Source organism: Protopterus annectens, chromosome 4.part0, assembly GCF_019279795.1.
Source record: "Protopterus annectens isolate FY-2018-M chromosome 4.part0, PAN1.0, whole genome shotgun sequence".
NCBI lineage: Eukaryota > Metazoa > Chordata > Ceratodontiformes > Protopteridae > Protopterus > Protopterus annectens.
In genome coordinates, this window is record NC_056733.1 from 1,784,923,175 (window position 1) to 1,784,995,263 (window position 72,089).

Sequence of the window (72,089 nt, forward strand, 5' to 3'; positions counted from 1 at the left end):
GTATGAAAATGAGGGGGGTAAACACCTTGGATGGGGAGGGTGGTTGGGAATCGAAGGACCAAGTGTCCTCAGATTGTCACAGTGGGACTGAGATCCCCACCCATGGGAAGTCACCACTGCCACTTCATGATCCTGAAGGTGGCTGTGGTGGGGGCTGGGTGCAAGGGCCATACTGCCCCTCAAGGTGCACCAGTCTGCCCTCGATCTGGAACAGTCTATTATCAAATTCACATTGGATGACCCTCCACACCATACCTGAAACCTGAGTCCGGGTGACAACCTCCTCTCTGTGCCCGTGCCTGGTGGAGGGCATGCCCCATCCCCTGAGGCAGTTCCACCCATGGGTGGAGCAGGATCAACAGAAGGAGCAGCTCCAGGTTGGGTCCCAGAGGTGCTGAGACCCAGTGCTGTAGCCAGATGAGGTGGGATAGGCGGATCCGCCAGAACCTGCCTACCTAACATACCTCTCAGCTGTACAGATTTTTGTAGAATATCCATATATTTGACTCACATTTTTGTATTTCCCTCATAAAAGTTGTGGTTTTCTGGCAAATCATCAAGGACTGAATTCACTAAATAATGACACACCTTTGAGATTCAGACTTCACATCCATTAGGAAATGCATTTTAACGCAAAACCTATTATTCTAGCCACTTTCTAAGTTTATAAGAGCAATATCTAAAATTCATCCCTATTTTGGGGCCTTTGTCCCCACATTATGTTTGGCTTTGTCCAGATTTTTTTGTGCTAAGAAGTGGAAAGGTGTGCTACCCAATCATGTTATGGTATTGAGATTTGTCAAGCTGTATAGGTTAGTCATGAACAGAACATTTAAACATTAGTTGTAACAGCATGCATGGATTTTGCAATTAACCATGAACAATAAAATTGCATAGCATACAGCACACAGGCAAAACTGGAATAATAGTTAGTATTGTAAAAGCATGCAAGTAACAGTTACAACAAAAGGCCAACAACAGTGGAATTTCAGCAAGGTATGTTAGTATGCAACCATTGTAATGTATAACCAGTGAGGCAACACAAGGCCCAACATAAGTTTTTGAGAGCAACATATGTGGAAATGAAACCATTCCTATAGTATAAGAATAAATATTTGTGATGCAGATAAGGGTGGGGGGAGAGAAAGACATTCCATTATCAACTGTATAGGCTATATTTTTCACAGGAGAACTGCCCAATACTCTACATGTTTGCCCTTACTTTACTTCTACATGTGCCCTATATCTTCTGTTATATATACATACCTCTCAAGCTGCCCACAAGGGATGGTATGGGCCAAGGTGTAAGAACTATAGGTACATAACTACAGGGGACTATTACATGTCAGGGGAACATATATGACTAACAAGGTGTACCCTGCACTGATGTGTGAATGTGCTACTGCCATACTTCAACTGGATTTATATCTGTGTCCCAAATTATTGGCAACAGTGATCACTAGCCGTGACAGAGTGGCACTTGAGAGATATGTATCGGGAAGAGTGCATGGTGTATATATCTATCCTGCTGTCATTTGTAGGCATGGGGTTGGACTATCAACACACATTCACAGATGAACCAGACATATAGCCGTACCAGCAGTAGAACATTTTAGTTGTCTTATTCAGTTGGAATAGTGCTGTACTTCATGACATTTTGTTTAATGGAGCCTTTATGAGCAATGCTGTTTACACACTGGTACATCTGGACACAGACATTAGTATACCCTTCATACAGCTACTACAGACATTTCTTTACCTGTAAGTCCTGTGTGGATAATATCTGTTAACAATATGTGACTGTTTCTACAAATAGTCAGTATTACTTGTCTATTGCTATAAATAAATCTTACTATTGGTCCCTGGATTCAAACCATGGTCTGTGTGTGGAAAAAATAACATATGTATTGCTTATTACACTGAGCTACTGGGCCACTGCTGTGTGTTGGTTGACTGATATATGCCTACAGCTCACATGCTGATAAAGTCTGACCTGGTAATATCAGTAGAGTGTCACAGAAGACTGCAGTGATAGTTGAACATACATGCATGAGATTCAGGCATGACAGAGATAGTCAGTAAAGTGTGTATTAATACTTGGAATGCAGGTGTACACAACCCATACTGGATGGGAATATGTGTGATCTGTACAGACCATCTCAGGGTGCTGGGATGCCTACCTGACCCATATACATATGCAGATGGTATATTTTCAGTCTACAGCTACTACTGTCTCATACTTGCCTGCATCAACGTACTTACATTCAGGAATGCATAGAGCTGAAATGCAAAGCTTAACACAAGACAATCCTGAAGGAAACACACTCTAATACCTTACACATTACTATTCAAGGTTCACATGTTAGTGCAGAAAATATATCAAATTGCATTCTATCTTGTAGTACAACTCCACAACTACACTTTAGCATAACAGTTCTTTAGCAGCCAAATTTCAGTCACTTCACGGTGTTATGCCCATATTTGATTTTTAGCACCTGTAAAATTGGATTTCTTCAACAACAGACCAGAATGCACACAACTGGCAGAACAAAGCTTTATTGAGAGTGACATGACACAATCATTAGTACACATTTGACAAACTTTATTGTTCTCCAGTTTAAATAATACATTTATTGAAGGTGTGCTGTTATTACAGAACCTATGCAATACTAACTTTATTTCCTTCACAGTTTTTACTGCAGTTGTACTGTATTTCCTTGTAGATCATGAATACATGTCATTTATTCCCTTCACATTTAGAAAGCCAGTGTACTTTATTACCATATCATTAGTATTAATACCATATACACATGTCATTCCTACACATTAATAATGTTATTGCAGTACACTCAGAACAGAATACACCTACTGGCAGTTACTATTGTACTCTTTCTTTTTTGTATGACTATATAATGCAAGATATATCTGTACTCACCACACTCTCGGCATATCCTCGCTAGGCGCCCTTCATGGGCATCCAAGTTGTGAGCCATCTCCTCTGCTGCTGTGGGAAGGGAAACACACCATTATGCATACCTGTCTATCAGATATTCATGCTAGCATTTGGCAAAGCAATGGTTCCTATACTTACAAACTTCTGGGACATTGCAGTCCAGAGTGTCTTTGGATCCATTGGACTAATAGCTCCTCCTTCCTCCACTTCAGGTCATCATAATGATGATGCACCTGCTCACCAGTGCGGGGGATTTCAGTAGTATTGGTTAGGTCACATGCCAGATAGTCCAAGGCCACGGAGTTGTATTCAGAGCCCTGGTACTGGCCCTGCAGCAGTCTGTCACCATGGTCTTGCCCAAACATGAACCTGAACTCCAACATTCCCCAGTGCTGCACCCGAAAGCATGCTCCCTCTCCAACTCCACCCATAGCTCCTGCAGTGATTAAACTCCAACAGGTTCTGGCTGTATTCCCACATATGCAGCTTCAATAAGGCTGTTTTCCTGCCCTTTGCTACCATTGGATAATTTTTAAAAATGCTAAGTGAAGCTTAGCACTGCACAAACCCACTAAGCTTAGTTGAGCAGTGCTTAAACTGGCAATGCTTAGCGGTGTGCAAACTTGCTTAGCTGAGCTGAGGACTGCTTCCACTGGGATTGCTTAGCTAAGTGGAGCTGCACGTTGCTAAGTACTGCTAAAACAGGTCCTGTTTAAGCATTGCTTGGCTTTGCTTAGCTGTGCTTAGCTATGGGCAAACCAGTTTAAAAAAAATAAAACAATTATTGAAAGTATTTGTTCATTAATGTTAATTTATTATTATGTGTACCTATTTTACTTTATATCCCCTAAACATATGCATTTCACTACATTATCTGGTAGTGTAACTTTAATGTATTAGACACTTGTGTGTAACTGGGGCTTTTATACTCAGGGCTGGAGTAACCTGGTTAACAAATCTCAATATATACATAAAAACATTTACAACATTTCCCTATCACATATAAAAAGCTGAATGGCCAGTATTTGAACTGTGCACCTACTGAACTGTGATTCTAATCATTCAGCTACCCAGGACATGGTGATTACAGCTATAGTGTTCTATACAGCTCTCAGTTATGTTTAAGTGCTGCTAAGTACCTCACCACTTAGATATGATTAAACTTGACCTTTTCTATTAAAACTAAAAGTCTCTGGTTTCTATTTTTTTATGTCTGGCACATGTTTCTTGGTAAGTGCCACACCATGCAAACATTAAAATAATTAAAAATAAATACATAAATAATAGGGACACTACTTTTTAACATTTAATTTCACTGCCATATGGCACTCTGACAGTACAGGGTGTGTGTGTTATAGACACTGTAACACACTCCCTACAAATATAATTTTTACAACTGGCTGAGGAGATATTTATTTTAGTATTCTTGTGCTGTACGGCACTTTGACAGTGCAGAGGGTGTGTTATGGACAGCGTAACACACCCCCTACATGTAAGTTTTACAACTGGCCAGGAAACAGTTTTCTTTTTAATATTTTAGTGCCATACGACACTTTGACAGTGCAGTGGGTGTGTTACAGACACTGTAACACATCCCTGCGTATAACTTTTACAACTATCTGGGAAAACATCCGTTTAACATTGTAGTGCCGTACGGCACTTTGACAGTGCAGGGAATGTATTACACATCTTTGAGCACTGTAACATACCCCCTACACTGATTCAGTAACTGTGTACACAGCTTCATTACTATGCAAGGCATGCTGCCGAGGGGGAGCTGCAGAAACAGCCACTGTACACTCTGTGTATGACTTGCACATTTCCTACATGGAATTTATTAAATCTGGGGAAGAGAGTGCAAAAATTCTGCAAGTCACAGGGGTAGAACTGAACGTATATAACACATAATTAATTTTAATATTGAGCAATGAGAGAGTTAGAAAGAGTGGGACACAGCGAGAGAGAGATCATAGCAGTGATGAGGCAAACATTTCTAAGTTAATTAAAGGAGGGAAAAATTGACCATTTATTTACTGCAAGTTCTTCATGAGATCACAAACTATCATAGAAAATTTGTAGTGATACATATGTAGTGAGTTCAAGAAATGAGACTGAGAGACAGAGACTAGGTTTGGTTAATTACACAATTTATTTGTATGAGATAGAGCCTTCACTGGGATTCAGAAACATTTCTGCAATAAACTCAGCAATTATCCTCAACAAGAGGCCACATGCAGGGTATCTGTGACTCATAGACTCACTGAGAGTGAGCAGGGGAGTTTCCACTAACTAGCTGTATGCTTTATATACTAATGATGGTGTACTTACATGGTAATGAACACCAGTTTCAAAATGAGGGGCTCAGTGGATGCAAATGAGGTTCATCAATGTTATGGAGGGATTCAGAAAGGTGTTTATACCATGACTGTGGGTAGTAGAATAAGTGGAATTGATCACGTAAAATACTAGAGTTACAGGAGGAGAATATCAAAATGAAGTTAGGGATGATGGCAGCATTGACAAATCTGCCTTTGCAACTGGTTCTACTCACAGCTAGCAACTACAGTGTTGCACATTACCCACTGGTATAAGAACTCAATGAATTCCATAGGCCTTCAGATGAGGGTGAATTATCTCAATCAACTCCTGCATGGTGACTCTATCTAAAGGGTAGAATTCTATAATTTTAGTGCAAAGAAGGTCATGAAATATTAAGTGTGGTCAGATAACAGTGTTGCCAAGGGTGGCATGCACAATCTTGGTGAATACTGTCTGCAGGGACCTAACAGTGACCACAGGGGACATGAAAAGGGTATGCCAGGCTTCTGTCTCAAGAATACTCCATCAGTCCCTCGATAGCATGTTATATCATTGGGTAGAACATATGCGGTTTTGTCATACCATGGAAGAAAGCCAATACCATGTTAGACTTTTATGACACAGACAATTTTCCTAGGGGCTTGGGTCATAGACTACACCTTCATTGAATAAACGCCCCACTTGGAGAGCTTGGAGGAAGGTACATTACCTTGAAATTTTATCACTCCATCAGTTGTCAAGTGTTTTTTAATACACAGTCATATCTCTCAACCATTGAGATTTTCATAGTAAGTCCAAATTATTGCCTTCTCTTTTTGTTCTGTTCCCCATACACATTGTGGTTTTCTTGGAAATTATTGAGGATTAAAGTTCCTAAATAATGGCAAACAATTCCATTTCAGACATATGTATAGAAAATGTATCATTTATCATGTATCATAGAAAATGCATGATAATATAAAATGTTATTCCAGCAAGATTTTAAGTTTATAAGAGAAATATTTAAGAACTGTCCATATTTTTGGGTATTTACCCCCCCCCATTTCGGCTTTGTCAAGATTTCTTGTGTTTAGAGGGTAAGAGGTATGCACCAGGTATATTCTACAATGTGTCTGCAGGCCACTCAGACAGTACACATAATTCCCATACTGGTTTGTAAGGGACAGTGTGAGAGAAAGGAACAGGTTGAAATGAATTTCTGTATACTTTTTCTTTAGATGTGAAATAATGTTCTGCATTTTAGCTAATTGTAGAGTGCACTCAGTTTGAACTCAGTTATTGACTTGAAAAATATATAGCTTGGCATTCATTGTTAAATGGAAGCAGAAGCAAAATATGTTAACTATGCAGCTTTGTGACATTTATTATCCACCAGCAGGTCATGATGAACTCTTGTATTCAGCTGTGTCTTGTCAAATAGGAAGTGAGAGATAAACCAAGGCCGAAGGAGTTGTTCTTCAGAAAGGAACATTTGATATATGGGACAAGGACTGACAACAAACCAGCTCCAAAGAAAAGACATGTTATCCTGACAATTCACTAAACTGCTGATGCAGGCAGAAAAGACACTATAAAGATTGGGACTTCTTATTTGTATCAGGTCTTTTGATTCTTCTATGATGTAGCTGAAGTTACATTTGGTGTGTAAAACTTTCATTGTTATGCTAGGTGTAAACCTCGTGTGCAGTAAACGAATGTAACAGCAAAACTGTCTCAGGGTTTTCATTGAGTAAAGGTACAGACTACCAAAAAAGTGTAGTTTAACAGTGTTTAACAGACAGTTTTCCCCACAAACATATTTGCAATTTCTGATATGCCCTGGAGGATAACTATATGAAATGTCAGGACCTGCTAGAGCGAGTCCTGAAACACAGACACTGAATGGCCAAAAAACAAACTTACAAAAAATAAGTCTGAGATGGCTATTTCTTGTAATATTCCCTTTTCTCAGAGTTATGGTGATCTCAGAGTTGCTATATATAAGTTCAGGGAGTACAGGGGGGCTTGCCCCCTAACAAAAAAGAAGTTTAAATGAGAAGAGCTATGTTTAAGATTTGATGTTTTCCTGGGTTTCTGGTCTTTTTTTTTCATCTTGTTGGCACTCAGCATTTACAATGGTGACATTTCACTAGAGAGCCCTCTGTAATCATGTTTGATGACACCAAACATCACAGACCATAACAGACAATGCCTGCAGATATGCACTGGCACAACCTGGGTTATCATCGAACATGTGCTTGGCTGTCTGGATGTATCTAGTGCTACCCTGCAGTATCCCTCTGGCATATGTACACAAATATTCTCAGTATTTGCAATATTTCACAACATTATATGGTGGACACAGTTACAGCATGGAGTATGCATGCAAGATGAACATGTCCACAGCAGCTAGTGGAGACAGACTAAGATGAGGAGATGTTGAAGGAGTTAGTAGCAAAGGAGGATCATGCCAGATGAATGTAGGTAAAGTGCCCTATGACTCTGGCTAAGAGACAAAGCTTGGCCCATAGCTGTGGGCAGATTAAAACATTTACATAAAAGTAAAAGTGAGGCATACAAAGGCATACAAACCTATAACCGGCTGTGCATAAGCATAGACTGGACACCCTGTGTAGCAAACAATGTGCTACCTAATACAGAGGGCTGGGAAGAGTTATAATCATTTGCACAGATGACAGGGACACAGTGCCCTATTTCTTCAATGGAAAAATGCATGAGTGCTGTTGTAACTGAAATAAACTTTGCATTGTGCATAATATGTGTATTTTGGTATCAGTGGCGGCTGGTGACTTCAAATCAAAGGGGGGCTGCAGGAGCATAAAACTAACTTTAATTATGCTGCTGCCCCTGGGGGGAAATCATTATGAGAGTCCAATCAAGACAAACCAGAAGCACTCAACTCAAACACACCAAGTAACATGCTGAAAGTAGAAATCAAAATGAAAAGAAAACAAGAAACAACCTCAAGATACATTTAGATGACTGGAAGTTTTTAAATATTGCTCTAATAAACTTAGAAAGATAATAGAATAGGTTTTTGTTCTTGTGACTTTTTTCTGAAGGTATAAAAAATCTTTACCAAAAAAGAAGAAAATACTGCAATCTGTAATAAATAAGAAGAACACACACACAACAAAAAAAAAAAGATTATGCCTTGTAAAAAAAAAAACTGCACACACAATATACCAATAAATAACAATGAAAAAAAAAAAACTGCTGATCAATTCTCATTATATAATAAATCCTTTGTGAGACCTAACAACAACAGTATATACCTTACCACTCAAAACAACATGAACAATACAAATAAAAAAAAAAAAAGGGACAAACAAACACAAACACAAAATTAAAACACACACACACCACATATGTGCTAACAATCAATCAGGTAATGGGTAATGTGGACAACTACCTTATACACACATCTCAAACCTGCTATCAAGAAAAGACAAAAAAAAAGACAGAAACAGCATATAGACAGTAATGCTTCTGTACAACATCCAGGCAAACTGTCTGAGAATATTAAGCTAATAAAGTACATGTAAAAAAAAAAATATATTAAACAACATCACAACTCATGAAGACAACTACCCATACCCGACATCTATCAGCAGATATATGCAATATAGAGCTAATATTACAGCACCAGTGGGGTTAGTATTTACTATTTTTTTTTAGTACTTGTGTACTTACTACTTTATTCTGCACGCTCACTCTCTTTTCTTCTTCTTCTTTCTTCTCTTCTCTTTCTTCTTTCTGCCAGGCTGCACATGAAAAAAAAAAAATCCCAAAAAAAAAAACAAATCAGAAAAAAAAAAAGAAAAAAAAAAAAAAAAAAAAAAAAAAAAAAAAAAAAAAAAAAAAAAAAAAAAATGATCCAGAACATAAAGCCCGAAAAAGCGCGAACCAATCACAGCAGAAGTTTGTTCATTAAAAAAAAAGTTAGGTTTTTTTTTTTTTTTTTTCTGGACATTAGTTGAGGGGCTTGAGGCTGGCAGTCTCATGCCAAGAGTTAAATTTAAAAAAAAAAATTAGGGTTTTTTTTTTTTTTTACACTTCTCACTCATTAGTTGAGGGGGCTGCAGTCTGGCAGTCCGATGCCACGAGCCGCCCGTTTGGTATGAGGATTAAGCTAAAGGGGACATTGGCACTGTGTGTATACAGGTGCTTGGAAGCAAAAAGACTAGTGACAGTGGATAACCTACCAAAACTTAATCAAACAATAGAATTGATCATTGCCTTGTTAATTAGAGCAGTATAAGGAGCCTAGTAGACATGAACTGCACACATGCAGAATCTACAGAAATCTACCCCTATATAAACAAATATACATGTAGCACACTCATTGCCTTAGGTGCTGGGACCTTTCACATACCATTGGGGACACATTAGACATATCTGGGCATCAGCCTCAAAATACTTAAGAAGTTCCTCTATGTTATGGTTAACCAGGTAGATGAGTATATCTGATTTCACAGTTTATCAGGGCAGCAGAAAAAAAAACTATTACTATGCATAGCTTCTATGACACTGCATACCTCCCTGAGGTGATATTTATTTATTTATTATTGTTAACTGGGAAAGTCTGTTTGGGAATGATTCCTTTACATCGGTGGCCCAGGGAGAATATCTCCATATAAATTTACAAGAAAATAGGTCATCGTTTTATACAAAAAATTAAAAAACTCATATAAGTTAAAAAAACAAAATGTACATTACAATAGGTTCGTAGGTACAGTAAGTACTAGGCTAGCTGCCCTTGTGGGGAATTTTAAGCCTAGCCAGTTTCCCTTTTTGTGCTTAAGTTAGCGTATTCCATTTGGATAGAGATGGGCATTACCCATCCCATGGTCAGTAATTATATATTGCCCTTAATGAGAATAACTGTGATTATACCACAGATAATTTCAGGGAACCCATGTGTGGGATTAAGAATTTAGGAGCTCCCTCTATCTATTAGTAGTACAGGGGGCAATGCTGCATTAAAGTTTTTGTTTCCCATCCCTATATCTAAGTTTTGCTCAGATATGGACAAGGATGAGCTTTGATTTATATGGATGTGGAGTCTGTTCCACAGCAGTGGTATCCTTTCCAAGATGTACTTGTCCCTCCAAACCATTCTGTTGATGTTGCAGAAGAGGTTTATAACCCCAGACTGAATATTTCTGATGCAATTTGACTGCTGATGTGCTGTAAATCTATCAGTACTGTGTCAGAGAATGCCTTGTATGTCAAACACAGGTCAACTCTTGGTAGTCTACAGGATACCAAATATAATGACAGAGCTTTGTGTTGGTCCATGTAGGACATTTTGTTTAAGCCTTGTATTCTTCTTGTAAGGTGTCTCTGTGGGAATTCCAGTTGATGCACGAGTCTGGATAGACACATCCCAGAGGGAGCATTATATTCAATGACTGGACTAATAAGGGCTGAGTAAAGGGGAACAATGACATCCCTAGATCTTGACACAATGCCTTTGTTTATAAGCTGTGCAATATAGAAGGATTTTCTGATAACACATGTTGATCAAAAGGTATGTCACTGTTCCCATAAATTCCCAAATACAAAATAACCGATTCAGATCTTATGGGCTTATTGTTAACATGACTTCCCAAAGAATACAGTAATACCATCTTTTGGCATTTAGTTTCAGTCCATGATTTTGGCACAAGTTATTTATTTGGGACAAACTTTCCTGCAGAATGGTTAAGTCATTTGGGTATTCAATGACTACTCCTAACTTGCAGTTATCTGCAGATGTAGTCAGGCATAGCCCTTTAGTACTGGCTTTTATTTTAGAAAAGTAGATGCCAAAGAGGACAGGTCCCAGCACAGCACAGCACCCTGGAGGACATCAGTGGTGACTGGTCTCTTTGTAGAGGTACATTGCCCTGTTTTTTTATTCTACATCCTAAATGTGATCCATTTGGGAATTCAGCAGGTGATGTATGGGTTTATTCCATCTTATTTAGCTTTTCTACTATGCTGAGTGAGGAATTGTGTTAAAAGTTTTGGTCAGGTTGAGGTATGCATTGTGCTCTAGTGACTTTTGCAAAAAAAGCCACCAGGTTGAGTAAGCATGACCTGCCCTTGATGAATTCAAACTGTGATGGGCCCAGTGTTCAGAGGTTCCTTATGTTCCAATTGATTAGTTCCATGATAAATGTTTACATGGCTTTGCATGAGGCTGGTCAGGCTTATAGATCTGTAATTCCCTGAGTCTGTAGAAGATCTTTTCTCATGCATGGAATGACTGTAGCTGTTCTCCATTTGCTTAGTACAAAACCTGTATGGAGACTGAAATTGAATGGAGTTGTTGGGGGTGTACCTAAATCATGCCTAAAGATATTTAAGATGCAGCCAGGGATATTGCCAGGACCCATTAATGCAGTATTTTTAGCTTTCAATAGCCCTTTTAGGACTTGGTCTTTTATGATAGCAGGAGACAAGCTAGTTTCAGGTATATCTTGAGGAACATGCAGAGGGTAGAGAGGAGTAAAGTTAGAGCTATGTTTATAGGTCAGTAGGATTGCTATATCATCAGCCTCAGTGTATTTATCATCATTCACAATCAGCTCAGTGCATTGCTGTGTTTTGCTTTTGAGGTTACAAAATTAAGTAAAAAATACATTGTGACTGTTTTTGGCTTGGGTAGCTATTTTAGGCTCAGACTTGGCTTTGGTGGATTTTATTATGTTCCTGAATCATTTATTTATTTCACTGACATTATGGGAATTAATCTTCTTATTTTTGGTCAAAATTAGTTGATTTTTATTATAAAGCTTGTTATCTTATGTTTCCACCATTTGGAACATAGATGACATAGATGTCAGAGTAAAACAAAAATGAATGCATGATTAAATGCACATATTTACTTCATGTGGATGAAACTTTTTTCAGAAGGTAAAGTAATTGTAGTGATAGTTTGTTGTTTAAGAAGGTGCTAGAAGGTGATATGAAAAGGTTAGGTTAAAGAGAAAGAGATGAGATGCTAGATAGTGAATGAGAGATGGGAGAGGAGACATAGGTAAGAGAGTGGGGCCCAGGAAATATAGTTAAGGGGAGGTGTTGTATGTGAAGTGTAAGTGTAGGTATAAATTGAGAGAGTTAGAGTGGGGGAGGTGTCGAGTGTGAAAAGATGTGATAGAGGTGAAGATGGCAGGTGTGAAAGAGGTGAATACAGAGTGGGTGGGGGAGACAGAGGGGGAAAAGGGGAGAGGTAAGTGAGGGGATTTGGAAGATGAAAGGCTAGAAGTTTGATTACATTATTTTAGGTTAGTGAATTAAGATAGATAGATGGGACTTTTGGTTTAGCACAAAAGCACAGCCATGTATTGTTTAAGTTCTGTCTGAGCTGTGATTTAAAGGAAGATAAACTATGCATTATTCTTGTGGGGATGGGGTTCCAGATTTTAGAAATATAAGTGGAATAGAGGGATCCAACAATATTGTTATAAGATTTGGCAACTGCCAAGACAAATTTGTTAGACAAACTTGTCTCTGTTGCTATTTCTCATCATTCACACATAAAAGGTTGGACACAAGCATGTACAGAACTAGTGGCCAATGGCATCACAAACACTGACCCCACAGAGAGAGCAAACCTGCTAGTGGATAGGCTTGGCAAAGATTTCACTCTCTTATCCCCTCTAACTTATCACAAACCTTCCTGCAAACCTCCCACCATACATATCTGAAAAGCAGGTCCTCAAAGCCTTGTCCAAAGCAAAAATCACAGCCTCTGTGGGACCGGATGACATCCCAGACTGTCTTCTAAATAGGCTAAAACATGAACTAGCATCACCGTTAACTACCCTTTTCAATCATAGCCTAACCACAGGCTTTGTTCCTGTGGAATAGAGAACAACAACAGTTATTCCCTCCACAAAATTACAGGCCTATAAGTCTATAAGACTTGCTGTAGCAGGGTACTACAGGTTCAGTGCTGGGCCCCCTACTATTTGGTATATACTTCTCAGTAGTCCAGATCAAAACTAAGGGGTTGTGACTGCCCATGTTTGAAGACAACTGCAAAGTAGCTGCAATCATTGAATCCCCAAATTATGTCAGTATACTCCAGGAGGGTCTCACACAGACCAACAACTGGTGTATTAGTGATTTGTCTCAAACTGATGCAAAAAATGCATCATCATTCCCTTCGCACAAACAATGTCCCTTGACACTATCAAATCAACAACAGTACATTAAGTACCCATGAAGTGGTAAGGGGACCTGGGATCACAAGTTCACTGCAACCTTACCTTTGACCATCATGTGTCTACTGTAGTAAGAAAGGCTTTATATGTAGCACACTTGAATAGTAAAGGCATCATTTTAAGAGTAAAAGAGGTTATAACCCCTCTATGCCTGGCATTTATCGACTATAAAGCCCTGTTTGGTATGTACTGCACAAAGCACCTGCAGCAATTGGAGAGAACTCAGAGGTTTCTAATGAAAATGTAGAGCGTAAAGGAGTCACCACGAAAAAATAGTCTCCGTTGTAAATGTTGCAAAGTATTTAATAAACTAAAACACAATAGATGAAAATACAGTGAATAAGCGCTTTCGCATAGCGGAGCTATGCTTCCTCAGATAGTTACATTTCAAACATAATAGCCGCTTGTTTAAATAGAGTAAAAGCAATGTAAAATCATACATTTAGGCGGGAACATTAAACAATCAAACAATTAAGCCCGTAACCAGGGTTACCGGTAGACTATTTACAAAGGCTCAAACATCAATGCTTCAAACAATATATAAAAAATGAAGAATAACCTCATGTTTCACAAAACATAAAGACATTTAAAAAGAGTTTTCAATTGTGATGCATATAACACATACCATAAACTGCTTAAACGCATCTAAAACTCGAACATATTAGGCAGCGTTACTGTAATAATCATCAAGCTATCTCCTCATGTATACAACGGAATACTGCTAGACTAGAACATTAGGATACACTTCTAAAAAGATCCCACAGAAAGTCGCTCACATCGGTACAACTGGCCTCATCCTACTCACAATAATATTTGCTAGCATGGTCCATCGACCCGTTACTAAACGCTAATATGTCTCAAAAAAACATGTTCAAAAATTATGCACACAGCAGGTCACCTACCTGCATCTTTGTGGACTAGCTAGACTTGCATAGATCTCATACTGTTTAAACCTCATCAGGAATTTTTTCAGCATGTAGTGACAATAAAACTGGTGTTGTCATACAACCAGTTAAAAGAAGATTGTTAGTTTGTATAATAATAAAGATATTGAAACTACTAGCAAAACATATAAACTGCTGATATAAATTAAAGTTAACCTACTAAACACTGAAACCATTTTACGGAAAACCATTCACGGAACATCGTTCATGAAAAAAGAGAGAGAAAATTCTCTGAACCGCCGCTCGTAGGAGATAATAACATACAAGCGATAGTAAGCCGCAAGGGCTCGTCTCTGCTGTCTGTTAAAAAACAGGGCACAACTCACCAGAACATTATGTAGAAGTAATATCCTCAGGCTAACTTCAATGCCAACCATCAAACAACAAAAAACAAAAGAACATCAGAGGTTTGTGTGAGACCAATAGCTACAGGACATGACGTAAAAAGTAAACATGTCAACCGACAACTGCTATGTATAGCAAGTAAAGCACATTTTTGACCGCATTTATGATAATATTCAGCACAGAGAATACAAAAGATAAATGTTCCTGTTGCTTTAAGAGTATGAAGTGCACAGAAAATAAAAATAGCCTTCATATAAAAGACCATCAAACCAACTACTTGCAGTTACTGAAAAGACATACCAATGAGCAAATGTGAAACATAAACACACAACGTAACACTAAGCAAATGTGAAGTATAAGCACACAGCATGAAATGCATCCCAGCACAACCAAACCGAAACGAACAGCGACACTAAGGTGTCATATATATTAACATCCCATTCTTAAAATGGAGTGGTATAGGGCATATACATTCAGTATGAAGCCCTAAATCATATGTAGAAGCTCAGTCTGTCAGTACAGCAGGCAATAACACATCCTCAACAAGGAAGTCAAAAAAACTGCCCAAAGATTCCTAAAACCATGGAATGTTTACCATCTGGCTAAACAACCATGAAAAACTAGGTAAGAGTAAGAAAATTAAAATAGAAGAATAGAAGAGAAAAAAGTATACTAACTCAAAGTAGTATGTTCATGCTGGAACTACTACAACTCTCTCAGTATTTAATATTCCTTACCCAATACTAAACTCACATATAGTGAGACCTTTCACAGGTAGCCATCATCCTAAGATGTGTGTCATGTCAAACCATCTTGAGATGTTGGGACTGAATCTCTATGACCATACATCTTATATTCATGCTGTCAGTATAAAAAATATCAGTGTTAGTTTGATAAGGATGATAAAAAACTTAAAAATCAAAGTACCTAACAGGCGAAGTTATTCAGACTCAAATCCTAATGGCTGGTTTAAAAAATTTTATAAGGGTCTACTATTTAGAATGGGTTTTAAAGATAAACACTGATTTAATCCTGGGGCAGATTGAGCTCTCAGCACAAGTATCCATTTGAGCTCCAAACATGCTAGATCATTCACCACATCTCCTCCTCTTGGATTCTCCCTCAACACTTGCAACACCTTGAACGTGAAATAATGGGAGTCATGATCAATAATGTGTTTCGCAAGTGCATTTTGGTCATTTCTTTTCCTGATATCATAGAGATGGTTATATAACCTATCTCTGAGTCTCCTTTTTGTGAGTCCCACGTAAAACGCAGGACAACGTGCACACGTAGCCAAATAAACCAAGTTTGTAGTATTACAATTATAAAGATATTTCGGATGGAACACGTATAAACCATAAGGATGTTCAAAAGACTGTTCCATGGAAATGTGGGAGCACATATGGCATCTCCCACAAGGAAAAGTGCCTTTCTTGTTGGGTGTCAAAGCCTTGCTGGGGTGATTGTACTTATCTATACACAGTATCTGTTTAAGATTACTGCTGTTCCTGTAGCTGAAGGTCGGACGACTACCAGCTATCTGTGTAGTGCTTGGATCCATATTTAAAATGTTCCAGTTTTTCCTAATTATATTTTGAATATTGGACACATCGCTCGTGTATTTAAGTGTGAAAGATACAATAGCTGAGTTAACATGTCTTCTCTTGTTACTACGTAGTGGTCCATATGAATTGTGCACAGGGATATGCACAGTGGTAGGTGTACCTAATACCCTCTGTCTGCAGTCTCTTAACAATCTGTTGTTATAGCCTCTGTTTCTAAGGAGTTGCTCTAAAAAGGTTACTTCTTTTAAGCAGTCGACTTCATCAGTGCATATCCTGGATAGTCTGTTCAACTGGCTAGTTACAATACCTGAGAAAGTGTGTCTAGGGTGCATGCTTTCAAATCTGAGGAGAGAATTCTTCCATGTGGGTTTTCTAAATAGTGTTGTAGTGGTGTTGCCACTACTTTTGGTTTAGCACAAAAGCACAGCCATGTATTGTTTAAGTTCTGTCTGAGCTGTGATTTAAAGGAAGATAAACTATGCATTATTCTTGTGGGGATGGGGTTCCAGATTTTAGAAATATAAGTGGAATAGAGGGATCCAACAATATTGTTATAAGATTTGGCAACTGCCAAGACAAATTTGTTAGACAAACTTGTCTCTGTTGCTATTTCTCATCATTCACACATAAAAGGTTGGACACAAGCATGTACAGAACTAGTGGCCAATGGCATCACAAACACTGACCCCACAGAGAGAGCAAACCTGCTAGTGGATAGGCTTGGCAAAGATTTCACTCTCTTATCCCCTCTAACTTATCACAAACCTTCCTGCAAACCTCCCACCCTACATATCTGAAAAGCAGGTCCTCAAAGCCTTGTCCAAGGCAAAAATCACAGCCTCTGTGGGACCGGATGACATCCCAGGCTGTCTTCTAAATAGGCTAAAACATGAACTAGCATCACCGTTAACTACCCTTTTCAATCATAGCCTAACCACAGGCTTTGTTCCTGTGGAATAGAGAACAACAACAGTTATTCCCTCCACAAAATTACAGGCCTATAAGCCTATAAGACTTGCTGTAGCAGGGTACTACAGGTTCAGTGCTGGGCCCCCTACTATTTGGTATATACTTCTCAGTAGTCCAGATCAAAACTAAGGGGTTGTGACTGCCCATGTTTGAAGACAACTGCAAAGTAGCTGCAATCATTGAATCCCCAAATTATGTCAGTATACTCCAGGAGGGTCTCACACAGACCAACAACTGGTGTATTAGTGACGGTCTCAAACTGATGCAAAAAAATGCATCATCATTCCCTTCGGCACAAACAATGTCCCTTGACACTATCAAATCAACAACAGTACATTAAGTACCCATGAAGTGGTAAGGGGACCTGGGATCACAAGTTCACTGCAACCTTACCTTTGACCATCATGTGTCTACTGTAGTAAGGAAGGCTTTATATGTAGCACACTTGAATAGTAAAGGCATCATTTTAAGAGTAAAAGAGGTTATAACCCCTCTATATCTGGCATTTATCGAATATAAAGCCCTGTTCGGTATGTACTGCACAAAGCACCTGCAGCAATTGGAGAGAACTCAGAGGTTTCTAATGAAGATCAAGGGGCTCCTGAATGTGCCTTACACAAACTGACTAAAGTCCCTGTCTCTATACTACGTATCGTATAGACTTCTTAGGGGAGAATTATGCCTGGCCAACAGACAAGACCCAAACCTAATGAACTTGTTGCATAAATGTAAGTCAAACGGGATTAGGGCTACTCATTCCAGGGACTTAAATATAGCCTGTGACTTAAGTAGGACATGCTGGAGGGACAGATTTATCTCCCAGTGACTGCCACATTCTTGGAACAGGCTACCAATTCATGTGAAATAGAGCACCTCTATGACACTGTTCAAGAGGAACATGGATGAGTGGATGGGACACCATAAATTCTTACTGAGGATGGTGCCCACAACCCTCCTGGACATGGGTAGTAATCACTAAATGGAACCTTGGGTATTGACTAGCATTTCTGTGGTATTACATTGGAATGAAACAACTAGGCTTAAAATGACCTCTGGGTTGATAGCCTAGTAATCTCCTATGATCCTATGATTCTATTATAGAAATGGACTGTATTTTGAAGAGAAAGATATTTTTGTGGCATGTAGATAAGTTTATGGGCAGTGATTAGTTGGGTAATTAGTGGGGTAATTCTAGCCAGTCTAATTTTCTTACTGCAGTATAATGTCATGCTTTGTATGGGGTACCTGTAACAAATTTGGGGATTTTTTTATAACATACTTCTAGTTTTGATGTTTCTGTTTTATTTACATTAGTAAAAAATGGTGAAACATACACTAGAGTTGAAATCAGATAAGTTCTTGCAATTGATTTTCTAGTAGTATTAGTAAGATATGGCTTTATCTTATAGAGGGACCCGAGTTTTATGCTTTTTTTTTGATATCTTAAAATAGTTTTATGTCAAGCTTAAGTTTTTCACCAATTAGAGCTCTCAGTAGTTTTGTTTGTGATACTATTTCTATTTTTGTATTCTTAGCTGCTTAAATATGCAAAAGGATGCTCATTCTGTTTAGTGTTTTGGTGTACGTAGTATTAACTTAGTTTTATTAGCATTAATTAGAAGGTGATAGTTGGTTAGGCAGGATTCAATTGCATTGAAGGAGAGTTCTGTTATTTCTTGTAGTTTTGGAAGAGTTTGAGCAGAGCAGATGAGTGTGGAATCATCTGTGTATGCTGCTGCAGTATTTATTTGCAGAGATGTTAAATTATAGTGGTCCTTGGATAGATCTCTGTGGGACTCCTACTATGACTGGCAAGAGAGTGGAAAGGCCTTGCTGCCATTTGACTGCTTATTGTTGACTTGTTAACCATGATAATGAAGAGTGACTAAGTCCTAGAGAGGATAGTTCAGTGAGGAGTACTTGATGAGAGACAGTATCAAATGGTTCAGCTAGATCTATGAAGAGGGAGGATACAAGCTTGTCTTCATTTCTGTATTTGTTGATAGTACTGGTAAAACTAAGGAGGTACTCTGATTAGGATGAAAGCCCTGTTGTGTATTTGTTAAAAGATAGTTTTTATTGAAGTGATTAATGAGTTGGATATGGATGCATTTTTCAAGTATTTTGGGGAATGAAGATAGAATTGCTACAGGTCTCTGGTTTGAGATTTCTGTTGAGTTTCCTCTGGTGTGTAGGGGAATGATGTATGACATTTTCCATATGTCTGAGATATAATTTTCTATGACTGAATGGTTAATAATGTATTGACAGAGTAGTAAAGGGCATCTGCTGCTAGCTGTAGGTATTTGGCAGACAGTTTATCAGCTGTTAAGGTAGCTGGTTTAAATTTAGTGAGCAGTTTGCTTAATGCAGAAGTTTGGTATGGTTTGAAATAAAAACTATCAGTGTTGTTATCTAGAGGATCTGCAAACCTAAGGAGCGTCTGTGCTTTATTTTTGATTAGTGACAGAACAGAGTTAGTGAAATAGGAGTTAAATACCATTGCAATGCTGACTATGTTGTAAGGGTTTTTTGGGTTTGGGGTAATAGATTGGCCAGGTCAGAGGAGTTTTTAATTGGGGACCTAAATACCTTGTAGTTGTTTTGTTTTTCTTGCTGTGCGTTTGTATATGACTGTGCATCTTTTTTTTTTTTTTTTTTTTTTGGCAATATCTATAAGTTTGTCCAATGTTTTGTAGGGATTCTTGGGTTTTGTTTGTATACATTTTACTCTTTTAGTTCAAAATGGTGCCCTTCTATTTAGGATGTTTAGAATGGTATTATTAAATTAGAATACTGCATCATATAGAGGTAGGATCTTTAGGGAGTTCCAGTTGCAAAGGAAAAGGGAGGAGATGAAGGTTTCCAAGATTACAGTAAACAATCCAGTTAAAAATACCAGTGCCAGATCTCAGAAACACCTCCAGGCACCCACAGGTATGCCACCTGGAACAACAGCCTTTCCACTGTTAAACCCCCTCATAGCTATGCTTACATTCTCCTTGATAATCTGTTGCACCTCCTGATTAACCATACCCACCTCAGCCAACCTAGCCTCCCTCTCCTATTTTCCTCATGGAACAGGCCATCAAAGTGAAGTTTCCATCTGTTCTAAACACAGCCCTAGGTTATATGTTTTTTTCCCATATTTCTTTATCACCCTTTTGTGCTGCACATCCTCCCTAGCTATGTGCCTCTGTCTAGCCAATAGCTACAGGCCCTATACACCATCTGTGCTGTCCAACATTACATACAGACCGAGACTCCACATCTGTATGTCAAACTCCACATCCATAGCCATGTGCAACACTCTCTTTGCCATGACCGCATCAGAGGGTCATCCACCCCAGAACATATAGAGAACCAGAGTGTAGGAGAAGGTAAAAGTAATTTTATTTAAACTTTCTCAATGAATTCAGATGAGATAGAGGACAGTATACTCAAATATTGGCCAATACTTAGTCTTCACGATGAAATTAAAGCGTTCATCCCTCCTAGACCATATTTTGTCAGAAAGAGGGACAAGAACTTAAAAGAACTTTTTGAAACTAAACAGGTCTTAGAGTTTCATAGGAATGAAGGGAAGCATGGCACATATTCATGTGGGAATTGCAAACAATGTCATGCTATGTCTAACCAGGATCAAATTTGTATCCCTTCAAGGAAATTCAAATTCATTTCGAAAAGGTACTACAATTGTGGTACTAAAGGAGTAGTATACTTAGGGTTGTGTAGAGTATGCGGCAGTTTTTACGTGGGTAAAACTGAGTGCTTATTAAGGAGAAGGGTCTATGAGCACTTTAATGACATTGCAAAACACAAGGAGAGTAATGCTTTTTACAAACACTCTTTAACATGTGAGAAAATGAATGTTAAGTTTGCTGTACTGGAACAAGTGTCATCGGAAATTAGAGGTGGTAGTTGGGAAACCAGACTAGAGTATCGAGAACTATACTGGCAATTGAAGCTGAACTCTAGCAAATTTCCCGGTTTAAATGACAACATTAATATTACGAGCGTTTTAAAATTAAGAAAAGCACGCTTGTAACATTTTTTAGTTATTTTCCTTACATACATACCACCTAAATAGGAGTGTTCTATGCCCTCCTCCGCAAACTATAATTCTCTATTATTTGGTTATTTGGTTATTTAAAGCCTTGTGGTTTCAGTTTTAAGTATTTTAAACATCTACCCATTACAAGGATTTTAGAAGTACTCCTACCCCTTCTGGTTTAGGTTACGGGCATTGACTATGTATTTTAAGTACTATAAGTTTATTTTTAAGTTGTTTACTCACAATTCACTGTATATTGTGTATGAGCATTTTATATTTTACCTGAATTTATTATGTTGGGTTAAGTATGTTTTATCATACACAACACAGTATTTTATTTTTTAGTTTTGTATTTCCTATAAGGACGCTATCTCAGCGTTATTATGACTAGAGGATTTAGTCTATAAATTGTATTGTGTTTTACGACTTTAAACCTTTATATTTTTAGGTTAATTAATTATATCATGTGATTTACATTTACCATGTGACTTAATGAGACTATTTAATAAAGAGTTTTGCAATGCTGTTATATTTTACCTTGATAAAGCCCGGTAATATTCGGGTGAAAGCGCTTGGTTTACTGGCTGTTCTTAATAAAGTTTGTTAACTTATACAGATTGGACTTGGCTACTGCTAACATTTTTGGATTTACTATCTGCTGCTGGATTTTGGGTCCTGACTTGCTGGGCTGGTTTTGTTCTTGAGCAATCCACACACATACACCTAAACTCTTGCACCTAACCCTACACTAAAACTATACATACACCACTAACTATCCACTTACCTTAACCCAAACCCTAACCCTAAGGTCCGTCACTTTCGCACAGTCACTTCACTTGCACCCTAACCCTAACTCACCTACCCCACCCTAACCCTCACATCCACACAATCGCACACTTACCTGAACATGACCCGTAGCTTTCCACCACAGAGCTGAAAATACAGAAGCAACAGAAATGGACAACTGAATTCTTCCCCTAGGAAAAAATTTGGTTTTCTCTTTCTTCAATATTTTCGCTGAAAACGAGTCGATATTAAAACACTCGAAATTCTGAACGTTTGGTGTTCTAATATAGACCCTAGATATTTATATAGAGAGATATACATCCACATGTATATTCACAAATATGAATAGATACACACACATATATATATATATATATATATATATATATATATATATATATATATATATATATATATATATATATATATATATATATATATATATATATATATATCTATATATATATATATATATATATATATATATATATATATAGAAATGTGAATACATGCATATATATATATATATATATATATATATATATATACACACACACACACACGGGCCTAGGACTATTCCCTGAAAGCACATTTCACTGAAAGTTAAATGACTGTGCACAAATCACTGAAAGCTCAGTCCAATGAAAACTCAATTCATTGAAATACATTTCACTGAAAGTTATATATGGCCTTTTCCCCAATGTAGTGTGATCCTGGAGTTAGTATATATAGTAAGGGGGGTGTGGGAGGCATCACCCCCCACATTGGCGGGTGTGGGGGGCATAGCCCCCCACATAGTTTGCATATATATTAAGTTTGTAAAAGAGTAATTTATTTAAATTGCAAGCATCCATGTGTATAGTTCAAAATATTTAAAATAGTTTGGGGGCTATGCCCCCCACACCCCCCTTACTATATATACTAACTCCAGGGTTGCTCTACAGTGGGGAAAAGGCCATATATAACTTTCAATGAAATATGTTTCAGTGAATTGTGTTTTCAGTGAATTGAGCTTTCAGTGAATTGTGCACAGTCAAACGTGTCTCAGTGAAATGTGCTTTCATTGAATAGTCCTAGACCCATATATATATATATATATATATATATATATATATATATATATATGTATATGTATACATAAATATACAGAAATATATGACAGCTACAAACACATGCAATCTGAGGGTCATGCTGCTGCACACTAGACATGTACATCTGAAAATTCACTCACTCGACGTATTCCTTAATATGGGGAACTATGACATCTGTGCTGTAACAGAGACCTGGTTAAAGGCAGCAGGAAGAATCCCTGCACTACCAGCCTATTACCCATTCCACATCTCTTGGCTGCAGAACTGTGACTGAAGTTCCAAAGGTGGTGGTGTTTCCATATTCATTAAGGAGGCACACACCTCCATAGTGTTGACCAACTTAGGCATTGCAGATCCTGCAGACATAGCTAACATTGCGTAGGACAGTGGTTCAGGTCATAGCCTGCTATAGGTCCCCAAACATGTCCCAACACACCCTGGAGGATGATATTGCCCATCCTAACACTCAAATACTGGTTGACTTCAACTACCCCACCATTAACTCTGAAAGCTACTCATGCACCAATGCACATGCCCATCACATTGACCTGGTCCTTCTTAACATGGGCGACTGTTGCTCAAAACCAATAGACAACTCCCCCTTGTTATATCTGAACATAAATGAATCATCTTTGGAAATCTGTGGCCCTCCCACATCCCATGCACAGGTAACCACCATGAAAAGCCTTTCCAATGCTGAATATGGCCTCATAACAACAGAGGTGGCTAAACTTATGGCAGCCATGCAAATGGAGACTATGTGCATGACAGCTGAATCAAACAACAATGCACTATGAACATATACACCAATGCATGGGTACTGCCATACCCACTACAACCAGGATCCTCACCTCCAATGAAAGGAAGCTGATATGGTGGTCCCCTGCCATACAGACACTGTACAACAGAAGGAGGAAACCGATATGGAATAACATAAAGTCCCAAGATAAGAAATCAACACCTATCAGCCTCAATTGAAAGTTGAGATCCCTCATCAAATACTACAAAGTTGGCTTTGAGAACAGAATTGGAGCACATAGTGAAGACAACCACAAGGTTTCATACAGTTATGTTAAGAATCTCCATGTCAATAGCAAGATTTATTCTGAGCTATTAGACAATGGAACCTCCCAGACTGAGCAAAAAAATACTGCAAATATACTGGCTGGCATCTTGATTGCAAACATTACCCCTCACCTCCCCAAAGGACCAATCGCAATACCAGTACACCACCAGGCACCCAATATTACTGCAGCACAGGTTAAAATACCACTGTCCAAGGCCAAGAATACAGCTTCTATGGGATTGGAAATATCCCTGGCTGTGTTCTACATGAACTACAGAGTGACCTGGCAACTTACCTGTGTCCCCTGTTCAAGCACAGCCTCACATCAGGCTTTGTCCCTACTGAATTGCATACTGCTACAGTCACCCCTCTACACAAATGAAGTGTAACTACAGACCCTGGGAAATACCACCCCAACTGCCTGACAAGTCTGTTATGTGAAGCTATGGAATGCATCATCATGCACCTAATAAACAGGGACATGGGAATCTGTAGACTCAGGATCCCACACAGTTTACTTTCATGAAGGGTATGTCATACCTGTTCATTCCACCTGCTCATCTTCTTGGTATCAGTCACCTGAGTTGTGGATGAAGGCTACATGACACATACAGCCTCAATTAATCTGGCCAAAGCCTTTGATAACATTCCCTATGCACTAACTAGGTGGGAACCGAGGCACAACATAGGGATAGGTTGGACATACTGCTATCATACATTGAGACAGTTGCAGATGTCACTAGGTTTATTGTAACATCCTTTATGAGGAATATGATGTCAGTAATACTCATAGATGTATGTATTTACTGACTGCATTCCACAGAGTCCGCAACTGATTTACCAAGGACACCAACTGTCTGGTGAACACACAAACCATAACAGGCAGACATGTGGCCAGTCTGTGGACAGTGTGCCAGTGGAGAGGTATGTCAGAGACATATCACTGTGAGTTGTGGCATCACACACTAATTGCATGTCCACACAAACCCTATCAATCTATCAATCCACCATGTGTATAACAGCACTGATGACATAAAATCTGTTCACAAATCTGGAGATATATCCCCCATGTTGGTTGGCTGTCTCCATATGTCCTGTCCTGTGACATATTGCCACCTACTGTATGTGAATCTGTAGGCCACCACCTTTGTAATATCCCTTACACAGGCAAGGAAATGGGGCAAGGACCACATTAAGGAATGTCCCATATGTCAGAACTAACAGCAGTGTCCAGGCCCATAGCACAATACAATGTGGGCACCTACATAATAGTTTGGACGTAGCAATACCTGACATCTGCATATTTATACAGAGGACAGACAGGGGGCTATGCATTAGGATGAATGTTTTGCAAGATACACATCTGAAACTGAAAGGTATGCCATTACTACATGACAGCAGTCCTCAATGAAATGTCCAAAAAACATAGTAGTCTACAGTTAATATCAACATATCAGATCAATATCCAATAGGACATATATATAAACATGCAGCTCAAACACCAAGAAAAAGATACTCAGTATGCAGAGTCCAGATTTGCATGCAGGGGTATATGGTTCCAGTACTACAATCTGTAATCTACTCTTACTTGAAAAAGCACTGTTAAAAGTACTAACATAATGATACAATACGTGTTAAACTATTTTGTCAACCATTGCACTGTAGCTGGTATAACATGCAAGTGTGACTGCATATAACTTAGGATACTACCCATGTATGAAAAAAATCCAAAGATAAAATATTGTGGTACTACCCATGTATACCTAGGTGTCCCATACAGTATACTCACACAACTTGCAATTGTAATGACAGCACATAGAAGCATGTTATGTACAGGAAATAAAATACACTTCTTAAAGATGTCATTACCCTGCTATTTTATCAGATTAGAATGTGATCACTGGCTACCAGGGCTGAGCTATGCTTAGCCGGTGCAAGCATTGCTTAAATGTAAATGCTAAGCAGATTTGTGGACTGGTAAGCGAAGCCTACACGGTGTAAGCGCTTATTCATTTAACAAGATGTTAGCAGTGCTTACCTTTGCACAAACCCACTTAAAGCCTCTTTAAAGGGCCTTAATCACACTGTCTGCATCAGCCCATGTTCTGCCCAGCAACAAAATAAATAGCCCATGCAAGTCTTGAACCTAGGACACTATAGTCACAACACGTTACCACTAAGCTGTGAGGATGTCTGTTGGTTTTTCAAATATATCATTCAGTACACATACTGAATAGTAATGAACAACTGCTTTGACTACTACAATTGTTTAGTACTTGTAATGAAAATAGTGTTGAATCAGTCATGTTCTTATATGTAAATATACATATTTCAGATTAATATGGTGTGAAACATCTGAGAAGGTACATACAACACTCATGCTTACACATAAAAGGATATTCATACACACACACACACACACACACACATATATATATATATATATATATATATATATATATATATATATATATATATATATAGGTATATATTTCCATATCTCTCTCTCTAGATATATATGTATATATATATATATATATATATATATATATATATATATATATATATATATATATATATATATATATATATATATATATATATATATATATATATATATATGTATATATATATATATATATATATATATATATATATATCTACATATATATATATATATATAGATAGATAGATAGATAGATAAGTATGTAACATGCCAATGACATATAGTGGAGTCATACTTCAGCACCATACCTCTCAACCTCTTAGATGCAGGGAAAAGTAATGTATGTATTGCAGGTATAAATGTAGAATGTTGCTACAGTGACAGGGGGTGTGTCAACATACATGTTGTGAAGGAATGCTTTTCTGAAATTGATATGTACACCATCAGTTACTGACAGACATCATAAAATCATCATAGTGAAGTACCACACAAATCCCAGCAATGATCCTGTGGACTACAGAAGAAATATGAGCAATAAACATGGACAGTCTGAAACAATCTGGTCATCAGGAGGTATACACAGAACTCTTTATTTCAAGAAATGTTTAACAAGCCTGACAAAGGGGATGTTTAAAGTCATGAAAATGGGAATATATCACACATACTGGACTAGATACGCTCACACAGTTGATGCATTCACACCCTCCTGTCTGTACTGACACATATTAACTGGAGGAGCAGAGGTCCCAAGCCACATACTTCCCACTAGTTAGTGATATACATCTTTACAGCAGCCCACTGCTTTGTAAGAAATACACAACACGTATGGTGGCCAGGCAACAGTACATCTGCCAAATATCTGGACATAACATCACACTAGGGTAAATACAGTGAGCTGCTAGGCATGTCACCAAGCACTGTCTACACTACAGGCAGACTGCCACAACACTAACCCAATTTACCTATGGGGGAATAGACATGTAACTGCAAATATAGCAGGCACTACAGGCATGTAACAGCACAGAGTAACAGACACCAGTGTGAAAGTTCATACCCAGAAGCAATCTCAACACAGTCACAGTCACATAATGGTAAGCCTAAGTAATAGTGCAGTATATGGACTGTATGAACAACAGTCATCATCATGTTTGCCACTCACACACTAACGCTACATATACTGGCCCAATTCACAGTGTAGTCTGATGCCTGACTGTGGTATGGGACATGTCGCAGTCTGGCCCTACAAACATATAGGCTGATAGGGAATCAGAAGCTGGAGCAGCATACAACATCAGATAGAACAGGATCAAGAACACTGACATCTATCCCAGTCTGTACACAGGCCAAGTAACATAATCACAATACACGGCTACATAATATGGACACTCTGTCAACAAACACCATAAGTACACAGACCTCACTACTGTACAGACTACAACAGAATGTCCAGATTTTGTCCTCAGATATTAGGCCTACTATAGATTATGTCTGGCAGTCTGCTATATCACTGGCTTGATATCAGGAATTATGTCAGTAAATAATGGTATACTGTATGTATCCGCCTCTTACTGCATGCCATACGAACAAAGGGTGACAGACTTGGGGGAACAGAGGCAGAAACACAGGGCCAATATTGACATATTGCAGTTATAAACTGAGAACATTACAGGTGTAACAGGGTTTATTGTGACATATCTCTTCTGAGATATATGAAGTCAGTAACACACATGGATTTTACCATTTACTGACTGCAATCATCAGAGTATGCTACTGTATCTATAAAGACATCTAAGACTCTAAACTCTGGCCAGTCTGCAGCTAGCCCTACAGGTAAGAATTTTCTCAACCACATAACACTGTCATGCCAGGCTTTAAATTATCCACATGAACCCTTTTAAACCAACATTACTTCAAATAAAGAACAGCAATACTCGCATTCTGTCCACATCTGGAACATCCCCCTCCAGTTTGTTGGCCTTCCTCCACAGTGTTTGTTGTAAGAGGTATTTCCAACTACCCTCTGTAATGCCATTTGTCACACACTCACATGATGTCCTATTTACAGTGAAGGAGAACGGCTAACACCCACTTGCTGTGCTTATTTATAGGAGTGTGTTTCTATGCAATTGGCTATAGGAATGATTCCACAGCTGTTCCACATGCAATTAGCAGGTGAAGGACTCCAATTCATGCACAGGCCATCAGCTGATCATGAGCATTACCTACCAATGTCAGGCTCCTGCCTACACAAAACAGATGCATTTTTCCACATCTACCAGAGAGGGGGAGTGAGAGAGAGAGAGACAGAGGGAAAGAAAGAAAGGATGAGTGAAATAGCCAAGCATGTTTGTGTATGATCTCTAGGTGGAGAGAGGTCTCTGGGCATTATAATGGTTGCCTATATATACATTTATGGCTGTGGATTGTCTACAACAACCTCTATGGTATTTGACAACTGTTGGCCTTGTAATGTGACATTGGGACATATGGGTCCTCAATATAAAATGTAGCAAAACCCACCCTGCAATTGATCCTATTATTACACAATCACACCAACACCCACACAGGATACTGATCACACACACACACACACACACACACACACACACACACACACACACACACACACACACACACACACACACACATACACACACACACTCACTTGCTAGTATGGTGTTTTAAACCTTTAACTAGATATATCTTGGTACTACAGTGTTACCCAGTTATTGCAGGTGTCACAGAGCTTATATGTTGGAAAGTTGTCCAAAGGTAGCTTTGAAGGTGAGTGACATCAGCTGCAGTGCTAAAGGAGGGGTGAGGAAAGTGTAGAAAGTGTGAATGACCACAAACTCAGCTATCAACAAAGACACACACACTCTCACACACATTATCACAGTTGCCAGAAGCAGGATTAGAACTCCTACCTAACTAGTTTGTTACACTATGGTATTATGCAGTTATTGCAAGCACCACACAGAGCTTTTATGTGGAAGAGCTTTCCAAAGGTATCTTTGAAGGTGAGTGACATCAGCTGCAGTGCTAAAGGAGGGGTGAGGGAAGTGTAGGAAGTGTGAATGACCACAAAATCAGGTGTCAACAAAGACACACACACACTCTCAATCATTATTACAGTTGGTAGGACCAGGATTAGAACTCTTACTTAACTAGTTTGTTGCACTATGTTATTATACAGTTATCACAGATGCCACAGAACTTATATGTTGAAGAGTTGTCCAAAGGTATCTTTGAAGGTGAGTGACATCAGCTGCATTGCTAAAGGAGGGGTGACGGATGTATAGGAATTGTGAATGACCACAAAATCAGGTGTCAACAAAGACACACACACACACATTATCACAGTTGCCAGAACCATGATTATAACTCCTATTTAATTAGCCTGTTACACTATAGTACTATGCAGTTATCGCAAGCACCACAGTGCTTATATGCTAAAGAGCTGTCCAAAGGTATCTTTGATGTTGAGTGACATCAGCTGCAGTGCTAAAGGAGGGGTGAGGGAAGTGTAAGAAGTGTGAATGACCACAAAATAAGGTGTCAACAAAGACGCACACACACTCACACACAAACACACACATTATCACAGTTGCCAGGATGAAGATTAGAACTCCTACCTATTTTGCTACACTATAGTATTACACAGTTATCAAAAGCACCATGGAGCTTATAAAGCTGAGACTTGGTCAAAGGGTTATTTCAAAGTGACTGACATCAGCAGGCATGCTAAAGTAGGCCAATGGCAGGTGTAGTGGTGTGAATGGCCTCAAAATAATTAATCTCCACACACACACACACACACACACACACACACACACACACACACACACACACACACACACACACACACACACACACACTTGTCAGGACCAGCATTAGAACTCCTACCTAATTAGTTTGCTACACTACAGTATTACACCGTTATCACGAGCGCCACTGAGCTTATAGGGGTGTGGTTTGGCCAAAGGGTTATTTCAAGTTGACTGACATCAGCAGGCATGCTAAAGTAAGTCAATGGCAGGTGTAGTTGTGTGAATGGCCTCAAAATTATTCATCTACACACACAGATACATACACTTGCCAGGACCAGTACAGTATTACTCAGTTATCACGAGCGCCACAGTGCTTATAGGGATGAGACTTGGCCAAAGGAGAAGTAAATATTGTGGGAAGAAATAGCCAGGGAATTGTTATGGCTAGGCTTGTACAGGCTCTAGGGCCGATAGCCTAGCATCAACCTATGAACTTATAAAGAGTGATTTCAAGGTGACTGACATCAGCAGGCATGCTAAAGTAGGGTGATGGCAGGTGTAGTTGTATGAATGGCCTCAAAGTCATTCATCTCCACCCACACACTTGCCAGGACCAGGATTAGAACTCCTACCTAACTAGTTTGCTACACTACAGTATTATGCAGTTATCACGAGTGCCACAAAGCATACAGGATGATATTTGGCCAAAGGATTTTCTCAAGGTGACTGACATCAGCAGGCGTACTAAAGTAGGTCAATGGCAGGTGTAGTTATGTGAATGGCCTAAAATGATTAATTTCCATGTGCACTTGCCAGGACCAGGATTAGAATTCCTACCTAACTAGTTTGTTACACTACAGTATTACACAGTCATCACAAGCACCACAGAACTTATAAGGCTGAGATTTGGCCAAAGGGTTATTTCAAGGTGACTTACATCAACAGGCATGCTAAAGTAGGCCAATGGCAGGTGTAGTTGTGTGAATGGCCTCAAAATTATGCATCTCCACACACACACGTGCACACACACACACACACGCACACACGCACACACACACACACACACACACACACACACACACACACACACACACACACACACACACACACACACACACACACACACACACACACACACACACACACACACACACACACACACACTTGCCAGGATCAAGATTAGAACTCCTACCTAACTAGTTTAATACACTACAGTACTACAAGGTTATCATGAGTGCCACGGAGCTTATAAAGCTGAGACTTGGCTGATGGTTTATTTCAAGGTGACTGACATCAGCAGGAGTGCTAACATGGGCAATGGGAAGTGCAGTGTGTATGAATGGGCCATAAATCATTCCTCTGGAAACACACACAAACACTCAGTCACGCACACCTTCACATTTGACAGGACTGAGTATACATATGCTACATGAATACTGATTTGTACTATCATGTTACACAGTTATCACAAGCACAATAGACACTATAGGGCTATGGGCTACCACAAGTAATGTGTACAGTGATTGACATCAACACATCATGTGATATCAGCTGATTGGATGTGTAGTGGGTGGGACAGGGCTCATAATGGAATTCTCTCTGTCAGCCTGTCTCTCTCTTCTCCATATCTCTGTGTGTGTATGTTTGACATATTATAGTGTGTTGGCCTTGGATATGTGTGAGTATTCCTATCCAGTGTGTGTGTGAAGCATGAATGGTGTACAATTTAGTGTGTGTGCACAGACATCTGCGAATGACAGATATGTATAGTCCACTGTATTGTCAGATATGGGCTTCATTTCTCATGTTTTCATTTCTCTAAGGTTATGACATGCCCAGTATGACCTTTTGTATCAAGTGTGTGAATCTATTCCAGGTAGGGTTGTACTCCAGTCCAGGGTTTGGTGTTCTACACATACAGCTAGCAACCTGTTTCTGCAGGATATCTGTAGATAGGTTGACAATATGGAGTCACAATGGGCAACATATAGGGGCATACTGTAACTACTGCTGTCTGTGCTGCTTGTGTTCCATGGTTGGTGTTAGCAGAGATATTCAGATATATGTACTGTTTTACACTGTGATGTATTATGTCATCAACTGCTGACAGATATAATTATTTGCTCACAGTTATTTCCTGGGAAATACAAGATGAATGAAGCTGAGTCCAGTATTGTGGTCCACAGCCTACACATTCTTGCACACTCCTGCCATTCTGGAGGGTAGCTACAGACACTTACTGATGAGTCTGTGTAAATAGTCCAGCAGCTTAGTACTATGGTGTCTGAGGATCCCTTTCTTGTACATATATCGACTTAACAGAATGGCCATATCCTGCTGTGGCCATACCTTACAGCTATACAGATTCAGCCAGGTTACCCAGAGGCATGCCTCATATCTGGTCAGTTCCCCCTCACATTGTGGTTTATGAGCAGGTTTGTAGCCACCCATTACTGGGTTTCCAGGCAGGGATAGTATGGGCACAGTTCAGAGTTTCAGACTTCACACACTCCATGACATCCATGCATCTACATCCCCCACTCTGTTATTCTATCCTCTTCCTAACATTATGCAAGCAATATCTGTGAAGTATCCCTATAGTTAACTCTTCATCCCACCTGTATTTATGGATTGGTCCACAGTTCATGCAGTGGGACATGGGGGGCATGCTACTGGGATTTGTCAACATGGCCTTGCATTTGTGTTCTGCTGACTGTGTTAGGTTACTAGTTGTGATCTCATGAAATACCATACATTGGCACTACTGGTGTGGCACAATCCTTTGACAGAGGACTGTAGGCCATTTGGTAGTCATGCAGGCCATCTGTAGCAGGCCACTGCATTCTTCCACTCCTACATTCCCAGGCTGCGAGCCAGTGGATTCCCATGGAGTGACAGGGTAAGTGTTCAAAGTGTTAATGGTAATAGTTCCTGTCCATAGTGATGCATTGGTCTGGATGCAGGCAGGTTGCTGCTTACAGCTAAGGACACACCTGCATAGGACAGCTCTTCAGCATGCTGCATTCTGTGGGTATTCCCATACAGAGGTGTGGCCATACTGTACTCATTCCAAACAGCAAGTATATGACCTGTGATAAACCTATGGCTGATGGTGGGGTGAGCTGAGTGCATGTGTGATAAGGAAGCTACTTGCAGCTGATTCACAGATTTACCTGGGACATTCTCCTTATGCTGCCTTGTGCAGGGACATATGTGGTCTCTCATTACTCGATAACTGTGGCTTTTGTGGTCTGCCAGTGATTGGCCAGACTACATCACTATTCCATACTACACGGACAACTAATGAACTGCTAACCTGTCTGTACAATTCCAATGTTGTGTCCAGTTGACAGTTAAATTTTATGCACTTTGTCTAGCATACTTCCACCTGTGTACTGTGTGTATGTATGGGCCCACATTCATGGCATGTCCAACTTTCAGATGGTGACAGATATTGACATCTGGACAGTGAGTATGGACGACTGCTGACATGGGTATTGCTGAGAAGTATTGTGTTTGGCACTGAAGTTGTAACATGGCCCTGTCAACCACAGTACTGCCCACAGGCCACTGAGACACAACCCTCTATGCCTACATACTGACCACTTTCTGACAATATTGAACACACAACAACCTAACACACATACCCTTGCATATTGCACACATGCAGCAATCTATCCTGTGGATTGGGCCAGATTGGGTAATCTGTGCTCCACTGATACTACTCCTCACACTTACATGTTACTGCATTTCTACATAGGATTGTGGGGAGGGCACACCTGGCAACTGTAAACTGTACTATGACTGTACTGGTATGTCAGGTACTCTGTTGGCTTCCATATCATTTTGTATTCTGACCTATCATGCAGACTGCAGATTTTCCGTGGAGTACAGATCTTAGGTTTTATTGATCTACATTTCAGTTTCAGACTTCTTACCCTTCAGAACTAACATGCAATTGCCAGACCAATTGCAGTCTTCCTGTGTAGGTCTGGAGGGGGGCTGTTCACCATTGCCATCAATTGTAGTCCTTACTCTAGGCTTTCTTTATGGTCATCTACACCTGTTCTGTTGGCTGAGGCTGGTGGTGGGTATGTGAGCCTCACTGACATGCATGTGTGTGTCCTATGGACACACATTTGGGCCACTACATGTACTACAGTGGGATTTGTCACATTGTCTAGTACTGTCTAGTGTGTTGGCACCAGTACTTGTTATGGATTTCATGATGCCCATATAGGTGTCCTGTATCTGCTGCCATCCCATTCAGCCACCCGAGTCCCTTGCATGCTCACATCCATACCATAGATACAACTATCAGAACATACTACTCCATTCAGTAATTGATAGGAAGAGTTACTTACCTTGTGGCTGGGCCAGTATTGAGGATGGTGCTGGAAGGCTGACAATGTTGAATGCACATAGTACACTCCCTATACATGGTAAAGCACAGGTAGTGTCATATTTGGCATCTATTTTACTGTATGTGTGAGTCCGAGAGTGGTGTCATTCCCTGGGTCCCTACCATGTCAGTGTATGCGCTGCCTCTTTGCCAAGGCCAGGGCATACTGGGCTCACATCCTTCTGCCTACATGGGCAGGGTCAGGTGGCTCCTCCTCAGGGTCCATCTGAGCTTTTGCTGGGGGTATTTGTGGCCTTGCCCCATGCTGTTCTTGCTGCAGCTATTTCCGCAAGATCATATTGTGTAACATGGCACATACTATGAACATTTGTGTACATGTAACTGAAGAGTACGGCAAGGCTCCACCAGATATGTCCAGGCAGCGGAACCATGACTTCAGTATCCCAAACATATGCTCTATTATGATTCTGGTTTGTGCATGAGCCTCTTTATGGAGTTCTTGTTCAGGTGTGTGTGCATTTCTGATGGGCGTCATCAGCCACGACTCCAGTGCATTGCCAGCATACACCACTAGGTGGCCATATGGGATGTCCCTACTGGCAGCAAATGACTGGTACAGCTGTGTCATATGCCATGTGTGGGAGTCATGATAGCTTCCAGGGCTACCAGCACACCCATTCAAGATAATGCCCTGGGCATTGCACATGAACTGGCAGTTGATACAGGAGAGGCCCTTAGGGTTTATGTAGACCCCACCCCACTCACCGGGTGGTGCTATAATGTGCATGTGCATGCAGTCTATAGCACCCACTACATCAGGGTATTCTGCTCTTTGGTGGAAGAGATGCATACTGCTGGTCAACGCCTCATGGGTGATGGGGAAATATATGTGCTCACCAGAATGTGCTGACATGGCATCCAGTAACTGTTGGAGTACCCCGGATGCTGATGCCTGTGAGATCCCCATGATGTCCCCAGTTGCCCTTTGTAAGGTACCTGTGGCTAGTATTCATAAGCCTACACATTCCTTGGTATCCACTGGGATGGGTTAGCCTCTGTTGGTTCTGTGTGCGAGGCAGGGCTGGCACAGCTCAACAATTTGCTGTAGAATGTCCCTGTCCACCATATAGTGCTCCACTATTTCCAGCTCATGTAGGCCCTAGTAGGTTATCCTGGGTCTGTACACTCTTCTTCTCCTCCTCACTGTGGGATCGTCATCAGCATTCACATCCTCACCAACTTCAGCCTCTTGCACATATTGATGTATGTGAGCAACAGCAGTCCCTATCATTTTGTTAGTTTTGTCAGGTAAAATTTCCCTGACTGTGTACACTGGTGGTGTAGAGTTATTGGGCAAAAAACAGAGTGAGAGGGGTTTGCATAGTTTATAGTACTGTGCTGGGCTGGGCTGCTGCCTGTGTAATTGGATGATTCTGATACATTTCACATGCCAGCTATGCTAGTTTTCCTTGATTGCCTTCCTACTGCTGTTTTCCCTTCCCATTGCCTTTCTGTTTAAGCCCCAAGGCATGCCACACATACATAGTGCTCAGATGTGAACTGAGCTGCTATTTCCTGTTTTTTTTTTTTTTTTTTGTCTAAAACCCTGTGTGTGGTGCACACACCCATTTAAGCAGGGAAAACAGTGCTCAACAATGTGAGACACACCCCCTTCCTTAGCTCTGCTTAGCTAAGAGAAACACAGGCCACAGGGCTCCAGTAAGTTTACACCAAGCATGAGACACCCCCTACTGAAGTAATCCTCTTGTCCTGCCTACATGGTTTCCTATTCCTGCATCTGCATGATTAAGTGCAGGCTTTCAGCAGGTAGAAATCTGTGATTCAGTATAGGTCCCTTCATTTGCATACCCCAGTGTGCAGGTCCATAGTTACAATTCCCAAGCACACCCTTTCCCCTTGGCAACTAGGGATCCCTTGTCTTGTTTACATTCTGCCTGCCACTGACTATAATAGCAGAATGCATACTTCTATTAAATGGCAGTTTTCCCCCTTTATTTTATTTACGGCACCCCCATGTTTGCGCGCCACTGCTCTTAGCTTAAACGGTGGAGATCGGCCAAAAAAAAAAAGTTTTATTTTTACAAAAATTATGTTGCTTTTAATGCCATTGGCCTTATATTTGGCCATTGGCTTGTCTGTTCTACATAATATATGCTTTTCACGAGCTGTCATGCCTCCGTTTTGTCAGATGCAAAAATGTATTCGGCTACTAGCCGAATACATATTTGCACTGACACTGTTCCTATACGGAATCTGTTCAGCTTGCTGGATCGTAAAATCACCTCATTTGCATGGTTTTCTTCAGCAAATGAGGTGATTTACATACTGAATGGAATTCCATGCAGGAACAGTATAGGGCCACTCGTGGAAGTGGAAACGGCCCTATCCTGGATTGCATGGTGGCCATATTGTGTGCAGCGGCTGCTACACTGTTCCTGCACAGAATATGGCTGTTCGTGAAACTGTCCGAGGGACTAAAAGTGGAGGTGTCTTGACAATGCACTTGACCTACTCCATATTCAAATGATCATAGGCAAAATCCAGTACCCCTTCCTTGCAAACTATAGGTCCCCCTCCATAACCCAGGAAACCCATGCCATGTATTTAAACTTTTTGGAAACACTCACCATCCAACCCAATACCATATTCATGGGCGACTTTAATTACCCCACTATTTAGTCAGAATCCTATATGACACTAAACATACAGGCACAGAGATTTCTGGATTTTGTAAACCCAAACAGCATGGACCAGATTGTCAATACAACAATCAGGGGTGCAACCATACTGGATCTGGTCCTCATTAATATGGGAGAGTGCTGCACACCTCCTAGTGTAATGTCTTTTCTGGTAAGGTCAGACCACAAAATGGTCACCTTTGAAGCAAAAATAAAACCCTGACCCCCAGGTAACCCTGGAATACTCAAGAGCTGCTCTAAGGCAAACTTCCTACTATTAAGTGATAACCTGGCAAAATTTTAAGCCCCATAAATCCTGATAATACTGCTGCCTATGCAGAACTGTGCACAGAAACCCTATATAAGCATGTTAACAGCTGATTAGAGGCAGCTGTACCCACCAGCAAGAAGTATAGATCTAACTCAAAAAGCAAGCCACCATAGTGGAACTGCAAAATCAATAGGCTGTATAACAGAAGGAAGAAAATCATGGCAAATATTAGGAGGTGCAGCACCCAGTAGGATAAAAGCACTCTCATCAGACTAATCAAACAATTCAGAGGACAAATAAAGTTTACAACAGCCAAATTTGAGGTAAATTTGGCCTCCCAGGCCAAGGACAACCACAGGGCATTATTTAGCTATGTCTGCAACCTCAAAGGCAATACACAAGTGTGTGCAGAGCTCATTGTAAATGGAGCCATGTATACTGAGCCAGAAGATATAGCAAACCCACTGGCTGACAAATTCAGTTCCAACTTTACCCCTCTCTTCCCCTCAACCTTCCCTCAGGAAATATCATCAAATATAACTCACCCTGCTGTCACTAAAGATCAGGTTCTTAATGCTCTCTCTAAAGCCAAGAACACTGCATCAATGGGCATGGACACTATCCCAGGATGCCTTCTAAGTAGCATGAAACATTGCCTATCAGGCCCTCTGAAACTGATATTTAACTGTAGCCTCCAAACAGGCTTCATATCTCATGAATGGAGAACAGTAACAGTCATCCCTCTGTACAAAGGTGGGCCAGCTACAGACCCTGGAAACTACAGACCCGTAAGTCTCACTAGTCTTATATGCAAGCCATGGAAAGAATTATCATGGAAATGATCAGTAATGATATAGTAAACCTCCAGACACTGGACCCGAACCAGTTTGGTTTCATCAAGGGCAAGACATACCTACTCAACCTGGTGGATTTCTTTGAGAAGGTCACCAAAGCAATGGATGAGGACAAAATGGTTCACACTGCCTACCTTGACCTAGGCAGGCATTGTTGACAAACTCAAGAGGTTAGGTACAAACCTGTAAGTCACCCGGTTGATAGCCAACTGGCTAACAGACAGGAACCAGGAAGTTAAAAATGGGGAGTCCACTTCTACAAAGAGGCCAGTCACAAGTGGAGTATCTCAGGGATCAGTCCTTGTACCAGTGATTTTTGGTATTTACTTCTCTGAAGTCACGGTCAATGTCAATGGTCTCCGGCTGACTAAATTTGCAAATTATTTCAAATTAGGAGCTGTCATTGAATCTCACACTGACACAAATGTTCTCCAAGACGGGCTGACAAAGACAAACAACTGGTGTCAGAGCGATAGACTAAAACTAAATGCCAAGAAATTCATAATAGTATCCTTTGGGAAGTCATCAACACCAGGTAACTATCATATTTGCAACACACCCCTTAGAGGTGACCCAATAGTTGGGCACTTAGGGATACACACACGTAGACAGTAATCCAGCCTTTGACCATCACACATCTACAGTAGTGAGGACATCATTCTATTTTGCACAACTTATAAACAAAGGTATGGCATCTCGTTCCAAGGAAGTCATTGCTCCACTGTATTCAACATTCATCAGAGCTATCACTGATTACAATGACCCTTTTGGCCTGCATCTAAACCAGACATATCCATCAAATGGAACATCCACAGAGGTTCCTCGCTAAAAGAATACAGGACATAAGTACAATGCCCTATGCAGACCCCTCATGTCCCTATCCCTGTATTCTGTCTCCTACAGGCTGTTGAGGGAGATCTATGCCTGGCATACAGGGCATTACCAGACCCCACTTTGATGGACTTCCTGCATATCTGTAAAACAAAGAGCACCATAATTACGCTTTCTAAAGATGTAAACCTTGCCTGTGATATAAATTGGACCTACTGGAGAGACAGGTGTGCATCCCACAGACCACCCTGTCTCTGGTATAGGCTTCCCATGAGTTTGAAGCAGAGTTCCTCCCTAACCCAATTCAAGTGAAATTTGGACAATTTGGATGGGGAACAGGAGATTCATCACTGTCTTGCACCTATCCCTCTAATGGATACAGGAAATCTGTAATTGGTTCATCTCCCAAGCCCCTGCTTCTAAATGTTTCATCTCCCAAGCCACTACTTACACTTATCAAGAGTACTAGAACTTGTCAGAGATTTGGCATGCATGGCTAGGCTGAAAAAACCCTTGTGGTTGTTAGCCTAGCAAACACCTATGAACCTATGAACCAATGAGATGAGTTACCGTATGTACTGAGAAATATATATCCACTTAGAGGTTAGTTTGGATAGTTTATGCTATGTACAGAATATGTGGCACTTATTAATAGATGACTTAAATTGTGCACATGGCAAAAGGCTCCACCTGCCTTACACTCACAAACTCACATCAACAGGAAAGACCATCATTTCATGAACTGACATGTAGTGTTCAGTGCAAGGGGGGGTGTCATTTCCAGTGCATCTGCAGAGCACCCATACAGTTCCCATAATTCTCGCATATGGTATGCAGACAGACTCTCCACAGGACCACCTAGTTGGTAAAAGAATGCCTTGTGTACACAATATATGTGTACTGCTATATATAGTTATTTATTTATAATTTGGTCAGATGGCACTTTTTAGGCATGACAACATATAATGAGTAAACATTTACAGAAAGAGAGAAACGATATAAAATGTACAAATCGACGACTGGGACATTTTCTGTATTTGCCTTAATGATGAATAAAGCTTTATATCTTCAGTGTCAGCAGACTCTGGTGTCATGTTCTATATATATATATATATATATATATATATATATATATATATATATATATATATATATATATATATATATATATATATATATATATATATATATATATATTACTACGGTTGATTGAAAACTCACTTGATTGAAAATGAAATTACTAGGACCACTTCACTGAAAGCTCACTTCACTGAAAACTCACTTGACTGAAACTCATTTCACTGAATGTCATAAATGGCCTTTTCCCCACTGTAGTGTGACCCTGGAGTTAGTATATAAAGTAAGGGGGGCACAGCCCTCCACATTGGGGGGTGTGGGGGGCTTCGCCCCCCACATATCTTGGTTATATATTCTCTTTTGGAAACAGTTATTTATTGCACTTGTAAGTATCACTGTGTATAGTTTAAAATTTTATAATATGTGGGGGGCTGTGCCCCCACCCCCCTTACTTTATATACTAACTCCAGGGTCACACTACAGTGGGGAACAGACCATTTATGATTTTCACCGAAATGAGTTTCAAAGAAATATGTTTTCAGTGAAGTGGTTCTAGCAATTTCATTTTCAGTCAAGTGAGTTTTCAATCAACCATAGTAGACCCATATATATATATATATATATATATATATATATATATATATATATATATATATATATATATATATATATATATATATCAAGCAGAGCTCTTAGTAAAAAAGAATAAAACATAATGAATAGATGTCCATATTATATAATTTCTGCAGAGCAGTAAGTAGAGGTAGATAACTTTTATTTGCTCTGTGAAGGTACTTTTTGAGTTTAGACCCGAAAGCTGAATATTCTGTTTCTCTCCTTTGATCTTTGCATAAATTGTTTCAATTTGCTGGCATAACATTACAAAAGGATTTTGCACTGAAGTCTGATCAATATCATGAAGTTTGTTTAAGGTTCTGTAAGGCTATATGTTGCTAATTTCACTATCATTTTGTTGGAAAGTGAGAGACATAAAAACTGTTCTTCAGTATCTGGAAAAGAAGGAATGACAAAAGAACATTATCTGTTGTAGTTATTGGAAGTCAATGTGTCTTATTTAAGGAAACACACTCCCCTGGATTCAGCAAACATCTGTGCAGGAATAACTTTGGGCTATGGGGCCCAAACTAGGGACCTCTTGTAATTATTGCCCTTATCCCTTCCTCCACAGCTGAACTGTTCTGCCTTGCAACAAAATATCCAGCCATTGCAAGTCTTGAACCCAAGCCCCTACACACCATAGCCACAACAAGTTACTGCTAACCCATCTGAGCTGCAAGATGTTGAAATGATTTATCTAACATATCATGCAGAACAGTCGGTCTACTATCATAGGGAATGTACAGTGTGGAAGCACTAAACATTCTAATGATACATACACACACACACACACACACACACACACACACACACACACACACACACACACACACACATATATATATATATATAGAGAGAGAGAGAGGGTGCACAGAATATCAAACGGCCATTATTCCTACAGTTGCCACCTTTGCAAATGACCAGAGTCTGATTCTTTCCTACAAATGAAAATTATTGCATGAAAACATATACCCACACACAATGCAAAGAACATGACATCGGTGTACTATTTCAGTTGTTTATGCAACTTCTTATAGCATTTAGGTATTTGAAATACATAATAACTGATTAAAGCAACTCTCAAATAAAACATATGATACAGTAATCTGCAAAAAATAAGATACTTTGCTGTCTAGGCTAAAGCCCTCATGTAGTACAACAGTAAAAAACAAACTTGTCTTGAAGACAAGACTCAATCAACACTTAATTACAGATGTAGTTCAACAGCCTCCAATTATACTCTGTAGTCAACCCATTAGGGGGAAAAGTATCAACTGTTACACTGTAAAAAATGTATCTATTACATAACAATGCTTAACTTAAAATGGTACTATCACACTGATAAACAGAACTTTGTGCAAAACAGTAAGCTCTAGCCCACCATTGTCCCCATGGTGAAATGTATGAAAATGTACAGCCATATACTTTTATGTTTTTCATTACTGATATTCTTCACATGTTGTAACAGCTTAGTTTAAAAACATTTAATACCCCTCCCCCATAAAATGTCTTACAAGGACATATAACAGTGTTCTATATACACTGATCTCCAGACTGTACAGGGTCACACATGTTTTGTCCAGCTGTAGCCCTGATATATATGGACCCTACCTCACAACTTGTGCGGGAGTCCACAACATCACTGGAATGATAGCAGGAATGTCAGCACTAAATAATGATAGACCATACCTATCAACCTCTTACTGCATGACATCTGGACAAAGCCCAGTATATAGGTGGAGGACAGAGGCTGAAACACATGGCCATATTTGAAATGTTACTGTTATACAGTGTGAAAGTTGCTGGTGTTACAGGATTGTTAGCAACATACCCTTACTGAGGAATATGAAGTCCGAAACAGAAATGGATGTTGCCATGTACTGATAGTAATCAACAGAGAGAATGTCACTGATTTGTCAAGAACAAGACCTGCGTGGGGAACAGACAAAACATAACAGCCAAACTTCTGGCCATCATGTGGATTACCCCACAGTTGAGAGCTATGCAGACAGACTGCATTCCATGCAAAACTATAATGTACATACAAACCCTGTAAAACTATCAGTCTTCAATGCATATAAGAGAGAGAGAGAGTATATATATATATATATATATATATATATATATATATATATATATATATGAGAGAGAGACTAAAAAAATTTAGAAACAACATAAAAAAAAACTAAAAAAATAATAAGAAACAAGAAGACAGCATGTACACAGAAGGAATATAAAAAAAACAGGTATGTGAAACATGTAAGCATGTAATTGCATATAGTACTTGGTCTGTAATAATGGGATAAATGATTATGAAAGATGTATATGTGCCATCAATACTTGCTGTAATGATGTCCTGCTGAACAACTGCTATGGACATAGTATCTGGCTCTGTCTGCAGTGGGCCATACCTGTCAATTGTTCCGATCTTCACAGAATGTGTAGATTTAGCCATGATAGTGTTTGTTCTGTTCCTCTAAACATCTATATTAGTCTGGCAAATAGCTGGAGATGGAAGTAATGAAGTAATGACAGACACATGAGTTTCAGACCCCACCACCTTCAGAACAGTCATGGTAATGTGAAATGTATCATGCTACAAACTTCATAGGTTTGTAATAGGCATATCTACAATCTACTCTATATATCCCCCTAATGTTAGGCTTTGTCCACATGTGATGCTCTAAGAGGTGGATAGGTCGGGTCACAGCTGAGGAGCCTGACACACCCTGGGAAAGGACAGCTCACATATGGCAACCACTAGAGTGTCTGTCAAACAGTCATGTCTGTGCCACTGCTAGGCCAGTTAATGGGATGTTGCCCATATCCATATGTTACCTGTAAATATGAGTATTACATATGACTGCATTGTAAATCTAGGATACCTATATAGGGAATGAGCATAGTAAAGCACTGTTGCAGATGTGTGTGTTAAACTGCATGTGATATATTGAGTTAATAACATTCAACTGTACAGTGTTCTGCTGGACAATGTTCACAGTTGTGACAGATATCTGTAGTCATATACACATTTACTTGTGTTATGTCAGTTATATTACTTTATCAAATCTTATTTCCCTGTTGTCACCCAGTGATATTGATCAATGCCCAGAAGTCCTGGTATAACAGGGTGAGACGTATGATTGCATTACAAGACTGTAAATACAGTGTGCCATAATGACATAGAACACATATGTGTACCAGGTATCCCCTGAGCATGTGTATGTATGTATGTGTATGTTCAGCTGAAAGGCACAGAAGTAATAACATGGGTCACAAGCAGTCCAGAAAATAGGATGTGCATGTTGCACATGTGTGTAATATCACTGTCACTGCATACAACAAAATAAAACGTGTACTGCTACTGATTGTTGCATTGCCATGACAATGATATGGGTACTACACTAGGCATGCTTATCACGTAGTAATCAGAGAAGTGTACAACTGTCTTATGACCCACTGTCCATGCCTACAAATAACAGCTATATCAATACCCATATACACTGGATATCAAAGTATACACACCCCTGTTGGAATGCCAGATCTGTGTGCTGTATGCCAATGAGACCATATAAAGTCATGTCTAAATGTTTCTCACATCTGTGCAGGAATAACTTTGGGCTATGGGGCCCAAACTAGGGACCTCTTGTAATTATTGCCCTTATCCCTTCCTCCACAGCTGAACTGTTCTGCCTTGCAACAAAATATCCAGCCATTGCAAGTCTTGAACCCAAGCCCCTACACACCATAGCCACAACAGGTTACTGCTAACCCATCTGAGCTGCAAGATGTTGAGATGATTTATCTAACATATCATGCAGAACAGTCAGTCTACTATCATAGGGAATGTACAGTGTGGAAGCAATAAACATTCTAATGATACATACACACACACACACACACACACACACACACACACACACACACACACACACACACACACACACACACACACACACATATATATATATAGAGAGAGAGAGAGGGTGCACAGAATATCAAACGGCCATTATTCCTACAGTTGCCACCTTTGCAAATGACCAGAGTCTGATTCTTTCCTACAAATGAAAATTATTGCATGAAAACATATACCCACACACAATGCAAAGAACATGACATCGGTGTACTATTTCAGTTGTTTATGCAACTTCTTATAGCATTTAGGTATTTGAAATACATAATAACTGATTAAAGCAACTCTCAAATAAAACATATGATACAGTAATCTGCAAAAAATAAGATACTTTGCTGTCTAGGCTAAAGCCCTCATGTAGTACAACAGTAATAAACAAACTTGTCTTGAAGGCAAGACTCAATCAACACTTAATTACAGATGTAGTTCAACAGCCTCCAATTATACTCTGTAGTCAACCCATTAGGGGGAAAAGTATCAACTGTTACACTGTAAAAAATGTATCTATTACATAACAATGCTTAACTTAAAATGGTACTATCACACTGATAAACAGAACTTTGTGCAAAACAGTAAGCTCTAGCCCACCATTGTCCCCATGGTGAAATGTATGAAAATGTACAGCCATATACTTTTATGTTTTTCATTACTGATATTCTTCACATGTTGTAACAGCTTAGTTTAAAAACATTTAATACCCCTCCCCCATAAAATGTCTTACAAGGACATATAACAGTGTTCTATATACACTGATCTCCAGACTGTACAGGGTCACACATGTTTTGTCCAGCTGTAGCCCTGATATATATATGGACCCTACCTCACAACTTGTGCGGGAGTCCACAACATCACTGGAATGATAGCAGGAATGTCAGCACTAAATAATGATAGACCATACCTATCAACCTCTTACTGCATGACATCTGGACAAAGCCCAGTATATAGGTGGAGGACAGAGGCTGAAACACATGGCCATATTTGAAATGTTACTGTTATACAGTGTGAAAGTTGCTGGTGTTACAGGATTGTTAGCAACATACCCTTACTGAGGAATATGAAGTCAGAAACAGAAATGGATGTTGCCATGTACTGATAGTAATCAACAGAGAGAATGTCACTGATTTGTCAAGAACAAGACCTGCGTGGGAAACAGACAAAACATAACAGCCAAACTTCTGGCCATCATGTGGATTACCCCACAGTTGAGAGCTATGCAGACAGACTGCATTCCATGCAAAACTATAATGTACATACAAACCCTGTAAAACTATCAGTCTTCAATGCATATAAGAGAGAGAGAGAGTATATATATATATATATATATATATATATATATATATATATATATATATGAGAGAGAGACTAAAAAAATTTAGAAACAACATAAAAAAAAACTAAAAAAATAATAAGAAACAAGAAGACAGCATGTACACAGAAGGAATATAAAAAAACAGGTATGTGAAACATGTAAGCATGTAATTGCATATAGTACTTGGTCTGTAATAATGGGATAAATGATTATGAAAGATGTATATGTGCCATCAATACTTGCTGTAATGATGTCCTGCTGAACAACTGCTATGGACATAGCATCTGGCTCTGTCTGCAGTGGGCCATATCTGTCAATTGTTCCGATCTTCACAGAATGTGTAGATTTAGCCATGATAGTGTTTGTTCTGTTCCTCTAAACATCTATATTAGTCTGGCAAATAGCTGGAGATGGAAGTAATGAAGTAATGACAGACACATGAGTTTCAGACCCCACCACCTTCAGAACAGTCATGGTAATGTGAAATGTATCATGCTACAAACTTCATAGGTTTGTAATAGGCATATCTACAATCTACTCTATATATCCCCCTAATGTTAGGCTTTGTCCACATGTGATGCTCTAAGAGGTGGATAGGTCGGGTCACAGCTGAGGAGCCTGACACACCCTGGGAAAGGACAGCTCACATATGGCAACCACTAGAGTGTCTGTCAAACAGTCATGTCTGTGCCACTGCTAGGCCAGTTAATGGGATGTTGCCCATATCCATATGTTACCTGTAAATATGAGTATTATATATGACTGCATTGTAAATCTAGGATACCTATATAGGGAATGAGCATAGTAAAGCACTGTTGTAGATGTGTGTGTTAAACTGCATGTGATATATTGAGTTAATAACATTCAACTGTACAGTGTTCTGCTGGACAATGTTCACAGTTGTGACAGATATCTGTAGTCATATACACATTTACTTGTGTTATGTCAGTTATATTACTTTATCAAATCTTATTTCCCTGTTGTCACCCAGTGATATTGATCAATGCCCAGAAGTCCTGGTATAACAGGGTGAGACGTATGATTGCATTACAAGACTGTAAATACAGTGTGCCATAATGACATAGAACACATATGTGTACCAGGTATCCCCTGAGCATGTGTATGTATGTGTATGTTCAGCTGAAAGGCACAGAAGTAATAACATGGGTCACAAGCAGTCCAGAAAATAGGATGTGCATGTTGCACATGTGTGTAATATCACTGTCACTGCATACAACAAAATAAAACGTGTACTGCTACTGATTGTTGCATTGCCATGACAATGATATGGGTACTACACTAGGCATGCTTATCACGTAGTAATCAGAGAAGTGTACAACTGTCTTATGACCCACTGTCCATGCCTACCAATAACAGCTATATCAATACCCATATACACTGGATATCAAAGTATACACACCCCTGTTGGAATGCCAGATCTGTGTGCTGTATGCCAATGAGACCATATAAAGTCATGTCTAAATGTTTCTCACCTCAAATGTGACCCATAACCTGAATAATTCTACTGAAAAAGAAACAAAGCTGTTTCATGGAAGGTGAGCAACCATTGCCAAGTGAAGATGTGATACGACGTTAGAGTACAAACCAAGACAAATGCATGCTGTAATCATCTCAGCAGGTGTTTACACAACATATTAGTGTAATGGTGTTTACACACATTCAACTGGTGTACTGTACTGAGTATTAATTCCAATATGTTTTCACAGGACAAGTTATGTTCCCTATTGAACTGAGCAGGCTATAGGTCACATCACAGGTGGGGATTGTGTTGACATGTGCTTTTGTGGGGTTATGTTTCAATTGCACAACTACCATGCATTGTAACGGGTGTGTATAATTTATATCCACTGTAGATATATGGAATCAGCAGTGCCTGACCTGTACAACCAGCCTCTACCAATGATAGAGTAATCCCCCTGGTGGACAGCAGCAAGACACAAAGCACTTAATAGGTTGCTATAGTGGCTGCACAGGGGCACATAGGTGCAGACCACAACTTGGAAGCAAGGGCACCTCTATCTGAGCAAGCATGTAGGTTCACAGGTGACTTCCTGTAAGGATGACTATGACTAGAAATCAGACATATCCAAACCACCAAGGCCAATTGCAACCATGTCTCCACATATCTACACAGTCTCAGAGACAGTAACACAAGTCACCCTGTACTGGGGGTAAAGCACACCTCATACACACATGCCATTGATACAGACAACCTGCATCAGACAGGATAGGTAGGAACAGTGGCACCCTGTCCACAACATTTGTACAGGGGGATATGCACATCAACCACACTCCTGCCTGCATCAATAGTGAGCATGTATATAATGCCGACTGATGACAACAGCAAAGCTCCATGGGGCAGGAGTCCATCACAGTCTTCCTCTTACATGAACTCAGGCATGTACTCACAGCTCCATCACACACTACAGTCAAACACAGACTTGCCACCATCCAGACACCATCCACATGGAAGATGGCCACTGTCATCCCTCTACACAGAAATTAATGGGGAATAGTGGATTATGCCATTAACTCAATCACTCTGGAGCAGCTCAGAAAAAGCTACTTGCTTAATTCCACCATAGGAACAACAGTGCAGCCTGAGCTGATTTTCAGAAAATCAATTTCTAATACCCTACAGAAAACAAATGTTCATAATTCTTTAACTATAAGAGCTAGACTAAAAATGTAAATGCGAAAGTTGTTCAGCAGACACTCACCTTTCCAACATTGTAAATGTTGACAGTGTGTATCAACAGCATTATTAAATATTTGGCAAGGAATGCTGATATTGTGCGTATCTTTTACCTTTTTGGAAAAGCAAAGCACAATATCTTGGTCATTGTACCATGTAGACCCATACAATTTGTTTGTATGAATGTCAGCTTTAAAATGAAGCCTTAACCATTACTGTGTGAAGCTCCTTTCACAAAATATATTCACAAAAATATGATTAATATTGAGTCTGAGGCAGTCACCAAAGCCGTAGATGAGGGTAAGGTGGTTCACACAGCCTATCTTGACCTCGCCGAGGCTTTTGACACCATCCCTCATTCTGGAATTATAGCTAAACTCACTAAACTAGGTATAAATCCCTATGTCACAAGATGGGCTGCCAACTGGCTCACTGACAGAACCCAAACTGTAAAAGTTGCAGACTCCAAATCTGACCTCAAAACAGTGACAAGTGGAGTACCACAGGGTTCCATCCTGGGACCTCTCCTGTTTGGTATCTACTTCTGTAAAGTACAGGCTAACACAGAAGGCCTCTGGCTAATGAAGTTTGCAGATGACTGCAAACTAGGATCCATAGTTAAGTCCCCAAATGATGTGGACATCCTACAGAAGGGCCTCATGATGTGGACATCCTACAGAAGGGCCTCACTGAGACAGATGCCTGGTGTCAGAGCCATGGCCTCAAGCTCAATGCCAAAAAGTGCAGTGTCATCCTCTTTGGTAAAAACTCTGTACCCATGAATTACCAAATAGGCAGCAATCTACTTAACACCGAATGTGTGATAAGAGACCTTGGGACCCAGGTGGACAGTAGTCTCTCCTTTGATAGTCACAACACCACAGTAGTCAGGAAGTCCTTCTACGTGGCATACCTCATCATAAAAGGGTTCTCATCCAGGAAAAAAGAGGCCATTGTTCCATTCTACTTGACACTCATTAGATCCATTATAGAGTACAATGCCCCTTTTGGAATTTACCTCACAAGACATCTGCAGCAGCTGGAAAGGCCACAGAAGTACCTCACAAAGAGGATTACTGGCCTCAAACAAATGCCCTACACTGACCACCTCAAAAAACTCCAGCTTAACTCCGTAGCATATCGCCTACTCTGAGGTGATCTCTGCCTAACATATAAAGCTATGTCAAACCCAGAGCTGCTGGACATGCTACACCTAAAGAAATCCCAATCCCTCCAAGCTACACACACTAGGGACCTAAACGTTGTCACCACAATAAACAGGACATGCTGGCAGGATAGATTTCTGTCCCAGAGACGTCCCATACACTGGAACAGGCTACCCATCTATGTCAAGCAAAGTTCTTCATTAGCACTCTTCAAGAAAAATTTTGATGAGTGGATGGGAAATAGGAAATACACCCCAGGTATCACTTCTGTGTCTCTGCTCAACAGTGGCACAGGAAAACAACATTCTTGGGTGGTGTAAGCCAGGGAACCTTGTTGGCTAGGCTTATGTAGGCCCTTGGGATGATAGCCTAGTACCTACCTATGAACCTATGAACCTAAAATATAATATTTCACATAGTTGATAAACAAAGCATACTATCATCACCTGTAACAGACAGAGGCTACATATCAGTGTGCAAGTTGTGCATCTCAGTGTCAGCTTCAAAATGATGCATCATTTGGGTCATCTCCATGCTCCCTTGTAAAGATATGGAGATAATAATGAGAAGCATTGAAAATGTATAATTTTCATAATCCTACAAGACTAAACAAACTGTGATATCTGTACATGTGTACAGTGCACAGACCCTAGTTCTTTTACCATGTTGTAAGGAATAACACTGTCTTCAAAATGAGGTATTACTTGACACACTGACATGTTCTTTTGCAAAGTTATTTACCAAAAATATGAAAAAAATCATAATTTCCATATCCTAAATCCAAAACAAACTTTGATATCTGCACATGTGTACAACATGCAGACACAGTTCTTTTACCATGTTGTAAGGAGTAACACTGCCTTCAAAATTAGGTATTACTTGGCACACTGACACGTTCTCTTGCAAAGTTAGTTACCAAAATATGAAAAAAAATCATAATTTCCATAACCTTAGTTCAACCAAACTTTGATATCTGTACATGTGTACAACATACAGGCACAATTCTTTAACCATGTTGGAACGATTAATACTGTCATCAAAATGAGCTAATTAGCACATTCAGACGCTCCCTTGCAAAGTTATTTACCAAAATGTAATCCTAAACAAAGTGATACTTGTACATGTGTACAGCATTCAGACCCAGTTGTTTTACCATGTAGACAGACATCATTGTAAATATACACATTCTTGGTGTAGCCAATATACTGCTGAATGGGTACATGTAAAGAGAAAAAGCAAGATAAGAACCACCACTCCACTAATGAACCCAGGACAGGCATGGGACTTCAGTGGTATGCAAGGCCATCTGATCTGTCTGATACCTGTGCTGGCTACCCAATCAGACAGCTGATACCACTACAGTCTCACGACCTCCTTCAGTGTCAGCAGTCTGCCTTACCTACGCCTTTTCTCTTTACATGTGTCCATTCAGCAATGGACCTAAGGGATCAAGTTCTGTATTACTAAGCCCTTCCTGTCATCTAAAATCTACACATGCCTGATAAAAGCAGAATTAAAAAATGAAGTATTGCAGGATGGTTACTGACATATCCAATTGTACGTGGTAGCACTCTCCTGAAACAGTTGTTCTTTCTCTGCATCTTCACCAGCTCCTTACCACAGTTATTTGCCAAACTCAGAAAAATATCATATATTACAAAACACAATTCGTAGGCAAACACAAAATTTGTACCTGTGCACAGCATACAGATAGTTCTTTTACAATCTGAAAATGAAGTCTTACTCAGCATGTGTACAAGTTCCCTAGCACATCTTTTCCTGTGTTTTTAAGTATTGATAATGGTGTTCATAAGTATAACAATATAGTTTTACTTACCATACTGGTCCTACATGGTCATGGCTGAATTCCAATCTTAGTCCAGGAAGCAGGTGTAGAACAGCTAAACATACTGGTAAACCAACACAAAATTAAATCTAGTAACAAAAGGCACAGTATGACCATTCATGTAAAACAAGGTTTATTACTTCAAGCTTTCGAGTTGAAACTCTTTTTCAAGAATGAATCAGTGCATTAAAATCAGAGAATAAATATAAAACACCAGCCAATCACATAACATATCTCATAAACACATTATATAATTATACAATTTACATAATTAATATAGTTGACTAAGCCTAGTCCATAAAAAACTTCATTAAACACAATGGTCAACTTAACAAATTTCATTACTGCCTAAAAAGTTCCACAGGACAACTGTAATACTCTAACATATGCTTGTCTTAATTTCAAAATGGGTTTAATGCTATGAGTTTTATTAAGTCCTGGATAGACATCAGATCTAAAAAAGTTTATCCATTTGTATTCTGCTCCCAATGTGGCTCTCACAATGTCCCCCTCTTGTTTTTGCAAACTCTCTGCAGTATCCTAAATTTAAATGTATGTTCATTTCCACAATGTAAAATATGTTTACTAAGTGCATTTGTTTCAACCTTCCTTCTTATATCAGATAAGTGGGATGCAATCTTTCTCCTTGTATTTACAGTTAGTTTTTCCAGTGTAAAAACACAAACATTTTTCACAGTTAGCCAAGTAAACTAAAGTTTCACTACTGCACATCCCAAATGCCTTAAAAATAAAATTAACTTGTGTTGTAGGATGTATACATCCTGTTTCCATATTAATGAACTTAAAAAAGGTGCAGTTATAACAGGGGACTGTCCCCTTGTTAAATCCATGTAACCCTTCTTATAAAAATCTTTATAGCAAAGAAGTTGTTTGAGGTTCTTCTCTTTCTTATATACAAAATAAGGCCTTTCTCCTACTATTTTCCTAACATTAACAACAGAACTAAGAACAATCCAATTTCTTTTAATAATGGACTGAATCTACCTAGAATGTCTGTTGTACTTCATCATATATCCTAATTTATTAAACCCAGCTTCTCTCACCGGGCTGTTCTTCTGGGCATTACTGCCTTCTCTAAGTAAATATGGTTTAGCCACACTAAGCCTTTCAGATTTAACATATTCTACATTCTTAGTTAATAAATCTCTATTATAACCTCTTGCCAAAAAGTCCTGTATCATAGTACTAATTTCAGCTGCAGACCCTTCTTTAGTGGTGTTTAGCCTACTGGCTTTCAAGAATTGACTTTTTACTACACCCTTATAAACATGAGTGGGGTGCATACTGGAATTATGTACATATCTAGTTGCTTGTACCTCTTTCCTATATATAGATGTATGAATTTTACCATCAGTATGCATCAGTTTAACATCCAAGAAAGTGATTTCCTCTACTGAGCAAGACATTTCAAACTTAAGGAAGCTGGTGCTATTTTGTAGATGTTCAACAAATAGCTCCAATGCCTCCTTGCTACCTCTCCACAATAATACTATGTCATCTACAAAACATTTATAGTGCATTAAAGCACTATTATAATATAAATTTTTGTTAGAATCAAAAATAGTGTATTCTTCCCATCAAGCCAACACTATGTTAGCATAGCTATTTGCTACAGATGTGCCCATAGATACTCCTGAAGTCTGATTATGCGCATCATTCCCAAACATGAAAACATTATTTTGCAGAACAATCTCCAGTAGAGAACATAGCAGTGACATTTTATTTGCTGTAAAAGTGCTGTGCTTAACTAGAAATTCTCTTAACATATTCAATGCCCATATTGTTAGGAATAACCATAAATAAGGACTTAATGTCCATAGTTACAAACAACACATTTGCCATATTCATATCCAAAAACATTCTCAATGACTCTAAAATTCACCAGTGTCCTTTATATCCTTTATGTCCTTTATATATCATTGCTGGAGCCTTCCTGTGTCCTGACAGAGTGCTCTTGAAACTATTTGGAGACATACAGAGCTGAGTATATTTTTCTGGCACTTTAGAGTTGTGTACTGGTAATTGTTATTTGACTAATTTTATATAATTGCTGGCTGACTTCAGAGTTGTGCACTGTTATTTTTGCTTCTAGTTTTTCAGATCTCTACTGAAGGTGTTGGTTTTCCTATACCCACCCTCCCTATTCCTATGTTGTTGTTCAAATTTGGAGGCTTTTGCAGTTGCCCGCCCCCACTGTAGACTTGATCTGGAACACTCCCCCCAGTCCCATCTCTTTACCTCATTCTACCTAATAGACTCCTTCTGCATTTGTTTCTAGTCATTTTTAATTTAATTGTATTTTTTAAACTGTTTGGTCTAACATTGCTACATACTCAAGTGTGCTAGCTTGCACTGCATTTGAATTGTTTTGGCTGCTGTTTTAGCTACTTCTCTCTCTCTCTCTCTCTCTCTCTCTCTATATATATATATATATATATATATATATATATATAAATACCTTTCCTGTAACTAGTGTAGTCCAAATTCAGATTTGCTGTATCCAGGACTGTATGTAAGCTTCTGAGCCCCCCCACCCAAGCTTTCTGTATTGGAGGTAAGCCTTCTAGCTTAACAATGGGAGTGGTATGCACTAGGTAACCTATCTACCACATAAAGAGTGGTTCTGGCCCAGAAATTGTAGTTATTGGCCGTTTGGGCAGTTTTTCCATCTCTCTCAACTTTATGATTTAAAAGCCCACATTTGCACTTGTTTCCCCCCTTTCCTGTAACTAGTTTAGTCCAGATACAGATTCTTAGTTTTAGCACTTGAATTTTCTTATTTGTGATCAGTACTTGTTCAGAACTTGTAACCACTAAATAACCTACTAATTACTACAGCACTCAACCTTCCTCATTACCTAGAGGAAAACAGTTTTGGTACTTACTTTCCTCACTTGCTTAGAGATAAACAGCTCTTGTACTCACTTTCCTCACTTATCTAGAGGAAAATAGTTTTTTATTCAGGCATGTCCAAGGGTCAGCTCCCAGTGTTTTCTCCTGTCTATCTGATGAATCTGGGCATCTTTGGGCAATGTAGAAATTGCCTCATGTACACATACAACCCTCTCCTCCTACCACCCAACACTACACCCTGTGAGAGATGCACTTATCTAGCCAAACTGGAGGTAAAACTCTCTCCAACCAAGACTGAAGTTGACAGTCAGGAGGAGAAGGTAAACACTTGCACCACACCACACTCATCACATAGTCTCACTAAATCTTCATCACCAAAATCCACACATAGAAACACAAAAATATTCATGGAGGCTCTCAATAATAATCTGCTCAAGCAACAGAGACCTCCAAAGCAGAAATGCAGGCAACCTCCACCCCCCAACACAACCCAAATGACACATAGCCCACAGACTCAGTGTGCCACTCAACCACAGCCAATAAGGCAAAACTACATACCGAACACACTAGTCATAGGTGACTCTATAGTCAGGCACACTGATGTCCCACTCACCAGGCTAAACAAGGAGAAGGTTACTGTCAGCTGCCTGTCGGGTGCCAGGATCCGCCACATAACCCATTCACTCAGGTCACTCCACAACAAGTACAAATATGACTCTGTCATTGTCCATGTTGGTGTGAATGACCTGAGATGTACCTCCCTAGACTACATGAAAAGAGACATGGAAGTGCTCTCCGATCTTTTAGCCCAGGCAGAAATGACCCTAGCCCTGAGTAGCAGTCTGCCATCACCCAGAATGATTCCGCAGTACAAGGACAAAATGATTGACTTCAACAATTGGCTAAGCTTCTGCTGCCATTCTAAAGGGATCCAGTATCTGTCTGCCTGGGATGACATGGTCGACAGACCATGATGCTTTGCCAGAGATGGCCTGCACCTGTCACCCCTGAGATTCCGGATACTGGCTAAGGTTCTTGCCGCCCCTATAGTGTCTTTTTTAGGCAAGATTCAAATGACAAATTCACCACCATAACAGGAACAGGCAAGCAAAAACTGAGGTTGATGCTACTCAATGCTAGAAGTCTAAATCTCAAAATGCACTCACTCGAGGCACTCCTTAAAATGGAGAACATTGATATCTGTGCAGTGACTGAGACCTAGTTCAAGGCTCCAGAGAGCACCCCTGCACTACCAGGCTATAACTGATGCCACACTTTTCGGCCATGTAACCTGGACTGGAACACTAAAGGCGGAGGTGTGTCTATATTCATTAAGGATATCCACACCTCCAGGCTAGTTGCTCAGCATAATGCAGCCAAGGTTATCCAAGTGCAACTAACTCTGGGCAAAACTGCAATCCAAATTGTAGCTTGCTACAGATCACCCACCATGCCCCAGGATTCCCACTCCTCTTTTCTTGATGTACTGGAAAATATTAGGGTTCAAACAAACACCCTAATAATGGGCGATTTCAACTACCCCACCATTAACTGGGAAAACTACTCATGTACCAACTCCTTCACTCAACGCTTTCTAGAATTCATAAACTCCAATGCCCTGGATCAACTTATCCACACCCCCACCAGGGGCAACAATATCCTAGATCTAGTTATTACCAACATGAGTAACCGGTGTTCCACACCTGACGTCACCGCCTCATTGGTCCGATCCAACCATAAGCTAATTACCCTAGATATCCACATCCTGCCCCCACCCACCATTAAGGAAACCATGGTAAAAAATTTCTCCAAAGCCAACTTCATGCTTCTTAAGACAGAAGTGGTGAACTTCATGACACCCATGCAGATGGACAATACAGTTATGACTACTGAATCCTACACAATTGCACTTTATAAGCACTTACATGAGTGCATGGATCGTGCTATCCTAAACAGAACCAAGATGCTATCCTCCAAAAAATGGAAGCCAATCTGGTGGTCCCCTGCCATAAACAAACTGTACAACAGAAGGAAGAAACTGTTGCAAAAGAGAGTAAAATCCCACGAGTGGAGGAGCTCCCTGGTCAGCCTCAGAAAGAAGCTGCGATCCCTGATAAAATCCTCTAAAGCTAGTTATGAAAACAAAATCACCACTGATTCTAGAGACACCCACAAAGCATTCTATAGCTATGTCAAGAATCTCAATGGCAACACTCAGATCTGCTCTGAATTACAACACAATGGCACTAAATATACAGACCCAACTGATATTGCCAACATCCTGGCAGATAGGTGCAGTGCTAACTTTACCCCCCTCCACCCCCTAAAGAGCCCATCTCTATACCAGAAGAATGCAAAGTTCCTGTAATCACGGCTGCACAGGTAAAAAACACACTCTCCAAAGCCAAGAGTACAGCATTAATGGGACCATACAACATCCCAGGCTGCGTTCTACATGACCTACAGAATGAACTGGCACCCCACCAAAGTACCATGTTCAGTCATAGCCTCACTCAGGCTTTGTGCCTGCTGAATGGTGTACAGCAGCGGTTATCCCACTCCACAAGGGGGAGCCACCATGGACCCTGGGAATTACTGCCCCATTAGCCTGACGAGCCTGGTCTGCAAGGCCATTGAATGTATCGTCATGGAACTTATAAACAAAGACATTGGTAATCTCCAAACTCTGGACCCCACCCAGTTCGGGTTTGTAAAAGGCAGATCATGTCTCCTAAACCTGATAGACTTCTTTGAAGCAGTCACCAAAGTCGTAGACAAGGGTAAGGTGGTGCACACAGCCTATCTAGATCTTGCCAAGGCTTTCAACACCATTCCCCACTCTGGAATTATAGATAAACTCACTAAACTAGGTATAAATCCCTATGTCACAAGATGGGTTGCCAACTGGCTCACTGACAGAACCCACACTGTGAAAGTAGCAGACTCCAAATCCGACTTTAGACCAGTGACAAGTGGAGTACCACAGGGTTCAGTCCTGGGTCCTCTCCTGTTTGGTATCTACTTCTCTGAAGTACAGGCTAACACAGAAGGTCTTTGGCTAACTAAGTTCGCAGATGATTGCAAACTAGGAGCCATGATCGAAACTCCTAATGATGTGGACATCCTACAAAAGGGCCTCACTGAGACAGATGCCTGGTGTCAAAGCCATGGCCTCAAGCTCAATGCTAAAAAGTGCATTGTCATCCCCTTTGGTAAAAACTCTGTACCCATGAACTACAACATAGGCAGTAGTATACTTAACACTGAAAGTGTGATAAGAGACCTTGGGACACATGTGGACTGTAATCTCTCCTTTGATAATCACATCACCACCGTAGTCAGGAAATCTTTCTATGTGGCACACCTCATCACAAAAGGTTTCTCATCCAGAAAAAAAGAGGTCATTGTCCCCCTCTACTCATCACTCATTAGACCCATTATAGAGTACAACACCCCTTTTGTTATGTACCTCACAAGACATCTACAACAAGTGGAAAGGCTGCAGAAATACCTCACAAAGAGGATTACCGGTCTCAAACAGATGCCCTACGCAGACCGTCTCAAAAAACTCCAACTTTACTCCGTCGCATATCGCCTACTCAGAGGTGATCTCTGCCTAACATACAAAGCTATGTCAAACCCAGAGCTGTTGGACATGCTCCACTTAAAGAAATCCCAATCCCTCCAAGCTACATGCTCTAGGGACCTAAACCTTGTCACCACAATAAACAGAACATGTTGGAGGGATTGATACCTGTCCCAGAGACTTCCCATACTCTGGAATAAACTACCTATCTATATCAAACAAAGCTCCTCATTAGCACTCTTCAAGAAAAATCTTGATGATTGGATGGGAAATAGGAAATTCACTCTGGGGATCACCTCTGTGGCTCTGCTCGACAGTGGCACAGGAAAATAATTTTCTTGGGTGGCAAAAGCCAGGGTACCTTTTTGACTGGGCTTGTATAGGCCCCAGGGCCAATAGCCTAGTACCTACCTATGAACCTATATATGGCATACTGTGATTCAATAGAGGTTTAAGTTGCTGGTCTAAATATTTTGAGATTGCTGTGGTAGCCCATTGTTTTCCTGAGACTATGGGTCTCATTGAGGGGGGGGTGAAGTAAGTTTTTATGGAGCTTGGGCAAACCATATATAACCGTGCCAACAGGATGTTCTATGTGGAAATAATTATATTGTTCAGGAGTAATTGCTAACTGCATTAAATAGTCATACAATTCAGTTTTAATCCTATAAATCATTCTATTCAGCTCTATAGCATTTATAATCTTAAATGTTGCACTGTCATTTAAAAATTCATACATCAGTTCTTGATATTGTTGTACATTAAATATAACTGTTTTCCCAACTTTATCAGCTGGTTTCAGTATAATGTCAGTCCTTTTAACTAAGTCCATTAATACTTTTCTTTCATTAGCATTCAGGTTATGAAAACTAGATGATTTTCCATTAAAAAACAAATCATAAACATCATTCTCACATAACTGTAAAAAGGCTGTGAAAGTCACTATGCTATTAGGTAAAAAAGTGCTACTTCTTTTTAAGACATTTTCAGTACTGGCATTATGATTCCCAAATAACATTTTCAGATCTAAATTCCTAACAAACATTCTTAGCTCTGTAATGCTGTCATTCAATGCACCATTACCAGATGGAATAAAAGTTAAACCCTTGTCTAGTAAACTCAGTTCCAGTTCAGAAAATTCAAAGCCAGACAAGTTAACAACAGTATGTCCTGCTAAGTCTTTCTGCTTCTTGTTACAGGGCCTACTTTTGGGCTTGCCCCCAAGTCTTTCCTTTGTGTTTTTTTCTTTGCTTGCTTTGGTCTCTCTCCATCTGCTGCACCTGTATTGGGAGCTGTAGATTTATTTTTAGATTTGTTTCGCCTAAAAAACTACTTGTTGTCTCAGTGGTAGAAATGTTATTATTATGAACCTCACCGGTATGGTTCTTATCAACTAGCAGTTCTTGGTCTATAGGTTCACTTGCAAAAGGGTCTAAAGCTGTAACAGCTTCACCTATATGCACAGCAGTTCCTTCCTATGTACTATTTGGTGCTGTATTACTCATATTAGAAGCACCCTCTCTTCTAGATTGTTGTAGCTGAGCATTAGGTTGATTTGCACTTGTATTTGATGAAATATGAGCCCTCACAGTTCCCTCTCTGGGCCAAGACAAAACATGGTTATTTTGAAAGTCAGAGATGTCTCTAATCAGCTTTCGCTTCTTAGTAGAGACTAATTTGCTCTCAAACTCTGCAAGCTTATCTAACACACTTTGATACTGTTGTGTAAGTCTCTCAAACTCAGTACAAGTAACAATTTCATTCTGAAGAGCATCTATCTTAGTACACAGGTCATGTTCTATTTCTGTAAAAATGTCATTCGTAATCCTCATATAGTCCATACTGGTATGTAAATTAAGTTCTTGCCATTTCTTCAGTAAAGCAGGATATTTATTCCCATAAGTCGGCATCTTAGTTATTCTCAGCCCTCTTGGCTCAATGCCCATCTCTAAATAAGCTGAGAATGAAAGTCTCTGCCACTGCAGTCTCTTATATTTCTGAACCAACAATTAAAGTTCATGCATTCTATGTAAACATTCTTCTCTTTTAGAGTCATTAGTAGGTAAAGTCACTTTCAAATTCACAGAAGGAGCTGACTGAAAAAGCAGCAAAAGAGGGTTCTCACCAACAGTTAACATTTTCTTTTTTTTTTGGTTTGCATTTGTATTTTTTTTTAATTCTTTTTATTTGTTTATAATAGTACCAAAAAGCAGCTGACAACCAACAAATCTACATGAACTATAAACATGCCAAACTATGTACACTTATACAATGCCCAAAATTACAAAAGTGTGTCATAGTAAGGTTACACTCATTTCAGAATATGTTCAAAGAACATCCTCCAATATTCTTTGAGATAAGATTTCTGATTTAGGTTGTGAAATAGATACCTATGAGCCTTAAGATGTTTAATTGCTAGGAGCCTAAACCCATCCCAAGATAATAGGTGCCTGTTTTTCCAATTGTGTGATGTAATATTTTATTAACATGAATATGGAAATGAATATTCTGAGTTGAACCTTTGATAGTACAGGAGGAGAAACATTTTCTTTACAGATAATCCACTCATCTTGATATTCAGAATAATTCCTTCTCACAGGCTGGTTGTTTAAATGATGTGCTATTCTCACTAACAAAGCAAGCAAAGTCCAGGAAGCAGGTGTAGAAAGCTAAACATACTGGTGAATCAACACAAAATTAAATCCAGTAACAAAAAGGCACAGCATGACCATCCATGTAAAACAAGGTTTATTACTTCAAGCTTTCGAGTTGAAACTCTTTTTCAAGAATGAATCAGTACATTAAATTAAATTAAATACATTGTGGAAATGAACATACATTTAAATTTAGGATAGTGCAGAGAGTTTGCAAAAACAAGGTGGGGGGCATTGTGAATGCCACAGAGAGAGCAGAATACAAATGGATAAACTTTTTTAGATCTGAAGTCTATCCAGGGCTTAATAAATCTAATAGTATTAAACTCATTTTGAAATTAAGGCAAGCATATGTTAGTTAGAGTATTACAGTTGTCCTGTGGAGCTTTTTAGGCAGTAATGGAATTTAAGTTGGCCATTGTTTTTAATGAAGTTTTTTAGTGAACTAGGCTTAGTTAGTTATATTAATTATGTAAATTGTATAATTATATAATGTGTTTATGAGATATGTTATGTGATTGACTGGTGTTTTATATTTATTCTGTGGTTTTAATACACTGATTCATTCTTGAAAAAAGAGTTTCAACTCAAAAGCTTGAAGTAATAAACCTTGTTTTACATGGATGGTCATGCTGTGCCTTTTTGTTACTGTTTTCCATTCTTCTCCCAAGCTGCATGTTACCAATCCTGCATAGCTCTCCTCACGCCATTGTGGAGGTCAGTCAAGAACACTGCAATGCCCTCCTCAGTTAGGTGAATGCCATCCCTTCTGAACAGGTGAACAGCATCTTCTGTGGTGATGCTGTCATGGCAGATTGTAGATCCACCGACCCTGTGCATCAAGCCATGCATGAACCCATTCTGTAAACGTCTGGCCTTGTGTGCTGCCCGTTGACTGTTTGCTGTTTTCCATATCTGGTGAGGAATTATGTCAGACCACACAAAATAACAACATGGCCACCACGACTGCAGGTGTTCAAAAATTGCTCCAATTTGAAACCGTAGCCTTCCGAATGGTTGACTGATGACATCATTCCCTCCAATGTGCAGCACAAGAATGTCGGGCTGAGGGTCGATGGAATACTTCTCTTCCAACAAGAACAAGAGCAGTACTCCGCTCCAATGCATACCTCTTCTTGCAATGCAGCATACCTTCACAGTAGATGTGGGGAAGCTCAATTTGTTTTCACTTACAGAGGCATGGCTGGCAGCCCAGTAAATGTAGGAATGGCCACATACCCACACTGTCACTTGTTCTCCTGCTTGTGAAGCCATGTCAGTGTCAGAAGGTGGATGAACCTGCACAGGAAAGAAAATACAAACAGATTACTACTGATGTTTGGCAGATGTATTGGAAGACTACATATATATGTATATAATATGTATTGCCTGGTTAGTCCATCCTAATCTTCACTCCTATCCACAGGGACATTATTCTTTTCATAAAGTACATAAGTGGTGATGACACTGCAGGGGTACATACCTACCACCCTTGAAAACACCAAATCACACACACTGAGTGACAAGGGGGCACAGAAAGGGCACATGTAAAGAGAAAAAGCAGGGTAAGGACTGCCACTCCACTAATATGCCGAGAAGTGTAATAGACTTGGGCCTTCAGTGGCACTCGAGGACATCTGTTGTGTCCAATACCTGTGCTGGCTACCCATCAGTCTGCTGATAACACAGATATGTTCAATTGCAGTAGTTCACAAAAATATGAAGCATATAACCACAAAGGCTACTTTACTGTGTATCAAACAAATTGCAAAAATGACAGAAAGAAACTGGTGGTGGGGGGGTGGTGGTGGCTTGAAATGACTCTACAAAGACAAAAACCCAAATCTTGCTTGTGCATTCATCTTTGTGATAATGACTTCTAGTTATGTGAATTAAAGTGATAGCCTCTGAGAGTTTTACCTGAAAAGTGACAATGACTCTGCTATTTTATAACTGCACTTATTGTTAATGTGATAATGACTTGCACTTCATTACTGCAAAGTTATGCATGCTCAGACACAGGTGATAATTGCTGCCCATAACCTGTTGAGTAGGCATTCATTATATTACCTTGTGCAGGTGTTATGTAACACAGAGCCATTATCATCTGTTAGGAGAAGACCAGAGTAATTCAGTAAGAATAGTATAACACTTGGATATTACTGAGCCCTTCCTCCCACCTAAATTCTACACATGACTGACAAAGCCAAGAATAATACCCATAGCCAGCCTTAGGCATAGGCCAACTAGTCAGCCGCCTAGGGTGCTGCTCTAGCAGGGGTGCTTTTACAGTATTTATTTGGGGTAGGTAGACCTGGATGGGGGCACTGGGTGATGTGGTGGGGGCACCATGGAGCCCTTTTGCCTAGGGCATCAGTTGATCTAAGGCCACTTTAATACCCCAAATATACACTGTAGCTGCATGCTGGTAGTAGTCTGAAAGCAATAAACTTTATCTCACTGAGGCAACTACTGAGTAGAATCAGAAACGGAATTAAAATCAAAAATGTAAAAGTTATTTGGCTGATCCTTGTAAGAATTACTTCCTTACCCTTATCACACAAAGACAGCCACTGGGATATACAACTGATGGACAGATTTGTGTAAGCACACCCCCCCCAAAAAAAAAATGAAAAAGAAAATGGATTTACATTGGAAGCTATATAGATTCTCACAACTGTTGTAATTTGCAAAAAACATGACTTTTTTCCCATATAAAGGGAGGTAGGACACTGTATAATACATGTGAGCCAGTTACCCCACATGACAATCAAACCCCACATCTTGTGTTTGTAAGATAAACACCATTTTGCCTACCTCCCACCCCCAGTATAATTCAGAATAAGCTTCCTCACTTTTGCAGACACCCAAATCCCTCATGACTGATTGCGTGCTCAGGTCATTGTTATTAATATGATAATTTATGGGGACTTCACTCTCCTCAAAGGGGGCATAAATACATTTCTCCCTTAAAGTTTTAAGGAAGAAGGATACTGAAAAGATGATGGAACATAAACTACTTGGTCAGGAAACATAAAAATAAATAATTAACTGACTTGGATGCTACTTAGAAGTGGAGTCATGCTGTCAATTTGACCAGATGCAGATCCAGATGGATATCCCTGTTTGGATGGTTCAAAAGTCATGAATGAAGTGTTGGAGGAAATACTGTCTATCTTCATAGTGCTTATGAAGTAAGAACACTTGTATAAGTTTAGCTTTGGAGCCTTTAGAAATTTGATCAAGAATTTGGATTACTGTACATCTTCTGAAAATAACAGATCTATTAACGGTGGTAGTTTTCGGATTACAGTCTTTTGTATACTCACTGCAAACAACTATTTTGTACTGCTGCCATGACCCTGGCTATGACTGTGCCAAATAGAACAACAAAAGTAGCTGATATACATACATAAAGAGAAAAAATCCAAAACTCACGTGAAAATACACATAAACAACTGCTATAACTTGTTAGCTAAGTGCTGTTTACTGAATTTATGTCTGCCCTCTACATGGCTATGTTCTTTTGATAGACCACTGCAAGCCATGAAGCATCGATTGAGGTATGTCTCTGCTCCTTCCAGTAGCGAAGGGCAATATCCAAATCCTGCCCACTACTGCCAATCAAAACTCCAGGTTAAAACTGCAGTCTACTGAAGTAGTACTGTGAACATTTTTATTTTAAAAAATTAAACATTTGCTCCCATAAAAGGTGAAATGACAAAGGACCTGTCGCACAATATTGTAAGCAATAACATCCTACCCAGCAGGTGCTAGACAGTGAAAGAACAGTAAAAACAGCAGTAGGTTAATACTGATTTACCACTACATAAAGTTAGTAGAAAGTTACAAATATGCAGCAAATATTTTGCTCTGAACTTTTAATTGGTAATGGACAGTCTCTCACAGTATATGGAAATATGCAAGTCAGACAACTATACAAAACTAGTAGTCAGTGCTACATGAAAACTGCAGGCAATTAAAACAACTATTAAACATTGCAGGCTTTATTCTGACATCAATATGGTAATACAGTTCCAAATAAAAAATCTTCTTCTTTCGGCTTTTCCCGGTTAGGGGTCATCTGTTTCCATTTCTTCCTGTCCTCTGCATCTTGCTCTGTCTCACCAACCACCTGCATGTCCTCTCTAACCACATCCATAAACCTTATCTTAGGCCTTCCTCTTTTCCTCTTACCTGGCAGCTCCATCCTTAGCATCCTTTTCCCAATATACCCAGCATCCCTTCTCAGCATATGTCCAAACCAACGCAATCTCACCTCTCTGGCTTTGTCTCCAAACTGTCCAACCTGAGCTGACCCTCTAATATACTTATTCCTAATCTTGTCTACCCTCGTCACACCCAGTGAAAATCTTAACATCTTTAACTCTGCCACATCCAGCTCTGACTCCTGCCTTTTTGTCAATGCCACTGTCTCTAACCCATATAACATAGCTGGTCTCACTACCCTTTTGTACACCTTCCCTTTCACTCCTACTGGTACTCGTCTGTCACAAATCACTCCTGACACTCTTCTCCACCCACTCTACCCTGCATGTGCTCTCCTCTTCCCCTCTTTTCCACACTCACCATTACTCTGAACTGTTGATCCCAAGTATTTAAACTCATCCACCTTCAACAACTCTACTCCCTGCATACTCATCATTCCTCTATCCTCCCTTTTATTCACTCACATATATTCCATCTAAGTCCGACTGACCTTCATTCCTCTCCTCTCTAGAGCATATCTCCACCTCTCCAGGGTCTCCTAAACCTGTTCCCTACTCTCACTACATATCACAATGTCATCTGCAGACATCATAGTCCACAGGGACCCCTGTCTGATCTCGTCTGTCAACCTGTCCATCACCAGTGCAAATAAGAAAGTGCACAGAGCTGATCCTTGATGTAATACCACCTCCACCTTAAATGCATCTGTCACTCCCACTGCAGATCTCACCGCTGTCACACTACCCTTGTACATATCCTGTACCACTCTTACATACTTCTCTGCCACTCCCGAATACCTCATACAATACCACAAATCCTCTCTAGGCACCCTGTCATATGCTTTCTCTAAGTTCATAAAGACACAATGCAACTCCTTCTGACCTTCTCTGTACTTCTCCATCAACACTCTCAGAGCAAACATCGCATCTCTCGTGCTCTTTCCTGGCATGAAACCATACAGCTGATCACTAATCATCACCTCCCTTCTTAACCTAGCTTCCACTACTCTTTCCCATAATTTCATGCTGTGACTGATCAGTTTTATCCCTCTGCAGTTACTACAGCTCTGCACATCACCCTTATTCTTAAAAATCGTTACCAAAACACTTTTTCTCCACTCCTCAGGCATCCTCTCACTTTCCAAGATTTCATTAAACAATCTGGTTAAAAATTCCACTGCCATTTCACCTAAACATATCCATGCTTCCACAGGTATGTCATCTGGACCAACAGACTTTCCATTCTTCAACCTCTTCATAGCTATCCTTACTTCTGCCTTGTTACTCCATTGCACTTCCTGATTCACTATCCCCACATCATCCAGCCTTTTCTCTCTCATTCTCTCCATTCATCAGCCCCTCAAAGTACTCCTTCCATCTGTTCAATGCATTTTCCTCGCTAGTGAGTATGTTTCCCTCATTATCCTTTATCATCTCTTCATATGCCTTATCCTTAGCCTTCACCACCTCTCTCTTTGCCATGCACCTCATCTCCTTATACTTCTGTCTACTTTCTTCATCTCTCTGACAATCCCACTTCTTCGCCAACCTCTTTCTCTGTATACTCTCCTGCACTTCCTCATTCCACCACCAGGTCTCCTTGTCCTCCTTCCTCTGTCCAGATGTCACATCAAGTACTTTTCTAGCCGTCTCCCTTACTAGCTCTGCTGTAGTTACTCAGCTATTCAGTAACACTTCACTGCCACCTAGTTCCTGTCTTAACTCTTCCCTAAACTCCAACTCACAATCACCCTTTTTCAATTTCCACCATTTGATCCTTGGTGCTGCCCTCACACTCCTCCTCCTCTTCTTAATCACCAATGTCATTCTACAGATCGCCATTCTATGCTGCCTAACTACACTTTCCCCCATCAAAACTTTGCAGTCTCCAGTCTCCTTCAAACTGGCCTAATGTCAGCCATTTCTCTATGGTACAGCAGCAATGTGCAGATGTCAATAAATAAAAGAAAAAATATGATAAAATCAAAAGGTGCTTGATGAAAACTCTAGGCAGTTAAACAACTACTACATGATGCTAGTCTCTGAAAATAAAGGTAAATCATATTTAGTACTACACAGACTCAAGTATGAAACTCAGTTCCCACTAATTCAGTATAACAACTCAACACACAATTCAACTTGAAAAAAATTACAGTTGACTTTTACAGCACGCTCCATTTTATAAAACAGCAACTGAACTGAATCACTTTTCAGAAAAGGTAACACATACATAGTAAACCACTCCACTCTTCACACAAACAGTTAAAACAGGCTTATCAGTGGCAGCTTGTTGCCATTAACCTACAGACACAGTACCAGCACAGACCTTTATCCTGCCAAGGCAACAAGTGGTCCAATGGTCAAAAAGAAGGAACACTTCATCTTATGTTATACTGTGTGGAGCAGGCAACAGCAAAGCTTGAGTGTCAGCACACTATTCAGATGCCCCCAATCCACTCATTTCTCCCAAGACCTGTGTTACACATCCAACCACAGTCTGTAAAAATCCTTGAAAGGGCTCACAGACAACACCCATTGAAACAGGGGCTCCCTCTCTGGAAAAAAGCATTTTACCAGTTGGTTCCCTCAGGGCTCCAGGCTTCTCCACTCCTGTTTTGATACCCTTTTCTCTGATGTTCCCACTGATGCAAAGGATCTCTGGCTGACAAGCTTTGCAGAGGACTGCTAGCTTGGAGCCATTATAAACTCTCTTGGGATCAGCAAGAGAAGAGAACCTATCATGTCTAAATGCAAGGGTCCTGTTCACTGTTTATACCACATCTCTAGAGTAATTATGAAATCTTTATGCCTTTGATAATCTGCTGGGCCTGGTAGAGCTCCCCATGTCAGCACTATTATTCCTCTTTCCACTGCCTTTATTAGGTCCATAAATGAATATGATGCCCCCTTCAGCATGCATTTCACTGAACATGACTCAACTTGAAAAGAGCACAGTGTTTCCTTACTAAGAAAAATCAATGGCCCGAGTTCTTTCTTGTACAGAATGCCTCAAAGCTTTATCCCTTTTTTGGTCTCATACACACTCCTGAAAGGAGATCTTTGCTTAGTTTAAAAGGCCCCAAAACAGCCTGTTCTCGTACTCCCACTCGCTTGCTCACTCTCACTCTCACCAGTGGGCTGCAGCCTGACCATGGGCTTCATCACCACCATGGTGGACATACCAGGTGTTGTCATCATTGGCTGCAGTTGCAGTTGCATGCCGTGAGGAACCACAGACGAGTACACGAGCACAGCAGGCCTCTCCACCACCCATCTCTGTGGCAGTGGGGTCAGGGAGCAGTGTCGGTCCAGGTAGTGAGGGTGGATGCGGCTCAGGACCCAGGCACACTAAGCTTTTGTGGCAAGCTGTGTCTGGAAGGGCTGTGGTGGTGGTAGGTGGGGTGATGGGTGGGGTCGGTGGTAATGGAGGATGTAGTCTTGATCAAGAGGAAGGAGCTGGTTGTAACAGTGAGGACAAGTATGAGACTGCAACTAGAATTGATTCTTTGGACCCAGCAACTGCTGAACAGGTGACAGACTGTTAATTTTTACATGCATTGGTGAACTACTAAGCTGTTTGGAGAAACACACATTTTTTTTTGCATTACTTACAAGGTTCTACATCGCTGTTTCTGACAGCTGATGTTTCAGTCTCTAGCTCTGTAGTTGCTTGTTAGGTTAAATGATGATGGTACTACCTCTGTCATATAATCCATTCCAGAGTGGGTTTAACCTGTATGGATTTATCCCACCCATTGATGTTTCTGCCATCAGCAGCCAGGTAATGAATGAGGAGATTCTATCTTCATGTATTTTGCATGTTTCATTTTTCCAGGATCAGAATGCTGTTGTGTTGGGTAGAACGTTGTCTTTTAAGAAACAGAAATGATGTAGAGGTATTTTATCAAATGGAGTAACTATTGTTTGCTGGACCTGTTTGAATGCTTCCTGTCTGTGCTCGTTCTTGCCATACTAATTGTCATTAAGTCGCATAGTGTGTACCTGTTTTATCTGCTGTACATGTCTTAAAGCTGAAATGCATAAAAAACAACTTTCTGTGGGAAGATACAGAGTACATGGCAAAGCTATTTTCTCAAAAAAGTCAAATGGGAACATCAGTTAATTCCACTGTGAAACCAAAGTTCAGAAGGTAACTAACAATGCTCATTTACTTTTCCAATGTAATTGTGAACAGTACAGTTCAAATAAGACTTTGAAATTAACCGTGATTGTGGAAGGCAGTTGGGTGTAACATCAAGCAATTGCTATCATCTCATAGTGTGCTCAGAGTTAAGCACAGAGGAGCTATGTAATGGCACTCGGGGTTAATGAGTTAAGTGTCTAACATTGGGGGAACTGGACAGGTCAGGGCCAGGATTGTAATCCAAGATGTCAAAGGCATGATAGTTTACAGTGTTATGGTATAGTCTGGATTATGTGCAAGTAATATCCACTGTTGATGTGCACGTGGACAACTCTATGAGGTCCTGTGACCTTTTTTCCTGTTTTATGTCTTCCAGGTACAATGCACCGGGAATGTTTGCCAGCATTCACATACCTTGAGAATGACACAATTATCCAATTTATAATCCAGCATCATGGCATACTGTTCAGCCACAAGGCACAGGATCTGCAGGAGAGGACCGCCCTGTGGAATGAGCTCATCCACAGGGTAAACAATGTCAGCCTGCACAGCCAAAATTATGATCAGGTGCGGCATCATTGCACTGACCTAATCCCCCATGCCATTCAGCATGCTGCCACAGTTAGGAGGGACCAGCTAGTAATAAACAGATATGCATAATCCTTAGTATTGTGGGTTTGTACTGTCGATGTGCTGAAATGCTGCTTCCACCCTGTACCACTGCTACAGGTGTGGCTACTGACGTTACTTCTCTCACACAACTATTTAGGTCCCTCTGGTATACAACTGGGGCAGCAGCCAGTACCTGGTGAGTATGGAGTTGTTTTGTTTAGGTTTGCCAATACACCGGCCATGTTATGGCCATGCTATTTGCCATGCACACATTTAACACACCTACCCATAACGCATGCTGTACATGTTCATTTTTGTTGGTGTTAGCTGCACTGTATCACAGTGGTCACCATAGTAGCATATCTGAAGTGTATGTAAGGTTCCTGCAGTATATCTAAAAACCTGTCAGAACAAGTTGTGTGGACAGAGATAAACATAATGGAGGGACAAATGGCCTACAGTAGTGACATGTCTGAAACATTACCCTTATACAGTGGATACAACAGTGTATACACCACTATTACAATGGCAACTGTTCCTGATATAAACAACAGCAGACCACAATAGCACAACCTATTAATATTAATATTAATATTAATATCACAACCTGTAATGTGATCTGAACATGAGCAATGAATGTACAATATGAAATCCTATGTCAGGACAACAAATATGGGGAATACAAACCTTACCAAACATGGGAAGCATATGTGTGCACACACTCCAAATAACATATTTTGGAAGCAGCTTGTGATGTACTGACAGCATTCACTCTTTTAGAGTACACACCTGCCATTAAGTATAGGGCACCAATGTCACACCAAGGGTTACCTATTGTATTCTTGAAAGCCGACATTGTCGACATAAGAATAGCAAAAGTGCAGAATGTCGAATGGGTAAACAGAAATCTCCATAAGGGGAGATTTCCATTTACTTCAATGTAGTGCGGTCTCGGAGTTGGTATATTTAAGTAGCGGGGTTGTGGGGGTACAGGGGGGCTCGCCCCCATGCCTACACCCTTTAGATTTTTTTTCTGAGCACTCGAAATCTTAATGGTTCGATCATTAAAGGTTGACCTTTAGTGATTCGAACCATTAAACTTTTGATGTTCTAATATAGACCCCACACCAATAATGGTCTGCTGTCCGAGAAGTATGTCCATGACATTTTCCCACTCACCTGCAACAGAGGCAGCCATCACTTGCACACATTTTACAAACAATGAAATAGATCCCATATCCTAAAGGTAGCATTCAGGAGTGGAAAAGTAGCCTTACTTCACCACTGCATATACCATTGAAAACAGTGCAGGCAGTCATCTATGTGTGTATGAACTATGGGACAACATTAATGTAGAAAATAAACAGATGCCCATCCAAAGCAGATGACAAAACATGTTGCAAACTGGTCATGGAGGCTTTCCAGAAACATGCAGCAACACTGAGGGAATTGCAGGAATGTCTAGCAAGTACTGCCTGTGCAGTACCTGTGTCGACAGTCGCCTGGATTCTGCATAAGTGTGGCCTATGGGTTAGGGTAATCAGACAGAAGAGTTGTCCCACATGAAACATCATACAGGACTCTGTAGAGGTAGCATAAGCATAACATCAAGTCTCCCAAAGGCATGTGTTGCAATGTGTAATGGTGTCATGAGACCAAGGCTTAAACCTACAGACAGTATTCATAAAGATACGTGTGGTGCACAAGCAACACCTCACTCCACCTCAGGGCCACGATCCCAATTTTTAGCTTGCTGGTGCCAGTATACACCTTTAGGGTCGCTGTTCGTTAGCTGGAACT